The sequence below is a fragment of the Humulus lupulus genome, chromosome 1 (assembly GCF_963169125.1).
Source record: "Humulus lupulus chromosome 1, drHumLupu1.1, whole genome shotgun sequence".
Classification (NCBI taxonomy): domain Eukaryota; kingdom Viridiplantae; phylum Streptophyta; class Magnoliopsida; order Rosales; family Cannabaceae; genus Humulus; species Humulus lupulus.
The window spans coordinates 140,803,947-140,876,035 of NC_084793.1; positions in this window are offsets into that span (position 1 = coordinate 140,803,947).

Sequence of the window (72,089 nt, forward strand, 5' to 3'; positions counted from 1 at the left end):
AACCATATGTTTCTCGTGCATCACAAATAAGCTATATTTTCTAAGCATTTAATATGCATTCAATGTCCACATTTCAACACTCAACATGCCTCAAATATAACCACGCATGTCGCATATATAGGATGCAGTTTTCTTACCTCGAGTTCGAGCAAGAATTAGTAAAAGAACCACCCTTGAGAACGATCAATCCTTTGATCCTTCAGCGGTCACCTAGTCATAACTAAATATGGGATCCCATAATTAAAATAAATCATAAAAAGGTTTATAATCTAAAACCTCTCTCTCGGGACCAATCCTGCATTCTCGGGACTCCCAAACCACCAAACCAGGGTAAAGGAACCCATCCCCGAGCCTTAAAAGTCATCCCGAGCCCTAAAATAGGCTGGTGGAAAATGGACCAGCGCTGGGGCACTGCTAGGTGGCGCTGGGATGGTTCCCCAAAACAGAGAGACCCAGCTCTCTACCCTGCCTAGCGCTGGGGCGCTAGGACTGGCACTAGGGCACCACCAGCAGACCAGAATTTTTTCTCGTTTCGTTCCTTGCGACTTCCCCTGAAAACCAAGGTTCCAAACCAATCCCAAACATCATCCAAACATCAAATTCAACCCCTAAACTTCATTCGTACCTTAACCCCATCAAAACACAAGCAAACTTCTCCAAAAACCTCATTGAATTCTCAACCTATCACTTCACAATTCTCAGCTGAAACTAATAGAAGAACAGAGTATAAACCAAAGATTTTCATGGCTGAATTTCTGACCTCAAGCTTGATTTAGATCCTCTTCAATGGTTGAACCAAGGTCCTAAGCCCTCAAGCCTTGTTCTCCGAGCTTGGATCCTCAAAGGAAGTTTTTTTTAAAAAAAAAAGGAAGAAGAGGAAGGAGAAGAGAAGAATAGGCATGGGAGAGAGAGTATGATAATGATGCTCTGTTTTTTTCTTATACTTTCTACAGCTCTGGGGCGATAAGTACACTGTCAGCTACTCATCCGCCACAGCCTAGGGAAAGTACAGGGACAGAACCTAAAATTTATATTTTGCAATTAGAATGGCCACTGGATTGTATATAACTTTCGAGAATTTTGTAAAATTTTCTCTTAAACCCTATTTTTGGGATCCCATGTACCAAACGTCTATTTTAATGAAAATTGACCGTTTACAATCAAAATCTTTTAACCCTAACCTGTTTCTTGACTTTACGACCACACTTTTATTCAAAGTCCTGCACTATTTTAAATAAACAATGTAAATTTCTTGGTTATTTAGGGCGTTACAACTCGGTATCAAAGCGGTCTAGGTTTAAGGGTTCTTGAAGACTGGCTGGACATGTACAGTCGCTGCTAAAGACAAGCTCGACTCAGGGTTTGGTAATTGTATATATGTGATTATATGCTTAAATGTTTGAATGGGATATAAATGCTTTACTACATGCTTAATAGGGGACACGAGATACTGATAGGGCCTGGCCCTTGATTACTGTGTGGTGATATTGAGGCGTGCTTATTAGCATTGTTGTTGCATGTAAGTGAATATTTGAATGGTTGTTTGTATCTTGATTGTTTGTGGTTGGTTGAGTCTCGACGATGGACTACGGAAAGATTGCTAAACTAGCATCATTGCCTAACCATTGAGTCTTTGATTGCAGATAAACTTGGATAGCTATGTGTCCAAGGCGTTCCATACGACTAGCCGGCACAGGGTCTGAGGCTAGAGAATATGATCAGGGCCAGAACCCTCCACCAGTCCCCAAGAACTGGCAGCAGATACTTGCAAATATGCAAGCCCAGTTACAGAGCCAAGAATCCGCCTCTTGAGATAGCAAGCTTCGTCAGGGAGTACTGCAACTATTGTGCCACCTGTTGTGGCACCAATTGTATAGAGATCTGAGATTGGGAACAGGTGGGAGTCACTATATGAGCGATTCAGGAGACAGCATCCTCCAACCTTTAAGGGAGGACCAGATCCACTGAAAGTTGAGCAGTGGATGAGTATGATCACTTCTATCCTAGATTTCATGAGGGTGGAAAGTAATGAAAGGGTGGCTTGTGCCACTTACATGCTTAGAGAGGGTGCCCGTATTTGGTAGGAGGTGGAATCACAGACCACGGGTGTTTCTACTTTGAGTTGGGATGGGTTCAGAGACTTGTTCAACCAAAGATACTTTAACATTATCGTCGGGGCAGCAAAAGTAAATGAGTTTGTGCGGTTAGTGCAGGGCAACATGACATAGAAATAATTAATTTGATAAAGGATTTGAATAATTATTTAATAAATTAAATGAGTAGAAAGTAATATACGCCTTGATTTTAAGTCCCACGGACTTATAATTAAATGGGAAATTTCACGGGCCTAAAGCCCATGATAATTTTGACCTAGGGCTGATTATTGGCTATTATTTTATTGATTTTTTAATTAAATAAATGACCTAATTAAGTCTATAAAAGGAATGTTAAGTGAGAGATGAAAACTAAAGTTTAATAAGTTGAATCACAAGTTTTTGATAGGTTTTTTATTCTCTTTAAACATAAGTCATTTTCCAAGCCTAATTGTTCTTTTCTCTTCTTCTCTCTGTATCTATCTCATGTGTTGAGAATTTCCCACCCTAGTCTAGGTGATTCTAAGGATACTTTGGAAAACTATGAAGAAAATTGAAGAATGGATCAGTTTCTTGGTGATACTCTGCGACAGAAATGATACAAGGGTTAGAGAATTGAAGGAAGGACTTATTCATACCGCTGGGTATAATGTAAGTATTCTTATCATTATTTCTCTTTGCATTCAATTTTAGAAACATGTTCTAGGTTTTCTCATATTAGCTTGTTTAATATTAGATCTACATGAAAATAAATAAAGATCCCGTATAAGTTTCCCAACACGGGGGCTGCTAGATGCACTTTCAGGTCGCGAAATGCCTGTCCGCATCCTTCGGTCAATTCAAACTTCTTGTTTCCTCTGAGCAAGTTGTAAAATGTGAGACACTTGTCAATGTATTTTGAAACGAAACGGTTTAAGGCCACAACTTTCAAGTTAAGCTTTGTACTTCCTCGCGACCTAGGCGAAGGCATTTCCATCAACAACTTAATTTTCTCTGGATTTGTCTCTATCCCCCTCGTGTTGACTATAAACCCTAGAAACTTTCCCAACAAAACTCTGAAAGTGCACTTCTGGGGATTCAACTTCATGTCATACTACCTTAATATGCCAAAACATTCTTCCAGATCGGATACATGGTTACTGGCAGTCTTTGATTTAATGAGCATATCATCCACATACACTTCCATGTTTCTCCCAATCTGGTTAGCAGTCTTTGGTATTTTGCACAGACATTCTTCAACCTGAATCGCATAACTTTGTAGCAATATACATTATTCACAGTCATGAAGATGGTACGCTCTTGGTCTGCAAGGTTCATCGCGATCTGGTTATATCCAGAATACGAGTACATGAAAGACATGAGTTCATGACCGGCTGTGGCGTCTACCAACTGATGAATTCATGGTAATGGGAAATAGTCCGTAGGATAAGCTTTGTTGAGATCGGAGAAATCAATGCAAGTTCTCCACCTCCCATTTGGCTTCCGGACTAGCACGGGGCTAACAACCCAGATCGGGTATTTTGCTTCCCTGATAAATCTGCATTTAAGTAGGCGAGCTACTTTTTCTTCTAATGCTTCAGATCGTACTATCCCCGAAAGCCTTCGTTTTTGGGACTTTGCATGCACATTCTTGTCCAAGTTCAAGGTATGCATTATTATACTCAAATTGATTCCCACCATATCCTCATGCGACCAGGCGAAGAAGTCCAGGTTCTTCCTCATAAATTTGACCAACTCCTTCTTCCTTTTATATCTATCCTAAGGGTAAAAAGACCATTATACCCTTAGTGCAATAAAGGGTTTCTAAAGGCTCCCAAGGGCAAATTTTTCCATTCCAACCTATCTTGTTAATCATAACTAACCCTCTCCAATTCCTGCTATTCTCGATAATCTCAAACACCAATAATTCACATCCCATCACCCTTTAACTCCCGGTAACGCTCTAATCATTATAATCACCCCGAGACTCATCTCGAGCCCCGAACTTAAACCTGTTATGACTAGACCGCTAATTAATATACCATGGTCGTCTCATGCAGAATAGCTCGAACATACCCACATTATAATGTGGTCTCAACAATATATCACCGACAGGCATACAATTATACAATTACGCCCTCAACGGGCCAAATTACCATCACACCCTTGTAATTATAATGTGGACCCACATGCATGCATATAACATCATATCATAATATAATTCACATAAACATGCATATATTCATTTAATGGCATAATTAAACAAGTATGGCCCTCCTGGCCTACTATTCCCGCCATTAAGACACATCGGAGAATTTGGGGCATTACAGTATTTAACTAAGTATTAATAAACATATCTGGTCCAGTTCTATATATTCTCTAATATATAAAGCACCTCCACTAAAGTGTCCCACCACACTAGTGATCCAGCTCTAGATCACACGTATTTATTATACTAGAGGACCGTACTTGCAGTAATTAATCTAAAGATTCCATAACTTTATTTTACTGCGAACTATTCAAGTTCATTTAACTCAAACACAATCCTCATGTACCAATACGTGTTTGAGATCACATATATGAACTTAGGAACTTTTCTGATATTTACATAATATTATCACAGAATAATATAGTCCATAAAATATATGCATAAAAAATTCAATTCATTTATTTATTTCATAAAACAATGTCTGCTACATATGCTTTCAAGGCACAATTCCCAACAATCTCCCACTTGCCCTAAAAAAAATGATGCATCTCTCCGATTTCCATGTTTCTTACATGCTCCTTAAAAGATTTTACTGATAAAGTCTTTGTGAAAGGATCTGCAAGATTATGCTCTTAAGCTATCTTCATAACTGCAACATCTCCTCGATGAACTATCTCTCTTAGCAAGTGACATTTCCTCTCGATGTGCTTTCCCCTCTTGTGACTCCGTGGCTCCTTTGAATTAGCTACCGCCCACTATTGTCACAATATAGGACTAGTGGCTTATCCACATCTGGTACAACTTCCAGATCAGAATATAACTTTTTGAGCCACACAGCCTCCTTAGCTGCTTCACAAGCCACTATATACTCGACTTCCATGGTGGAGTCTGCAATGCTGGTTTGTTTAATACTTCGCTAGACTACTGCTCCTCTTCCAAGGGTAAACACTAATCCAGAAGTCAATTTCTGACTATCTCTGTCTGATTGAAAATCACAATCAGTGTAACCAGTGGGGTTCAGGTCTCCAACTGAATATACAAGCATATAATCTCTAGTATTTCTAAGATACTTGGGAATATTCTTCACTGCAGTCCAATGACTCAATCCTGGATTGGATTGATAACAACTGACTATCCCTACTTCATAACATATGTCAGGTCTTGTACACAACATGGCATACATTAGACTGCCTACTGCTGAGGCATAGGGATATTGTCTCATGTCTTCCTCTTCCTGAGGTGTTTTGGGACACTGCTCCTTGGAAAGGAATACTCCAGAACGGGTTGACATATTACCCTCTTTGGAGTTTTGCATATTAAAGCGTTCTAGCACCTTATCAATATAAGTTGCTTGAGACAATGCCAAAGTTTTGTTCTGTCTATCTCTAAGAATCTTAATGCCCAGAACATACTTGGCTTATCCCAAATCTTTCATTTGGAATTGTTCAGCTAACCAATTCTTTACTTTTGATAATGATGTTACGTCATTCCAATCAGTAATATATCATCAACGTAAATAACGAGGAATATTACAACACCATCTTTGATTTGTTTATAGACACAAGGTTCGTCAACATTTTGTTCAAAAACAAACGTTTTAATTGTGTCATCAAATCTAAGATTCCAAGATCTAGAAGCTTGTTTGAGTCCATAAATGGACCTAAGAAGCTTGCAAACCTTTTGCTCTTGACCTTTTAATTTGAACCCTTTTGATTGAGACATGTAAATGGTTTTGTCAAGGTAACCATTCAAAAAAGTTGTTTTGACATCCATTTGCCAAATCTCATAATCCATGCACGCAGCTATGGACAAGAGTATACGAATGGATTTTAGCATGGCTACAGGAGAAAAAATTTCTTCATAGTCAACCCATTCTTTCTGTGTGTAACCTTTGGCTACAAGCCTTGCTTTGAAAGTCTCTACTTTCCCATCCGCTCCTCTTTTCTTCTTGAATATCCACTTGCAACCAATGGGTTTGATATTCTCAGTTGGATCTTCAAGAACCCAGACAGAATTGGAATACATCAATTCCATTTCTTGGTTCATGGCTTCTTGCCATTTTTCCTTGTCAGAATCATTCATTGCATCTTTAAATGTCAATGGATGGTCTTTGTTTGTGTCAGACACAAGCATTTGAAATTCGTGTTCATAGCGTGTGGGTTACTTACTAACCCCCCCACTACGATGAGGTTCTCTACTATTCTGACTAGAACTAGCAGTTTTCTCTTGCCGTTTTTCATTGGTTGTTGCTGGTGACTTTGCAACTTCATTCGAGACCATCTCCTCCAGAACAACCTTGCTGCGAGGTTTGTGGTTATTAACATGTGGTCAAGAAAAGTTGCATTTGTCGATACAAATGTTTAATTTTCTTTCGGACTATAGAAAATTCCACCTCTAGTCTCTTTGGAATATCCCACAAACATGCACACTTCAGAGTGTGATTCCAACTTCCCGGTCTTTTCTTTAAGCACGTGTGCAGGACACCCCCAAATTCGAAAAGTGTGTACACTAGGGTTACAACCATTCCATAATTCTATGGGTGTCTTTTGGATAGACTTAGATGGAACAACATTTAATATGTATAAAGCACATTGAATCACATAGCCCCAGAATGCCAACGGTAATGATGAGAAACTCATCATTGATCTAACCATATCTAATAACGTTCTATTTCATCTTTCTGAAACACCATTTTGTTGTGGCGTTCCAGGTGCTGTGAGTTGGGATTGAATGCCATGCTCATGCAGATGGTCCTTGAATTCAAAATCCAAGTACTCTCTTCCTCGATCAGATCGAAGAGCTTTTAGTGATTTATCTAATTACTTTTCAGCTTTTGCTTGAAATTCTTTGAACTTTCCAAAAGTTTCAGATTTTCTTTGCAATAAGTATAGGTAACCATATCTTAAATAATCGTCAATAAAAGTGACGAAGTATTCATAACCTCCTCTGGCTTATACATTAAGTGGACCGCAAACATCCGTATGTACTAGCTGAAGTGGTTCTGTGGCTCTTGAACCTTTAGCAGAGAAATGTCTCTTGGTCATTTTATCTTCCAGACAGGATTCACAAACAGGGAGAGATCCAATAGATAGTTCTCTTAAAGGACCATCCTTTACAAGTCAATTTATTCTGTCTAGACCAATACGACCCAATCTTAAATGCCGCAGATATGTTTCACTATTGGAATCAGTCTTTTGTCGTTTAATAAATCTAGGATTAGCTGTTTTAAATAATTTGGAATTATTAACAGATTTCTCTTTAGTTTGTAGTTTATAAAGCCCATCGATAGATTTTGCAGAACATATCTTAAAACCATATCTTGGAATAACAATTGAATTATCATTAAAAGATATTTTAAAATTTTGTTCATGCAACATAGAAACAGAAATTAAGTTTCTAGAAAATCCAGGAATATAATAAACGTTCTCTAAAATAAGAAATTTATTCTTCTCAAATTCCAAACAGGTTGTTCCAACTGCTGCTGTAGAGACAATCTGACCCTGCCTACCCTCATAGTCACCTCTCCATCAGCAAGCTTCCTTGTTGAACTAAGAATCCGAAGAGAAAAGCAAACATGGTTAGTGGCTCCTGAATCTACTATACAGGATGAGGAATTGTCTTCCACTAAACAAGCTTCTAGCACCAGTAAATTAAATTTACCTTTCTTTTTCTCTTTGAGGTCAGTGAGATACTTTGGACAGTTTCTCTTCTAGTGACCATCTTCCCCACATTGAAAGCAAGTCCCTTTTGGGGTCTTCCTTTTGGAGGTTTTAGTGCTCTTGTTCTCTTCGCTTTTGGATGACTTTTTAGGCTTCTCACATATTAATACAATGTTCAAGTTTGATTTCCATTTCATGTAGTTTTCACCAGTCAACTTTTCATTAGCAAGTAAAGAAGATACAGGATTTGAACTAGACATAATTGCTGAAAATAAATAAATAAATAAAATGAATTTAAGCATATAATAAATATCAGTTATTTTTGGAATAGTAAACGTGATGCATGAATGCAACAATTAAAGAACACATAAAAAATAATTACTAATTCGATGATTAATTAATTTGAACATTAATGGATCAGCCTTAGCGTAGGTCAGACTAATTCCAAATTATTTTTGAGACACGTTCTCAAATTTATAAGTGAAAACTTAAATCAATATTTTTCTTTTGACTTATAAACAACCGCTTGTTGGTCAAGAATACATTAGTCCGCTTGAAAGCCTAATGTACCTTGTGAGTGTAACCCATTATTTTAGATCAATGACTTAACTGAAGAGTGTGCCTTAGGGTCAGTCAAACTTGAAATACATCATTAAATCCTATTCTTGAAAAAGAAGTTTGCCTTGAGAATAACACATTCGGAAGCATTCCTTAGGGGGACACAAGCAATGGTGTCGCGAGGCCCTCTCCATGCTACCTCAGTGCTAACTAATAATGGAGACCATGTGACTTATTGTCATAACTCCTTCTCCCACTCACTATTTTAGAATATGTGTTTTCTCAAAACATCGTATGCTTTTTAATTGGTTGTAAAAATAAAGAGATCTATTTTTACCAAATGATATTCTAATAATTACTAATCAAATTAAGCAAAAATAAAATTATAGAACTATGCCCTAATTAATTCAATTTTATTTTGCTATAATTACTAAGAATATTATTTATAATTTAATAAAACAATTTTATTAAATAGTAGAAATTAAACAACTTTTAAAATCTATTTCCGCTCTTGAACTAGTTAAAAACTAGATTTATTATTATATGGTCCAGCATATAATCACATAGGACAATCCTAAGGCATGTTTCTACTCATAAGAGATGCATGCACAATTTTAAATAATGTGTGGTTATATGTATGGCATGTCAAAAAATGCATGATAAAGTATAAAACAATTTAATCACATCCAAACATTTAAATAAATAAATAATAACTAAATAAATAAATAAATGCGGGCCAGGTGTCTTGGGTATTTCTAAAAAAATTACAACACTTGCAAAAATATACGCAAAAATGTAAGAAGCTAAATAAGACTTAAAGAGATCTCTATCTTTAACTTTGAGCCTTCACAAGTATTATTGATCCATTTAAGCCACTTATCAATTTAATTTTGAATTAAAATAACTTTTAATTATCTTAAACAAATTTTAAGAATAATTAACTTGGGCTTTAATGCCCGATAAGTTATTAGGCCCAAATTTGAATTTTTTGGGATCATACAATTAATTCAAAATAAAACAATTTTTTATTATGGACTAAATTAATTAAGCCCATAATTTAAATGGATAATTTTAGATGCAAGAATTAGGGTTTAAAAAACTTTAGGGGTGGCTGCATATGGTGGCTCGGCATGGGGCATGCGGCTAGTAGCTGGGAGGTGCGGCTGGGGCGCACAAGCTACTGCTGGGTGCGGCACATAGGGGCGCGCAGCTGGGTGCGGCACGCAGGGGCGCACAGCTGGGAGCAACAGCAGCTGGTGCAGGGGCGCGCAGGCGTGCAATTGGTGAGGCGTAGGGGCGCGCGGTGGGCAGGCTACTGGGCGAGGCGCAGGGGCACGCTAGGCAGCCAACATGCAGGGGCTGGGTGCGCATGCGATTGGGTGAGGCTCGGGCTTTGGGACACGGAACCCGAGGCTCGGGCCTTACATAATGTTTCAAATAATTTTAACACAGAAAATTAAAATTACAAAAATTCCTATGCCCCAAAATGGCTTACATTTTTCATCTAGAATTTTAAGAACATTTCCTAAACCCAAAACACCATATAATTAACGACCCTTAAGAATAAACTATAATCATACATACATCCATCCATTCACATATATTACAAAAACATAAGAATTCATATTATGCCCACACAGTAATTAATGTATGCAGAGATTAATGATCGCTCTAGTACCAATTGTTAGGAACGAGTTTCTTAATACGCATCGGAATGGTGGTGGGGTTGGCCCAGTGTACAACAAAAATATACGGATATGCGGATCCATTAATATACATACATTAATCATAAGCAAGTTAAGAATAGAATTCATACCTCTTGAAGCCTATGAAGTGTCCTTGCTATCTTTTCAAATTTAGAATGATCTTCCTATCCAAGTCGCTCCCAGGTACTCACACCAAGATCTTCCAAAGCATTCTCTACACCTCAAGAAGTGTGTGGGCACTTAGACAACGAGTGATAGTTTATTCGTGATTCTACTTGATGTACTCAACACATGAGATCAAGAGAATAGGCCTGAGAATTGGTTCTTTATTTTCCAGGGAGAGAAAACTATCGTTCTTTTTTTCACTGAGTGAATCTTTTTCTTAGTTTTCTGAGATTGGTTATTTGTATATTTTCTTATTAGTCATACTTAAAATAAAATATTCAAATTTAAAAAATAAATCAGTAACCAACTTACAATTTACCTTTTAATTAATTAAGTATTTTATTAATGAAAACATCCAAAAACTAAAATTTTGAATGATCTATTAATTAAATAAAATTGAAAATCTTATCCCTGAAAATAGCAGTACACGCCACTGTGTGTGCACTTGTGGCATCCCTACTTTTAGGGATGTTGGTTTTTTTCATTTTTTATTTAATTATTTATTCAAACTACTTTGTCAAACAAGATCTAACAACCTAATAACTAATTCAAATTTAAATTAAATATCTATTTAACTATTTATCAAATATAATTAATTACTTGAATAAATATTAAACTTTTAAATTCAAATCCAATATGAACTTATTAGATTATTATCTCCTACTCAAATAGAGATATTTAATTAATTCTACCAATTAATAAAATCCAATATTTTCAATATTAAATATTTAGTTTAATATAATTTTGAAAATTATAATTAATTAATTAAATTTCGAAATTAATTTAATTATTTAAAATAATTTTGAAAATTATACAATAATTAAATATTAATTAATTTTGTTAACTACAACTTAATTTGTAATTAATTAATTAATCACTATTATCATATAATTGCATATTTGGCCTGAAGAACAAATTTCTTCTTAAATATGTCTTTAAACTATTTATCAATATCATGATTATTCTACTATAAATATGAGATTGCACTGTTGTAATTATAGACATTTCATTTACTGTGTACTTTATAATTATAAAGCGTCCATTGATATAATCATTGCATACAAATTGATCCTCTAATAATGGTTCATAATTAATCGGGAATAAAATTACCATTTTACCCTTTTAATTATCTCTTGTTTCCTTAAGTACCATTGACTTTACTAGTGAAGGTTAATTCATAACTAAATTATGAATTTGAGCTCAATAACCTTTTAGTCCCAAAAGCCAATCCTTAAGAGAACCATCATTCATTCTCTTGCGAGAAGGCATACATTCCATATCTGTATCCTATGTCCCTAGCCATCTACATTAATGAGTTCCCAAAACAAAAGTTTTTAGCCTGATCATTCTGACAGACCCTAATGAATGAATCAAAGAACTCATATAACATAAAGAGGAGTTCATAGTAAGTTCGGGATTAAGATCTATTTGTATATGATCATCAGTTGATATATTTAATTAGTACTTCGAAACAGTATTTAACTACGTATTAATAAACATATCTCGTCCAGTTCTATATATTCTCCAATATATAAAACACCTCCACTAAAGTGTCCTACCACACTAGTGATCCGGATCTAGATCACATGTATTCATAATACTAGTTGATCGTACTTGCAGTAATTAATCTAAAGATTCCATAACTTTATTTTACTGCGAACTATTCAAGTTCATTTATCTCAAACACAATCCTCCTGTACTAATATGTGTTTGAGATCACATATATGAACTTAGGAATTTTTCTGATATTTACATAATTTTATCATAGAATAATATATTCCATAAAATATATGCATAACAAATTAAATTCATTTATTTATTTCATAAAATAATGTCTACTACATATGCTTTTAGGGCACAATTCCAAACATGTACACCTCGCCCCCAGAGTTCTCCAACTCATGTTTGGTCTAGTTTTACTTTTCCTTTACCTGCACCACATAGCACCTGTGAGCCAAGGCCCAGGAAGAAAACCATAAACAACAAGCGCATATAAAAACAGTAATATTCAATCAGTCTTAACTCAATTAGTTCAGTCATTTAATAGAATTGAAATATATAACTAAACAATAGTGAACACATAATCTCAAACACATATCGTAACCAATTATACATATGCTCAGGGTTGGCACACTTAGGTCGGGCCCTCTATTTATTTAGTTGACCCCGGCTCGCTTACGCCGAGCTGCGTTCAGTAAGATTATCATTAGCCCCAACACTCTTAGGTCATTCATTCCCGTATACATAACGATCATATAATCACTCAATACACATATTCGGTTATTGGGAACCTCAGTTCCATTCACAACCACAAGGGTGCAGTCTTCTTACCTTGAATCCTGAGCGAAGAATACAGAACGATCCCAAGCATGATCCTTAGTCCTAAGCCTTGGCAATAAACCTAGTCACAGTGTCAATGGGTAACCATCAATTTCTAAACCAAATAAATACTTATGAAACAATAGCTAGCCTCTAGGACCTTCATTTCTACTAAACCGGGTAGTAGAAATCATCCCGAGCGTTTAGGTTTGAATTCCTGAGCCTCCCCAAGCCTTAAATCTTATTTCCCTATCGCGGGCCGAGACTTGCACTTGAGGGCTGCAGCCCGACCCTTAGACAGAGGCTCAATCCCCTTCTAATTGGGGACACGGGTTGCGACTTATTCTCCTCCCAAGACCCTTCTATGTATAACCTAACCCAACAAAAGACCATTTTGCCCTTTAAGCTTATCCAGCCCTTAAATTGCATTTAAGGGTAGATTGGTCATTTTCCCCCGCTCCTGCTAATTCCTCAAGTCTTCCTACTATTAACCAATTAACCTCGTCAAGTCTAATTAATTACCAAATACTTATTCATTACTTAATAAATCCCAAAATATTCTCTAAATTCCAAATAATATCCCCAAGCTCCCCCGAGTCGGGCATTTAAACCCCGCTGTGACTATTTCACTAATCTGCTCACTAGGACTGTCTCGAGCCATATACTTCAAATATATCCACATAATAATGTGCTCTCAACCATATATCACATAAAATCACATTCTAGCCCTGAATAGGAAAAAATTACAAATATGCCCTTATTAGCTATAAAGGGCCCACATGCATATCTAATACTCAGAAACATACATATAACATACTCACATAGCCATATTAATCATGCATGCCACATAGTCTCGAATTTAACTAATTATGCCCTCTCGGCACGGTAATCAAGGCACTAAGCCCTATTAGCAATTTTGGGTCGTTATAACTATCCCCTCCTCCTACTGAGAATTTCTTCCTCGAAATTTACCTGAATAACTCGGGATACTGATCCCACACAACTTACTCAAGTTCCCATGTCATTTCCTTGACCTCAATATTCCTCCATAACACTTTGATTAAAGGAATCATCTTGTTCCGTAGAACCTTGTTTTTCTTGTCTAGGACCTGAACCAGTCGCTCCTCATATGACAAATCTATCTGGAACTCGAAATCCTCATACCTCAACACATGAGTTGTATCTGAGACGTACTTCCGAAGCATAGAAATGTGGAATACGTCGTGAACCCCTGATAACGATGGTTGAGAGCCAATCTATAGACCATATGCCCAATCCTTTCCAAGATCTCAAAAGGTCCTATGAATCTAGGGCTTAACTTTCCCTTTTTCCCAAACCTCCTCACCCCTCGCAGTGGTGACACTCACAGAATCATTTGGTCCCCTACCTGGAACTCCACGTCACTATGCTTAGGATCAGCATAGCTTTTCTGTCTGTTATGTGAAGCGAGTATTCATGCACGGATCTTCTCAATAGCTTCATTAGTCTTCAGAACCATCTCCGGTCCCAAATACTTTCTCTCACCCATCTCATCCCAATGAATGGGCGATCTACATCTCCTTCCATACAACATCTCATATGGAGCTACTCCAATCATTGATTGATAACTGTTGTTGTATATAAATTCAATCAACTGAAGGTACTTGCTCCAAGACCCCTTAAAGTCCAACACACACGCTCTAAGCATGTGTTCCAATACGTGAATCGTTCTCTCAGACTATCCATCTGCCTGGGGATGAAAGGTTATACTGAACTTCAACTGAGCCCCATAGCCCTCTGGAAACCACCCCAAAACATGGAGGTGAAAATGGGATCCAGATCTAATACTATAGATTTAGGAAGCCCATGGAGACGTACAATATCCCTCACATTCAACTTCGCATATTGATCCATAGTATAGGTCATCCTCACTGGTAGAAAGTGAGCTAACTTGGTGTATCTGTCTACTAACACCCACACAGAGTCATGTAACCCCACTGTCCTAGGTAAGCCTCCAACAAATTCCATAGTAATCTCCTTACACTTCCATTCGTGAATACCCAAAGGCTATAGCAACCCCGCTGGTCGCTGATGCTCAGCCTTCACCTACTAACAGGTCAAACACCTGGCCACGTACTCCACTACATCCTTCTTCTTCTTAGACCACCAATATAACGTTCGCAGATCCTAATACATCTTTGTGGTGCCTGTATGGAGTGAGTATGGTGTAGTATGAGATTCATTAAGTATCTCTCGTCCAATACCCATATCTGTTGGGACACAAATCCGATCCTTATACCGTAGTAAACCTGTATCTGAAATAGAATAATCCTGAGCCACTTCAGCTAGGACGTTCCCTCTAACCTCCTGCAATAGTGCATCATCCAACTGACCCTCTCTTATCCTCTCTAGAAGGGTTGATTGTAAGTGATATTGGCCAACCAGCCCACAACCAACTCTATTCTCACTCTAGTCATCTCCTCTGCCAACTTCTTTGATATCTGTGTAGAGCTAAATAACTATCTCGGGCCCCTTTGGCTCAATGCATCTGCCACTACATTGGCTTTCCCTAGGTGATAAAGTATATCACAATCATATTCCTTTACCAACTCCAGCCAACATCTCTGCCTCATATTCAAGTACTTCTCGGTGAAGAAATACTTCAAGCTCTTACAATCGGTGTATATCTCGCACTTCTCCCCATACAAGTAATGTCGCCAAACTTTTAGTGTAAATACGACCTCCGCCAACTCTAGATCATGGGTCGGGTACCGCTCTTCATACTCCTTCAGCTATCGTGACGCATAAGCATTAACCTTTTCATTTTGCATGAACACGGATCCCAATCCCAATCTCGATCTCGATGTGTCACAATATACTACAAACTTCCCTACCTCTAAAGGGAGACTCAACACAGGAGCGTCAATAAGTTGTCACTTCAATTCCTGGAAGCTATTCTCACACTTGTCTGACAAACGAACTTCAGATTCTTCCGTGTCAATTCTGTCATCGATGCTGCAATCTTTGAAAACCCTTCTACGAATCGTTTGTAATACCCTGCTAATCAAAGGAAGCTCCTAACCTCTAAGGTGTTCCTTGGCCTCGGCCAATCTCTTACTACCTCTACCTTAGCTGGATCCACCTTAATCCCATCTCCACTAACAATGTATCAAAGGAATGTGACTTCTGGTAACCAGAACACACACTTTTTGAACATAGCATATAACTGAAACTCTCTCAATCTCTACAATACCTGCCGGAGATGCCTCTCATGCTCTGCCTCTGAACTAGATTAAACCAAGATGTCGTTGATGAAGACAATCACGAACTGGTCTAAGGAGTCCTTTAACACCCTGTTAATCAGATCCATGAATGCTGCTAAGGCATTGGTCAGACCAAACGACATGACTAGGAACTCATAATGCCCATACCCCATTCGGAAGGTCGTCTTCGGAATATCCTCGACCTTGATCCTCAGCTGGTGATAAGCAGATCGAAGATCAATCTTCGAGAATACCATCTTTCCCTACAGCTAATCGAACAGGTCATCAATCCTTGGTAAGGGGTATTTTTTCTTAATGATCAACTCCCTGTAGTCTATACACATCTCAGAGTCCCATCCTTCTTCTTCACAAACAAAACTGGAGCACCCCATGCCGAGAAGCTAGGTCTAATAGACCTCGAATCAAGAAGCACTTTTAGCTGTATCTTCAACTTTTTCAATTCCGTCGGAGCCATCTAATAAGGTCACTTGACACCTACTTTGTACCCAGTGCTAACCCGATGGCGAACTAAATCTCCCTGTGCGGCAGTAGTCCCGGTAAATCCTCAGGAAATACATCCAAGAACTCATGTACCAACCTAGTCTCTCCCGGCCCCACTGGCATAACTCTTGTGGTATCCACCACACTAGATAGAAAACCTATGAAACCTCCCTGCAATAGGCACCTGTCCCTCAATGCTGATATCATGGGGATGCGGGTTCCATGCATTGCACCCACAAAAACAAAGGGATCCTCTCCCTCAGGCTCAAATGTCACCATCTTCATCTTTCAGTCTATAGTAGCCCATATCTGACCAGCCAATCCATCCCCAAGATCATATCAAAATCCTCCATACTCAACTCGATCAAGTCTACTGAGAGTTCCTTACTATCTACCATCACTGGCAGTGCTCTAATCCATCTCCTAGAAACTACTAGTTCCCCTGTATGCAGTATAGTCCCAAACCCCCCAGTATAATACTCACTAGGTCTACACAATCTATCAATTACCTTACTAGAAATAAACGAATGTGTAGCACCAGAGTTAATCAATACAGTATAAGAAGAGCCAAAGCTAGAAAGCTAACCTGTCACTACCGAGGGACTAGCCTTGGCCTTTTCTTGTGTCAAGGTGAACATTCGAGCTAGAGGGAAGCTGTCCACCTTCCCTGGCTCCTCTTTCTTCACTAATGGGCAATCCTTCTTTGGTGTCCCACTATCCTGCACAGATAACAAGCATTTGCCCAACATTCACCTGGATGGCGCATCCTGCATCTCGTGCATTCAGGGTAATTTCTCCATGTCTCAGTGCCTCTCTAGTGACCACCCTCAGCCCTCCGACCCTTCCTATCAGGACCAACAGTGGTCAAAGTGTCAGGGGTCTTCCTCTTTAGATCACTAGGGCCTCCGCCCCTACCGGACCCTATATATGGAGGCATTGCTTTGCGAACATCCCCTCTTGCTGCGCACTCCCTCCAGATCTTATTCTCTACCTCTTATACTGTAAGAGCCTTCTTAACAGCTTGGGCATAAGTCGTCTGCCCAGGTATCGATGTAATCCTCACATCCTGGGCTATCATAGCATTGAGCCCTCGAACGAACCTGGCTGTATCTGTAGGCACTATGCCTGATGTAAACTTTGTCAGCCTATTAAACTTCAAGGCATACTCTGTAACTGTCATGATGCCATGTACTAGTCCCGTGAATTCATTCACCTTTGCTGCCCTAATGGCAACGTTGTAATACTTCTGGTTGAACAGATCTCTGAACCCATCCTAACTCAAGGTAGAAATATCCCTGGTCTGTGATGCTACCTCCCACCAAATATGGGCATCCACCCTAATCATATAGGTGGCACATCCCACCCTGTCTGTAATGCCCTACTTCCTTAGAGCCATTACTAAGTGAGTTTAAATCGTGCCATTAGCTCGCTAATCAAGGTTTTAGGGTAAAAGTGTAGCTAAACTGGAGTAAAAGATGTTTTAAGACATGAAATAGGAAAATCGCAGTGATTCATTGAAATCATAAAAAGTTACACATTTGGGATCCCAAAATACTGTTTAGAAAATACTTTACACCTCAAAATATACAACCAAAGTAGACCTAGGCGACAAAATAACTATTACAGAACATTCCTAAAAATCCCTAACTGTGGCAGCCGATAGGCTGAACATGTACCTGTCACTCCATGCTCTCCATACTCATGGTTGGTTGACTTTACCCTTGCCCTATCCTGCACCATAGAGCACCCGGGAGTCGAAGCCCAGCAAGAAAACTCAGCACAAAACAAATAACATATGCATATCTATCAACAACATAAAACAAGTCAGCCAACAGGCTTAACACATAGTATCCATGCATTCCCAGGCGCTTTACCAGGCCCTGGGTTCGCGGTGTTCACCAAGAGGATGTCTCCAGGATCCTAGGAGGGTCTCGCCCTATCGGCTTGCACTTCGCATGTGTAACACTGATCCTGGCCCCTTGCCGTACACGACTTCTTGTCGTTCTCGGCCTTCGCCGTTCCCAGCCTTTGTCATTCCCGGCCTTCGCAGTTCACTCATAAATATACATATACTAAATTTAAACACTTGGGATACGCACTGCAATTCAATCAATAGGGCTACGCCTCGCAATGCCAAGAATAGGGCTATGCCCTGCAATATAGACAAGTAGGCCATGCCCTGCAATCAAACAATAAAGCCACGCCCTACTCTATGGGTACAACAAGTTTCTTACCTGTGTCCCGAGCTATTTGAGCACCGCAATCACGAGCATATTCCTCTTTTTCGAGCCTTGATGAAATCCTAGTCACAACATAATCATAATAGACATCCATAAAGTTCTCAACCAATGAATAACTTTGAGATACAATTCTAATCTCCAGAACCTCAATTTCTACTAAACTGGGTAGTAGAAATTATCCCGAGCCCCTAGGTTTGAGGCCCCAATACTTACCAAACCTAGAAACCTACCAAAGGCTAAAATCCCTAGGCGGGTCGCGATCTGGCTTAGTGGGTTGCGACTTGTCCCCAAGTCAGAGAGCAAGACCCCAAGCGAAATGGGAGGCGGGCCGCGACTTGGCTCAGTGGGTCGCGACGCGCCCCCTTCTCAAAGATAATCCCTTGGGCCAAAAGGCCACACGCGCTGCGGCGCCCCACAAATGGGTCACACCACGCCCCTATGAGCCCATAAATTCTAGGTTTCTCCTCCTCTTTCCAGCTAAAACCACAAAGCTTAAATTATTTAGTAGTAGTAGTAGTAGTAGTAGTAGTAGTAGTAGTAGTAGTAGTAGTAGCAGTAGTAGTAGTAGTAGTAGTAGTAGTAGTAGTAGTAGTATGTTTATTACTGTGGATTTTGGTTCAAGTTGGGACTTAGTTGAACACTCGTAGCAACACTTATAGATTTTATAAGTTTAACCTATAGTTTAAGAATATTACTTATAACATAAGGTTTGATTAATATAGCTGATTATAAAGATGTTATTTATTATACAATAAGGTTTAGATAGAACTAATAAGATCATGACACTTGTCATGTGCATGTTTGTTGGGGAATTAAGTATTTTGATGAATAGTTTTATAAAAGAAATATTTGAAAACCCCAAAACCTGCCAGTAGCTTTAAAATCGTATTATGACTCAGTCAAAGCTGTTTACCCAAGTCAAATTAAGCTAAAAAAGTCAAATTACGTGTATAATATTTCAGCGTATGTCAATATATCGCAGCTCTAGGGGAGATATATCGCCACATGAGGAATATGAAAAACACGTAACATCGCACAAACGCATCAACGAACCCTCGGGATATAAGCCCAAGCGATATGTCACCTACAATGGGCGATATATCGACTCTAGGGTTGCATTTTCAAATGATTTTGAAACCGAGCTCATTTTATTCCTTAACCTCTTAGCAAGCCTCTGAGCGTTTTGACTGAGTCTTAAGCCTCTGCTGAACGAATATTCAAATGTTTTTCAAGTAATATTCATTATTTTTATTCAAGCTAAAAGAAAGATCTTTTCACTCCTTGAACTCTATAAATAGAACCTAGTACCCAGCCGTTTCTCTCATTCTTCAAGCTGTGTTCAGAGCCTTCAAGCTGCTAGGGTTACTATAGAGTGATAAACACTTGGGTTGGGTTATAAGCTTTATCATTTTAAGCTTTAAAAACACTTGGGAAGTAAGATAAATAGTGTGTTTTTCTATATCGAGGTGTAGTTCGGTTCTAGTACATCCAAAGGTATTCCTAATCTTATGTTCATTTCTGTATGACTCTTTAATTTCCATTTGTTTTCTCTACTCAAATCCTGACTCGCTATTTTCCACTCTTGGTTAGGTATTTAAGTTCTTTGAACATAAAGTTTCTTTTCGGTAAGTTTCATCTTGGTGGTTTAGTTCATTTCTTGATCATATCTTTCTTTAGAAACACTCACATTTTTTATTGTTGGTTTTAGGAGTGTTCCAAATCCCGTCCTTGTTCTCACATCCCGATTTTGGTAAGGAAAATGGGATACAATTTCATATGTTTATATTTTATGTTATGTTATGTTATGTTGTGTTATGCAATGTTATATTATTTATGTTGATAGACCTTGGGCATATGACTTGTATAGCTAACAAGCCCCACCAATTTAAGGACATATGACTTGCTTACCTAGCAAGCCCCACAAATCTATTGGGTGTATGACTTGTTTAGTTAACGAGCCCCAACTAGTATAATGGCCATTGTAGTAGTATATGACATATGTCTATAGTATATGTTTATGATATGTTTATGTATATGTTTTATGTTATTAATAGATTTTCCTTGCTAGGCATTAGGCTCATTCCTTTATTTTTATCTATGCAGGAAAATAGTTAGGGTGGCGGAAGGATTCTTGGCAGCTCGGGGTTGTGTATTGAGGAAGAATGGATTCGGTGGACTGCGTGAATGATTTGAGGACGACGTTATTTTCAGTCATTTTAATTATGTTTCTATGTATTTTACGCACTTGGTTTTGTAAACAATTTTAATTAAGTTAAAGTTATGTTTTATTTTTCAAACAATGGGATCCCATACAATTTGTTTATGTATTTCAACATTTACTTTAGAGTTTTTAATAAAGTTGTGAATGTTTTCTTATGTATGTTTTCTCAAAAAGTAGTGTCTATGTATAGTAGTTTTAATGGTCCAAAGTCTTAGAATTAGTTGGGTCATTACAAGTCTAAACATCACAACAAAACTTCTAAACAATTCATACTCTCACAAGACCCCCAAATTCAAATCAAATACAGCTAACAGGACCAAACCTCATGCATGCTTAAGTTCTAATATAACCAACAAAATTCAATCTTAATGATCAGGTTTAAGAGCTTACCTTTGATCTTAACTAAGCCTCTGAACTAATTTCTTGAGTTCCAAGCTTCTAGCCTCCAAAATTCCATCCTTGAACCCTTAAATTTCTGGCCTAAAATCCTTCAAAAATCCTTCAAACACCAAGCACCATAGAGAGAGAAGGTGAGCCGAATGAGAGAGAGAGAGAGCTATGAGTTCTTTTGATTCTTTCTTTCTTTTTCCTTGTGTTTCACCCAAGTCTTTCTAGAGTCTCAGCTTCCTAAACTGTGTATATCCTCTTGCCAAAATAATGTCTAAGTTTCCCCTTAAGTTAATCTAAGTCCTCAAGTACCACCAAGGGCAATTTAGTCATTTCCTAAATTTTGCTAATTCCTCATGTTCCAATAAATCCCCTTTTAATCCCTACTTGTCTAAATAATTATTAAATTTCTACCTGTTACCCAATAATTCCCGAACACATATAACATTGTCAAAATACACCTAGGCTCCTCCCGAGCCGGGTATTTGACCCCGTTGTGACCTTCTAGATAAACTGCTCCCTAGGACCGTCTCAGATCGTACAGCACAAATATATCATATTTATGCCCTCAACGGGCTAAAATTACAAATATGCCCCCTAATAGCCAAATGGGACCCACATGCATATTTAACTCACCTAAACATGCATTTCTAATCACATAATCATCAAATTCATATATTAACATAATTAAACAAGTTATTTTCCTCCTGGGCACGCTATCCCCTCCTTACAGGAATTTTGTCCTCGAAATTATCTGAATAACTCGGGATACCGTTCCCGTATATCTGTCTCATGTTCCTAAGCCGCCTCCTCTACTTTGATGTTCCTCCACAATACTTTCACTAAGGCAATGGTCTTGCTCCGCAAGACTTTATCCTTTCGGTCGAGAATCTGAACCGGTTTCTCCTTATATGAGAAATCCTGATCCAGCTCCAAGTTCTCATAACTCAGCACATGTGTGGAATCTGATACATACTTACAGAGCATGGATACATGAAATACATTGTGAACCCCTGATAGAGCTAAAGGCATTGCCAATCTGTAAACTACCTCTCCAACCCGTTGAAAAATCTCAAAGTGACCAATAAACTTAGGGCTCAGCTTGCCCTGAACACCAAACCGTTTCACCCCTCTGAAGGGAGAAACTCTGAGAAACACATGGTCACCCACTTGAAACTCTAAGCTCCTACATCTCTAGTCTGAGTAACTCTTCTGGCGACCCTGGGAGGCGAGCATTCAAGCTCTAATTCTTTCAATTACCTCATTGGTCCTCTGAACAACCTCAGGACCTAGATATCTGTAATGACCCAACTACTCTAGAATTTGGACAATTAACGATAACTATACATAGACACTAACCTTTAAAAAAACTTACAAGGGAAATAAATATTACCTCATTAAAAACTTGTAAAAACAAATGTTAACTACATAAAATTTAAAGTAGGATATGGGATCCCATTGTTTTAAAAGAAAAACATAACATAATTGATTACATAGTAAAATGTGGAAAAATACATATAAACCATAAGTAAAGAAACTTCATCCTCGAATCGAACTCTCAGCCCTTCGATTCCATTCCGCCTCAATACACATGCCCAAACTACCAAGAACCTTTCCCGCCACCAAATTTATTTTCCTGCACATATAAACATAAAAGGAGTGAGCCTAATGCCCAGCAAGGAAAATCTAACAAATAAACCATATACATAAAATTCATAATGTAATGTAAAACATATCATAAACATATGTCACATACATACTGTAATGGCCATTATTACTTGAGGTCCCATAAACAAACAAGTCATATGCCCATTAGATTTGTGGGGCTTGCTAGCTAAGCAAGTCATATGCCCATAAATTTATTGGGGCTTGTTAGTTATACAGGTCATATGCCCAAGTCTACAAACATACATAACATCATAAATCATAGGTTAACATAGCACATAAATCATAAGATAACACATACATAACATATAGAATCCTATCCTATTTTCCTTACCAAAAGTACCGGGATATGAGAACAGATTTGGGACTTTGGAACACTCCTAAAAACCATAAATGGAAGGGTGAGTATACTAAAGAGAATGAGATGAAAAAGAATGGACGAACTATACCATTAAGAAATATACTTACCAAAAACCTTATGTCAAGATCTTAGATTTCCTATCCCAGAATAAAGAATAAAGTTAGGGTGCTGAATAGAAAGCTATAAGAACTTAAGGAAAAATAATACCAAATGAACTAGAGTGTGGAATACTGGAATGCTTCTATAGCCAATCTAAACCTTGAACCGAAATGTGCTATAAACCTTACTTCCCAAGTGTTTGGTAAGCTTATAATGATTAAGCTTATAATTCCTAACCCAAGTGTTTACACTCTCACAATAACCTAGCAACTTCCAGCCTCTGAACTTAGCTTGATGAATGAATAAATGGATGGGTACTAGGTCCTATTTATAGAGTTTAGGAATGAAAAGATCTTCATTTAACATGAATAAAAATAATGGCTTTTCAAGTGAAAAATATTTGAATTATCGTTCAGCAGAGGCTGAAGACTCGTTCAGAAAGATGCTGGACTTATCAAGAGGTTAAAGATTTGAATTGAGAACATTTTCAAAAACATTCAAAATACACTGAAGGAGGCGATATATCGCCTCCTGTAGCCGATATATCTCCTGGGCTAGCATGCCTGAGGCGATCATGCGAAGTTTCGTGTTTTTCGTATCCCCGTACTGCGATATATCGGCATACGCTGAATATTTAAACACGAAATTACACAATTTTAGCTTAATTTGAATTGAGTAAACAACCTTGACTAAGCCCTCTAACGTTTTCAAAGCTGCTGACAGACCCTAGGATATTCAAATTTTAATCTTAATAAACTTATTCTTCAAAAATACTTAATTATCATTAAACATACACATGGCAAGTGTTACTTTCTTATTGGGTCTATCTAAACCTTATAATATAATGAATATTACCATCAATATCAGTCATATTAATCAAACCTTAGGTTAAAATTAATATTCTTAAACTATATGTTAAACTTAGAAATTCTACAAGTGTTACTTATGAGTGTCCAAATAAATCCCGGTCTGAACCAAAGTCCACAGTCATAAAAATACTACTACTATTACTATTATACTATTATACTATTATCTAACTAGCTAAGTAAAGTTCTTGGACACTACAATATCTCCTCTCACTCGTCTCATCCCAGTGAATGAGTGATCTACACTTTCTTCAATATAACATCTCATACAGAGTCACTCCAATGGTCGCCTGATAACTGTTATTGTATGAAAATTCAATCAAAAGGAGATACTTACTCCAAGATCTCCTAAAATCCAGCACATAGGTTCATAACATATCTTCCAGTATCTGAATTGTCCTCTCAAACTGTCTGGCAGTCTGACGATGATAAGAGGTACTAAATCCCAACCACATGCCCATAGCCTTCTGCAGGCTCTCCCAAAACTTGGAGGTAAAGGTGGGGTCTCTGTCGGATACTATCGACCTCGGAGCCCCATGTAGTTGCACAAGCTCCATAGTATAAGTTATCCTAGCAGGAAAAAAGTGGGCGGATTTGGTGTACCTATCCACAATAACCCATACGAAATCATGTTGTCCCACGGTCTTCAGTAATCTAACCACGAAGTCCATGGTAATATCCTCCCATTTCTAATCAGGAATCCCTAGAGGCTGCAACAACCCTGCTGGTCTCTGATGTTCAGCCTTTACCTGCTGACAAATAAATTACTTGGCCACATAATCTACCACATCCTTCTTCATCCCTGGCCACCGATATAGAGTTCTCAAATCTTGGTATTGTTAGGAACGATTTTCCTAATACGCATCAAAATGGTGGTGGGTTTGCCCAGTGTACAACAAAACTACCTTTAAATATGTGAATACAATAATATACATACATTAATCATTAGCAAGAAAAGAATAGAAAACATACCTCTTTATGCCTATCAACTTTCCTTGCTATCTTTTCGTAATTTGAATGAACTTCCTATCCAAGCTACTCCCAGGTACTCACACCAAGATCTTCCACAATGTTCTCTACACCTCAAGAAGTGTGTGGGCACTTAGAGAATAAAGGATAGTTAATTCCTGATTCTACTTGATGTACTCAACACATGAGATCAAGAGAATAGGTCTGAGATTGGTTCTTTATTTTTTTCAAGGAGAGAAAGAAAAGTATCATTTTTTTCTTTAAAGCGAATAACAATGTCTCATCTTATTTTCTGATAAGTCTAAAATATTTAAATTTTAAAAAAAATTGTTACCAATTTACAATTTACCTTTACAATTTACAAGGTGATAGCCTACACCTCACGACTACTGAAGCAGTACGAGCAACGCGAGCCAACTCACGATATGGAGTTGGCAGCGGTGGTCTTTGAGTTGAAAATCTGGCGCCATTATCTTTACAGAGAACGGTGCGAGATTTATACAGACCACAAAAGTTTAAAGTACTTCTTTACTCAGAAGGAGCTCAGCATGAGGCAACGCAGGTGGTTAGAGCTAGTGAAGGATTATGACTGCGAAATCTTATACCACCCAGGAAAGCCAAACGTAGTTGTCGATGCCCTAAGTAGGAAGATTTATGGAAGTTTAGCAGCACTAGCGGGAATGGGAAAGCCGCTACAACAGGAGCTGATCATTGCAGGAATTTAAATAGTTGTCGTTAAGCTGGCTAATTTGTCTATCCAGTCAAATTTACTAGAAGATATATGGATTGGGCAAGGGCATGATGACACACTAGCGACACATATGGATGCAGCCAGAGAAGGCAAAGCCAAATATTTCTCAATATCAAGTCAAGGATTATTGAGTTAGAAGGATCGGGTATGCGTGCCAGATAATCAAGGGATTAAGATGACGATTCCAGAAGAAGCGCACAGTACCCCGTACTCAGTTCACCTAGGGTCGACCAAGGTGACTCATGACATCAAGGCAATCTATTGGTGGCCAGGGATGAAGAAGGACATTGCAGAATTTGTATCTAAGGGTCTAGTATGCCAACAAGTGAAAGCAGAACATCAGCGACCTGCAAGCTTATTGCAACCGCTTAGTGTACCAGAATGGAAGTGGGACGATATAGCTATGGATTTCGTGACAGGTTTGCCATGAACAAGTAAGCAGCATGATTCAACTTAGGTAGTAATAGATAGACTAACCAAGTCCGCTCATTTCTTGCCTGTTAAGACTTCATACATAGCGGATCAGTACGCAGACATATATGTCCAAGAGATAGTATGGTTGCATGGAATCCCCAAAACAATAGTGTCTGATAGAGGATCGGTGTTAACATCGAGATTTTGGGGAAGTTTACAGCAAGCCATGGGTACTAAGTTAAGTCTTAGTACAACTTTTCATCCATAGACAGACGGTCAGTCCAAGCGTACGATTCAAATTTTAGAAGATATGTTGCACGCATGTGTACTTGATTTCGAAGGATCATGGAATAAGTACTTGCCGCTGATAGAGTTCTCTTACAATAATAGCTACCAGTCAATGATCGACATGACACCTTATGAGTTGCTTTATGGAAGAAGGTGTCGATCACCTTATGAGTTCCCTTCAAGTTCACGAGCGGTATATGTTGGAATACTCCCAGATAGAAGTGAAAAGCGAACGACTATTATGCTGAAGACGTTATCACCAAGGAAGCAGGGTCACAGGTAAAGTTCTACGAAGTGTCAGTTTGGGTTTCGCCAGGGGTACTCAGAGTAGAGCTACGAGAAGAAGGGACAGGTATGAGAAGATTTGATTTGAAGCCACAAAGAAGCTAATGAAGAACATCCAAAGAATAAGAAGCATAACAAGACTGGTAAGTGCGTCATCTATCACATAAGTATCTCCGCGGACAACTACACCAGAAATGGGAGGAACAGTAAAACTTGAAGTTAGACTGAATGGATAGTGTTAAATCAGAGTTCAGAAGACAAGGTAAGAATTGATTAGTACTTGGTAATGGAGAAATATGTGTATTATGGTTAAGTATAGAGGGATAGCGTAAAGGGCCTATCCTATGATAAGGATATGAAACTGTGAGGGTGCATCACAGGTTGGGTACGCCCAGGCTCAGACTGACGCGAGGATGGATCAAGGCTCGCGGGAGGTAAAAGAATGGGAACATGGTTGATATATATGAAACATTAAGTTGATAGTTTACGCTTAGCGTAAGGTACTTGAGTGTTTGGTTATTAGTAAGAAAGATAATCTTGAGACTAAAATTTAATGGAATGCAATAGATGAATAGTTGATGTTAGAAGTCCTCCATTGTACGAGGAGGAGATTTAATTAGAGGTGGATCTCTTACCTGAAAGGTATGTGTCAGTTAAAATGGAACGCCACAGATTGCAACGGAATGGATAAGGTAATGATTGAGATTGATATATTATTAGTGTGTGGTGATGAACACATATGCTCTCTTTGGATAATGGATTCCAGAGTGTTTGTTGTGCCGAGAGGTTTTAGCTGATGGAAGAATCTGGGATACTCGAAGAATCTGGGATACTCGAATGGAAACAGGGAAACAAGGACTAGATGAATGGTCCAAGGAGAATTTGGTGTGGAGATGGGAATTATAAGTGGGTATCGTTTCATCTCCTAGGGTTTGTTGTGCCGAGAGGTTTTAGCTGATGGAACAATCTGGGATACTCGAATATTGAAAGGTAAAATGATATGATGGTGGGTCATAGGAATGGACCACATTAGACTATAAATAAGGTGATTGAACAGGGAAGAAGTTGTAAGTCAACCGAATGAGATGGCATAATTTGGTTTGTATAATTAGTATTGAAGTAGAGCATTGGTAATATTGAGTTGAGACCCTATAGTTTCTAAACTATGGAAAGGGACCAAAGAGCGAAGAAAACAGAGTGGGAATCTGGAATTACCGATTGATTGCAGATAGGACAGCAATCTACGGGCTTAACAATTATGTTAAGGGATTAGGCATTGAATGGGCAACATTTGGGATATCAAGGGAAGTGTATTCTTTGATATGACAGTCATGGTATTGGATGCTGGAGTACAGCTAAGGTGACACGGCATAGGACATGATAAGATAGAAAGCAAGCAGTACCATATAAAGTAGAGAAATGAAAAACAATGGGTACTACGGTTTAGTATGGGTTCAGGGAAAGACCAAAAAGGTTGTTGGAATCCTTAAGGAAAGAGTGTCTGCTTATCTTACAGGACATAAGAACTTGAAAGTTATTAACTTTAAAATACAATGTTCCAGGAGGAGAGATTTACGTCTCTCCAAGTACGTGCAGACAAGGGAAGTTTTGACTTTCAAATCAACAAGAATTTTAAGGTTGTATCAAGGTTTAGGCCTGGGGCCTATAAAATGAGCTCACCTTGGTAGGGGTGATGACTCATTAGTATCTTTGGCAGTGAGAACAAATCAATGAACTGATCGTTGTGAACTAACAGACTCTGGGGATTCAACAGATCTGATGTGTAAGTAAAAGTTAAAGAAAGTATAATTTTCAGACAAGATCATGTGAAACAATATGGTTACTCACATTTGAGTATCATCAAAGATTAAGAGTAAAGGCATTGGACCTTGGGAATTGTCGTCAGAGGTATGAGGTTTACTGTCTGATGTGTTCAAGTAAATTTCGATGACGAAATTATTATAAGGAGGGGATAGTTGTAACGACCCAAAATTACTAATAAGGCTTAAGGACCTTGATTAGTGTGCCGGGAGGGCATAATTGGAGGTTAAGAGAATTAATGGTAAGAAAGCATGAATATGGGTATTGGATAAGCAATGCGGGCCCTGTTTGGCTGGTAAGGGTATAATTGTAATTTTGGCCCGTTTGGGCATAAACATGATTGTGTGTGATAAAATTTTTGAGACCATATTATTATGTGGAAAGGTGGATATATATTTATGCATATATGTGTGTATTTGTAACTTTCGGCACGAGGTGATCCTAGGGAACAAGTAGAAGGAAAAGTCATAATGGGACCTGATACTTGACTTTGGATAAGTCAGGGGTATTTTAGGTATCGGGTAGTTATTTAGACTACCAGTTTATGGAAATAAATATATGGAGATATATTTGAGGTTAGGAAGTCTAGGTGGGAATACTGGTGGATTTTACCATTTTTGCCCTAGGGGATATTTTTGGTACCCTGAGCCTTGAGGTAACCTTAAAGCTTAAGTTAATAAAACAAAACAAAGGTATTATTTGGAAACTTAGAGAAACCAACTTAGCCTCAACCTTCCCTCTTGTCTTCTTCCTTTTCTCTTTCTCTCGAGAAGAACTACAGAAAACTAAGGGGAATTTGATTGAAATTCAAAGAATTTGAAGCTATGATTTAGGAGCATAACTCAGGGATTAACTGAGGATTCCCGCAAGAGTAAAGGTAAGCTATAAGTTTGTTTATGATGGTTAAATTCTTTGATTATGCTAGGTTTTGAAGAGATTGTGGATTTTTACATTTAAGAGTTGAATTGAGGCTTGGAGCTTGGGAGTTAGCTCAGTTTCACTTGGGGGGATTGATTCTGCAGCAAAGGTGAGTTTGAAATTAAGGTTTTAATGTTTGAATTTCTGAGATTTTCTGACTGGTTTTGAAGTTCTTGAGTGTGAGAGTTTCATAAATTAAAATGATGTGTTGAGGGGTTTTTAGCCTAGATTTCTGCTGGGTTTTACTGTTGGAAGCATGCTAGAGTGTTGGGATAATTGAGTTGTGTTATTTGAATTGTTTAAAATGGTTTTGGATGTTAGAAATGGGGGAAATTCTGGGTTTGAAGGGAAGGGCTGCGGCTCTGTTCTAGAGCGCTGCGGCCCTAGCTTGAACATGAGCCAGGGAGGCTCGGCCAGGGGCAAGTGCCGCGGCGCCCAAGCAAGGGCCGCGTCGCGTGTCTTCTTTCAGGGAGGCCCTTAGTTCTATTTTGAGGGCAGAGCCGCGGCTAAGCTTTAAGGGCCGCTGCCCTTAGATGCTTACTTGAATGTTCAAGGTTTTAAAGTACGGGGATCGAGCCTAGGGTGCTCGGGATCAATTTCACCACCGTGCTTGGTGGGAATCGATTTTCCAGAAGCTAGTTTTGTACCCGAAAACCTATATTTGAATATTAATGGAATCCATTATCTTGGTTGTGACTAGGTGATAAGCTAGGGCTCGGGAAACGGATCGTGCTCGGGGGTCATCCTTTCTAATTAAAGCACTTGGAATTAATGTAAGAAAACTGCACCTGTGTAGGTGGATAGGATGGGACTAAATGTTCCCTATATTTTTATATATCGTTATGTGATTGTGATAAACCATGTGAATATGTTGGGACTAAGAGTTCCCTATAATTGTATGAATGTCATGAGGTGGTATTATGCCACAGGGACATGTGATAAATGGCCTAAGGGTGCCGAAATCCACACTTGCGCATATGGCGCGGCTCGGACACTAGTATCCGAGGACAACTTATTAATCACTGAGCTCGGTTAAGCTGGTCGGAGTCAGTGGGTATGTGACTGAGCTTGGCCTAAGCGAGCCAAAGTTATTGAATTAAATAAAGGGTGCGGCCTACGGGCATTAACCCTAGTTATTGCTTAATATATGTCTAATGTGGATTATTGTCTATGACTTGATGAGTATCTGGAGCTGAATTATTGGTTATTGACCAATGTGCTGCCTTGAATGTATTTTATGGCTTGATGGAACTGATTAATGCCTTGTGATTATTGGTTTATGCTCCGTGAATTGTTTAGCTGTTAATACTGTTATGTTATGATATTATGTTTTCTTGTTGGGCTTCGGCTCACTGGTGCTACATGGTGCACGTAAGGCAAGTTGGCCATGGGTTGGAGAGCTCTGGGGGCGAGGTGTACATTGTCAGCTGTTTGGCCACCACAGTCGAGGATTTGTACAGGAACGAAAACCTAAAATGTATATTTTTCCATTAGAGTGGCTTGGTTATTTATTTGTAATTAAGAATTTTCTATTTACGTTATTTAAACCCTGATTTGGGATCCCATGTAGCAAACATCCGTTTTAATAAAATTTAATCGTTTATAATCAAAATTCTTTTAACCTAAACTTTTTGTGTCATTGGATACACATTTTGAATTAAATGACTTGATTAGCAAGTCTTGCACTATCTCAAACACATAGTGTAACAGTCTTGGTTATCCAGGGCGTTACATGTACGTTCTCGTAAGATTAGTATAGTAGTTATTAATGGTCCAAAATCTAGAATAGTTGGGTCGTTAAATAATCACAATCAAGAAAAGAATACAAAACATACCTCTTGATGCCTATCAACTGTCCTTGCTATCTTTTTGTAATTTTAACGAACTTCCTATCCAAGCTGCTCCCACATACTCACACCAAGATCTTTCAAAACGTTCTCTACACCTCAACAAGTGTATGGGCACTTAGAGAATAAATGATAGTTAATTTCTAATTCTACCATATGTACTCAACACAAGAGATCAAGAGAATAGGGCTGAGATTGATTCTTTATCTTTTTCAGGGAGAGATAGAAAAGTATCGTTCTTTTCTTTAGAGCGAATAATAATGTCTCGTCTTATTTTCTGATAAGTCTAACTTAAATAGAAAATATTTAATTTGAAAATAAATAAATTTGTAACCAATTTTCAATTCATCTTTGAATTAATTAATTATGTCATTAATGAAAGTATCAAAAAACTAACTTTCGAATTTTCCAATAATAAATTAATTAATTAAGTAAAATTGAAAAATCAATCCCTGAAAAATGTGTAGTACACACCACACACAGTCCATGGACTGTGTGTGTCGTGTACCACCCTATATTTTAGGGATATTTGATTTTTGCATAATTATTTATTCAAACTACCTTATGAGATAACAATCCAACATCCTGATAATTAATTCAAATTTGAATTAATTATCAAATATAATTAATTATTTGAATAAATATCAATCTTTTAAATTAAAATCTAATTTGAACTTATCAGATTATTATCTCCCGCTCAAAGAAAAATATTTAATTAATTCTACCAATTAATTAAAACCAATTTAAATTAAATATTTAATTTATTATAATTTTGAAAATTATAATTAATTAATTATTTAATATAATTTCGAAAATAAATTTAATTATTTAGTGTAATTTCAAAAATTACATAATAATTAAATATTAATTAATTTTGTTAATTACAACTAGTTTGTAATTAATTAATCACTATTATCACATAATTGCATATTTGGCCCGAAGAACAAATTTCTTCTTAAATATGTCTTTCAACTATTTTTCCCTTTATATCAACTCTTGCCTTGAATAATGTTGATAGAGCCGTTGTGGTGACCTATGGACCTATAATTCCAAGCTCCAATAAATTTTAGATTACTAATTAAACTCTTTAATTAATTAAACTTAATTTATTAATCTCATGATTACTCCACTATAAATATGAGGCTGCACCCTTGTAATTATAGACATTTCATTAACTGAATACTTTATAAAATAAAGCGTCCAATGATATAATCATTACATACAATTTAACCATCTAATAATGGTTCATAATTAACCGGGAATAAAATTACCGTTTTGCCCTTTTAGTTATATCTTGTTTCCTTAAGTTCCATTTACTATACTAGTGAAGGTTAATTCATAGCTAAGTTATGAATTTGAGCTTAATAACCTTTCAGTCCCAAAAGTCAACCCTTAAGAGAATCATTATTCAATATCTTATGAGAAGGTATAGATTTCATATCTGTATACTAGTCCCCAACCATTTACATTAATGAGTTCCCAAAACAAAATTTTCTAGCCTGATCATTCTGACAGACCCTAACGAGTGAATCAAAGAACTCATATAACATAAACAAGAGTTCATAGTAACTTCAGGATTAAAATCTATTTGTATATGATCATTAGTTGATATATTTAAATAATACTTCGAAACAGTATTTAACTAAGTATTAATAAACATATCTGGTGCAGTTTTATATATTCTCTATTATATAAAGTACCTCCACTAAAGTGTACTACTACACTAGTAATTCGGATCTAGATCGGATGTATTCATAATACTAGTGGACTGTACTTGCAGTAATTAATCTAAAGATTCCATAACTTTATTTTACTGCGAACTATTCAAGTTTATTTATCTCAAACACAATCCTCCCGTACCAATACGTGGTTGAGATCACATATATGAACTTAGGATTTTTTATGATATTTACTTAATATTATTACAGAATAATATAGTCCATAAAATATATGCATAAAATATTTAATTAATTAATTTATTTCTCAATACAATGCGTACTACATATGCTTTCAGGGCATAATTTCCAATAGGTACATCTTGGTCGTACCTGGATGTAAAGAGTAGGGAGTGGTATGAGACTCATCCAAGACCTCTCGTCGAATACCAGAATCCATCGGAATGCAAATCTGGCCTTTGTATTTCAGTAGTCCCATCTCTGAAATAGAGAAGTCTTTAGCCACTCTGGCTAAGTCGCTCTCTTTATGCCCTCTCAACTAGGGGCCCTACCCGTGCGCCTCCCTGATCTTCTCAAGGAATATAGACTGTAGAGTGATGTTGGCTAACTAAGACACCACCAACTCTATACCCGCTCTAGTCATCTCTTCGGCTAACTTATCTGATATCTCCCTTGAACTGAACAGTTGTCCTAGGCCTTTCCGACTTAGCGTGTCGGCCACCACATTGGCCTTCCCAGGGTGATATAGAATATCACAATCGTAATCCTTTAATAATTCTTGCCAACGTCTCTGGCGCATATTTAGATCCTTCTGAGTAAAGAATTACTTCAAACTCTTATGGTCGGTGTATATTACACTCTTCTCACCATATAAATAATGTCTCCGAACCTTAAGTGAAAATACGACTATCGCCAATTCCAAATCATGGGTGGGATATCTCTGCTCGTACTCCTTCAGCTGTCTCGACGCATAAGCTATCACCTTTTCAGCTTGCATCATAACACATCCCAAACCCTGCCTGGAAGCATCACAGTAAACTACAAACTTCTCATTGTCTGACGACAAACTCAATACTGGAGCGGTGATCAGTCGTCGCTTCAATTCCTTAAAACTATTCTCGCACCTGTGTGTCCACACATACTTAGTCTTCTTACGTGTCAACTCGTTCAATGGTGTGGCTATTCTGGAGAATAACTCGACAAACCACCAATGGTACCCTACTAATCCCAAGAAGCTCCTAACTTCTGGTACACTGCTCGGACTAGGCCAATCTCTCACTGCTTCAATCTTGCTTGGGTCAATCAGAATCCCCTCCTTGCTGACACTATGACCCTGAAATGTTACTTGCGTAGCCAAAACTCACACTAGCTGAACTTAGCACATAACCTATGCTCTCTCAACCGCTGTAATAGCAGACGTAGATGTTGCTCGTGTTGTGTCTCTGACTGAGAGTACACCAGTATGTCATCAATGAATACGATTACAAACTTGTCCAAATAATCGTTGAAGACCTTATTCATCAAATCCATAAAGGTTGCTGGGGCATTGGTTAATCCAAAGGACATAACGGGGAATTCATAGTGTCCATACCTCGTGCAGAAAGCAGTCTTTGGTATGTTCCCTCTTTAATCCTTAACTAATGGTAGCCTGACCAGAGATCGATCTTAGAGAACACTGTCTTTCCCTGAATCTGATGAAACAAGGATTCGATCCCAGGTAGTGGGTATTTGTTCTTAATGGTCAACTTGTTCAGCTCCCTGTAGTCAATACACATCCTTAAGGATCCATCCTTCTTCTTAACGAATAACAATGGAGCACCCCATGGCGAAAAACTCGGTCTGATGAGTCCCAAATCTAGTAGCTCTTGTAACTGAATCTTCAATTCCTTCAACTCTGCCGAAGCCATTCTATAAGGTGTCCTAGATATTGGCTCCACTCTTGGCACCAACTCTATAACAAACTCAATCTCCCAATGTGGCAGAAACACTGGCAAGTCTGCGGGGAACAAATTTGGAAACTCACATACCAGTCTGTTCTCGCTCAGTCCAACCAACACTACTCTGGAGGTATCCACAATGTTTGCTAGGAATCCTGTACAACCCTCTTACTGAAATCATAGGTACTCGACGTCCAATTACCATCCCCACAAATACAAATGGTACCTCCTCTTCCGGTTCAAAAGTCACCATCCTACGCTTGCAGTCCATCGTCGCCTCATACTTCGATAACCAATCCATCCCAGGATTATATCGAAGCCATCCATCGCTAACTCAATCAGATCAACAGACAACTCCCTACTGTCTATCTCTTCTGGCAATGCTCTAACCCATCTCCTAAAGACTACCAGTTCCCCAGTCAGTAACAAAGTCTGAAACCCCCTAGCATACAAATCACTAGGTCTACACAGTTGATCTATCACTCTAGCAGAAACAAATGAATGGGTAGCCCCTGAATTAATCAATGCTGTAAAAGAAGAACCAGCACTAGAAATCTGACCTATCACGACCGAGGGGCTAGCCTTGGCCTCTGTCTATGTCAACATAAATACTCTGGCAGGAGCAAGACTGTCACTTTGTTTCAGTTCTTCCTTTCTGGCTTGTGGACAATCTTTCCCCAGATGACTGATGCTCCCATTAGGAAAGTAGGCCCTGACCCTACATTCTCCCTGATGTCGTCATCTGCATCGAGGACACATTAGGAAGTTCCTCCAGTTGTCTCCCACGCCCTGACAGCCACTGAAAGCACCTCGTGCCCTCCTATCTAAACTAGGAGAAACAAAACAATTTAGGGCCTTTATTTTCTGCTCACTACCCCGGCTAGATCCAGTAAAAGGAGGCACAGTCCTTCGAGCTTCGTGCCTAGTAGTGCCTTCTCTCCATATCTGATCCTCACCCCCTCAACTGTAAGGGCCTTGTCCACCACCTGTGCATAGGTGGTAGTCCCTAGATCTAAAGTTATTTTGACATCATGGGTGATCATGACATTCAGTCCCCGCACAAACTGATCTCTCCATGCCATGTCAGTCGGCACCAGATCCGGTGCAAACTTTACTAACCAGTCAAACTTCAAAGCATACTCAGTAATCGTCATTCGATTATGAGTCAGGTTGGTAAACTCATCAACCTTCGCAGCTTGGACTATGACATTGTAATACTTTTCATTAAAAATGTTTATGAACTCTTTCCAGGTCATAACCGAAACATTCCTTCTATGCGACACAATATCCCACCAGATGCGGGCGTCTTCTCACAACATGAAGCTGGCACAAGCTACCCTCTCATTCCCTTCCACCCTCATGAAATCTAGGATGGAAGAAATCATGTTCATCCACTGATCTACCCGCAGTGGGTCTGGTCCACCCTCGAAGGTGGGAGAATGCTCCTTCCTCAACCTCTCATATAAAGGTTCCCACCTATTTTCCACACTAGGCTAGGCTAGCACTGGTTCCATAGCCTGTGAAACCTGCAACCCAATGCCCTGAGGAGGGGCCTGTTGCCTTAGTTGTCAAATCTCTTCTTCTGTTCGGTGAAGTGTAGCTTCCATCTCGACAATTAATTGTTGCCAATTCGGTGGAACAGGTGGAGGGTCCTGACCCTGGTTATCATCCTCGGCCCTATTGTCGCGGAGTCTGATTGATCGCCGAGGCATCACAACAATATGCCTACAATCAATGACGCCGCTCATCAGGCATGATAACAACATCCAAAACCACCTCCCAAATTCACATCGACCAATCACAACAAACAAATCCATGTTTCACAGATAGCATACAACAGTTAAGGGGGCCATGCCCTAGCATCATGTATATACAAACTCATTCATCATGCTCTATATAAACACTAAAGCAAACATGGCACTTTACACAAGCAACTAAACATATATTTCAATAATTACCAACCAACCTTGAGTCGAGCTTGTCACTGGCACCGAGCGTACATGTTCAGTCGATCTCCAGAAACCATAAACCTTGGCTCGCTCTGATACCAAGTTGTAATGCCCTACTTCCTTAGAGTCGTTACTAAGTTAGTTTAAATCGTGCCATTAGCTCGCTAATCGAGGTTTTTGGGTAAAAGTGTAGCTAAACTGGAGTAAAAGAAATTTTAAGACATTAAATATGAAAATTGTTGTCATTCATTGAACAAGTCAGGTAGGCCGAACACCTCAAAATATACAACCAAAGTCGACATAGGTAACAAAACAACTATTACAGAACACTCCTCCAAATTCACCCTAACCGTGGCAGCCAGGTAGGTCGAACATGTACTCATCACTCCATGCTCTCCATACTCATGGTTGGTCTACTTTACCCTTCCCCTTACCTGCACCATAGAACACCCGTGAGTCAAAGCCCATGAAGAAAAATCAACAAAAAAAAAATAACATATGCATATCTATCAACAACATAAAACAAGTCAGCCAACAGGCTTAACACATAGCGGCCATGACGTCCCAGGTGCTTTACCAGGCCCTGGGTTCGCGGTCTTCACCGAAAGGATGTCTTCAACATCCCAGGAGGGTCTCGCACTATCGGCCTACACTCCGCGTGCTTAACACCGATCCCGACCCCTTGTTGTACACGACTCCTTGTCGTTCTCGGCCTTCGCCGTTCTCGGCCTTTGCCGTTCACTCATAAATATATCTCACATATAATATCAATAGATATCTAAACATATACTAAACTTAAACACTAGGGTTACACCCTGCAATTCAATCAATAGGACTATGCCCCTCAATGGAAACAATAGGGCTACGCCCTACAATACAGACAAATGGGCCATGCCCTGCAACCAAACAATAGGGTAAAATAGTTTCTTACTTGTGTCTCAAACTATTTGAGGAAATCACAAGCCCATTCCTCTATTCCGAGCCTTGATGTAATCCTAGTCACAACATAATCATAATAGTTATCCATCAAGTTCGAAACCAATAAATAACTTTGAGATACAATTCTAATCTCTGAAACCTTAATATATACTAAACTGGGTAGTAGAAATTGTGTCGAGCGCCAAGGTTTGAGCCTCCGATGTAACGCCCTGGCTACCCCAGAACAGTTACAGTGAACGGTGAACCAGAAATTTGACTCGCTACCTGAGTCCTTTGGTTAAAAATGTGCTTCTAAGTGTTATTAATAGGCTAAGGTGGAAAACCAATAAAAAGGAAAAGATATATTTTATTAAGTTTATAAATTGTTCATGAGCTCATCAAAATATTTACAAGTCATTTATAATACAAAATGGCACTACTGTTTCAAATTTACAACCCTGTCGACCTAAGCGGCAAAAATAAGGTAAACCCCCTAGTTCCTCTGAGAACTCCTTGGCCGTTGTGGTCAAGCGACCGCATACGTACACATCACCACCTAAGCGGCCGATCTTTGCTGACTCTACCTTAATCCCCTCCTTACTGACAATGTGCCCAAGAAAGGATACCTGAGATAACTAGAACTCATATTTCTTGAACTTTGCAAACAACTTGTGTTTCGCCAGTCTCTATAGAACCAACCTCAGATGCTGCTCATGCTCTGACTCAGACTGAGAATATACCAGCATATCATCGATGAAGACGATCACAAACTCGTCTAGATAATCCTTGAACACTCGGTCCATCAGATCCATAAATGCAGCAGGGGCATTAGTTAATCCAAAAGACATGACTAGGAACTCATAATGCCCATACCTAGTACGAAAAGTAGTCTTCGGTATATCTCCCTCCTTGACCCTCAACTGATGATAACCAGAACGAAGGTCGATCTTTGAGAATACCTTCTTACCTTACAACTGATCAAACAGATCATCTATCCTTGGCAAAGGATACTTATTCTTAATTGTCAGCTTATTCAGCTCTCTGTAATTAATACACATTCTCAGAGAACCATCCTTCTTTCTCACAAACAGAACTGGCGCACCCCAAGGTGAGAAACTAGGTCTGATAAAACCCAAATCCAACAGTTCTTGCAACTGTACCTTTAATTCTTTCAACTCAGCTGGGGCCATTCTGTAAGTTGTGCCAGTTCTATCACGAACTCAATTTCTCTGTACAGTGGCAACCCTGGCAAATCTTCTAGAAACACATCCAGAAATTCACAAACAAGTCTAGAATCTTCGAGTATCACTCTCATGACCTGAGTGGTATCACCCACAATGGCCAAGAATCCAATGCAACCTCCCTGCATTAAATCCCTAGACCTCAATACAGAAATCATAGGAATATGAGGTCCATGCACAGTACCAACAAACACAAAGGGATCCTCACCTTCAGGCTCAAAGGTGACCATCTTCCTTCTGCAATCAATGGTGGCCCCATACTTTGCTAACCATTCCATACCCAATATCATATCGAAGTCAGTCATAACAAACTCTATCAAGTCCACTGACAACTCTCTGCCCTCCACTGTCACTGGCAAAGATCTGACCCATCTCCTGGATACCACTAACTCTCCAGTGGGTAACAAAGTTCCAAACCCCACAGCATAAAAATCACAGGGTCTACACAACCTATCAATAACACTACTAGCAACAAAAGAATGTGTAGCACCAGAATCAATCAATACATTATAAGGGGTTCCAACACTAAGAAGCTGACCTGTAACAACTGAGGGAGAAGCCTCAGATTCTGCTTGAGTCAATGCAAACACTCGAGCTGGGGCCGAGCTGTCCGCTTTTCTGGGTTCTTCTTTCCTTGCCTTAGGGAAATCCTTTTTAAGATGACCCATTGCTCCATATGAGAAGTAGGCCCTTGCCCTACACTCTCCCAAGTGATGCCTCTTGCATCTGGGGCATTCAGGATAAGACTTCCAGGCTTCATTACCACCTGGACGACCCATAGAAATACCACTGGGCCGCTTATCAGGACCTGGAACTGGGTAGGTGTCAGGAACCGTCCTCTTCTACTCACTCGGGCCTATACCCCTACCAGAACCCACAAATGGAGGACCTATCCTCCTGAAATCCTTCATGGCTGCACTTTCATGCCAGATCTTGTTCTCTGCACTCTCAGCTGTGAGTGCCTTCTCCACCACCTATGCATAGGTAGTAACCCCAGCCACAGTGGTGATACGTACATCACGGGCTAACCTGGGCTGTAGCCCCTGCAAAAACCTTGCTCTCCTGGTCCCATCAGTGGGCACCTGCTCCATGGAAAACTTTGCCAAACGATCAAATTTCAAGGCATACTCAGTGACTAACAAATTTCCCTGAAGTAGCCTAATGAACTCCTCAGCTTTAGCTGCCCTAATGGCATCATTATAATATTTCTTGTTAAACAGAGTCTGAAACTCTTCCCAACTCAAGGCATTAACATTCTTGGTCTGGGTAATCACTTCCCACCAAATCCGGGCATCCTCCCAAAACATATAAGTGGCATAGGCCACCCTCTCATTACCAGTTACCATCATGAAATCAAGGATAGTGGTAATCATACTCATCCACTGCTCTACCTTAGCAGGATCTGCACTGCCCTCAAATACAGGAGGTTGCTACTTCCTAAACCTTTCAAAGAGAGGTTCCTATTTATTTCCAACCTCAGGCAGCTACTCTGTTGCTGGCACCGACACAGGAGGTGCCTCTGATACACTGGCCACTGCAGGCGCTTGCTGCTGTTTCAGGAGATGAAGCTCATCCCCCTGTCTTAACACTGTTGCCTACAGATCACTGATTATCTGCTGCCAGTTTACAAGAGCTGGCTGTGGAATCTGTGACTGGTCATTCTCCTGACCCTGACTATTATTATTATTATTCTGGCCCTGATCACTATGGCCAGCTGAAGTATCTGTCTACCCTGGATTCATTCTTATCTGACACCTTGCTAAAATATTGATCAATATGGCCAATCAGGTAGTAAAAACTAAACCTCTTGCCTCCTTACGGTCCAAGAACAAGCAGACAACTATCACATTCCACAGTCATACAATTATACAGGCAGATACATGTTTATAGCATTTAGCACTTAGCATGTATCACATAATAGTTCACAATCAACCATTCTTATAAGTATGTTCAAGCAATCTCAGTACTAATTAGCACGCATTTGCTGAGGATATAAGATTTCAGGGCACCGGTTTACCATGGTGTCTCATGCATACAGGTAAAGCATATATACTATATTTAAGCAGTTATACATATAACTACATAAATAGTTACCAAACCATGAGTTGAGCTTGACTTCAGTGATGTGTGTACATGCCCAGCCAGTCTATAGGAACCCTAACCTTGGCATGCTCTGATACCAAGTTGTAACGCCCTGGCTACCCCAGAACAGTTACGGTGAACCAGAAATTTGACTCGCTGCCCGAGTCCTTTGGTTAAAAACGTGCTTCTAAGTGTTATTAATAGGCTAAGGTGGAAAACCAATAAAAAGGAAAAGATATATTTTATTAAGTTTATAAATTGTTCATGAGCTCATCAAAATATTTACAAGTCTTTTATAATACAAAATGGCCACTACTGTTTCAAATTTACAACCCCGCCGACCTAAGCGGCAAAAATTGGGTAAACCCCCTAGTTCCTCTGAGAACTCCTTGGCCGTGGTGGTCAAGCGGCCGCATACGTACACATCACCATCTAAGCTCTCCACTCAAGGCTAGGTGAGATTTTCTTTCCCTTTACCTGCACCACATATGTAACGACCCCAAATTCGCTATTAAGGCTTAAGGGCCTTGAGTAGTGTGCCTGGAGGGCATGATGGGATTTTGTGTGTGAATTTATTGAGTTTAATGCATGATTATGATTTAATGCATGTTATATGACTATTTGATTATTTGAGATGCATGACTATGTGAATTAGTATGCATGGAGACCTGATGGTCTTAGAAAGAGCATAATTGTAATCTGGCCTTTTTAGGGCATAACTGTGATAATTGTATTATGTGATTTGTGCCATGTGAGTGTGGTGTTTTTATCAGGATGCACGCATCGAGACGGTCCTAGTGAGCCAATTAGTCTAAAAGTCACAACGGGATTTTATACCCGGCTCGGGAGGAGCCTAGGGGTACTTTAGGAATTTCGTAAGTTGAAGTGAGAACTAGTGGTTATAGTTTTGGCGATTGAGTAACCTGGGTAACCATTTGTAACTGCTGTGAGTAACAAGTTTTAGATAGAAAATGGTAGAAATGAAATAGAAGTGAAAGGACTTAAGTGCCCTTGAAGGTTTAGTTAGGAAGGGTTATTAGGAAGGGGTAAATTGGTCATTTGGCAAGGCAATTAGACAATTTTCAGCTGGGTTTATGGGGTACACGGTTTGGGCATTGGGTCATTTGGTGTTTTGATAAAATTGGAAGAGAAGAGAAAGAAGAAGAAAGAAAGGCTAGGGCAAGAAGAAGAAAGGAGAAGAGGTGTAGAAGGGGCTGAAGTGGGAGTTTAGGAGGAGATCAAGGAAGAATTTAGGGTGGATTCTCCACTTGAGGTAAGGATCTTATGCATATTTAAGTTTGATTTCTGTTTTGACTTGTGAATCTAAAGCTTGAGTTAGTTTTTTTGAGTTTTGGTTTGAGTTGCTGAAATTAGAAATCAAGGGGTGGATTTTTGGGTGTGATGGTGTTTTGCTCTTGATTCTAGTATCTATAGGTTGTTAGATGGTTCATATGAGGTTTTGATTTGATTTTGGGGTTTAGGTATTTGTTTAGGATGATTTGGGGAGGTTGAAGCTCGGGAAAAATGCATGGGAAAACCCAGAAAATCTGGGTTCGCGATGGAGCGCCGCGGCGCGAGGATGTTCCAGTCAGGAGAGGCTCTCTGACTTGCTGGGCGCCGCGACCCTCTTAGGTAGCGCTGCAGCGCTAGGCCGTTTTCTGGGCATGAAAGTTTGCAATTTTGGGCTTTTGCCCGGGGACGCGGGGGGTTGGTTCCAATATGTTGTTTTAAGGAATTTGAGGTCCCGAGAGTACGGAATTGGTCCCGGGAGGTGGTTTTGGGTTTGGTTAGTATTAAAAGTGTTTCATGTGTGTTGTGACTAGGATTTCGGAAAGGCTCGTGCTAGAGGACCGTGCTTGTGACCTTGGTGCATCGGAAAGCTCGGGATTCAGGTAAGAAAACCGTAACACCCGAGAATAGGGCATGGGCCCACAGTGTGATTGCAGGGCATGGCCCTAGATTGTATTATGTGCAAATGTGTAATCTTAAATGAACTATTATATTTTTGAATGGTTATTTCAAAATGTATTATACGGGCTATTATAATGAAATGAACGGCTAAGGCCGAGAGCGGCGAAGGCCGGGTACGGCCTTGGGGCCGGAAGTAACACTCAGCACATGGGATGCTTATAGCCAGGGTGGGACCCAAGGGATACATGAGTTGTCCTTATGGTGAGGACCGAGACCCCAGGCTTCGGTAAGGCCTCTAGGGCGGCATGGCCGTGCTTGTTTAGTCTGATGGTTTTCCTGTTTATCAGTGGATTATGTCAGCTATATTATTTGCATATGTTATCTACTATTTGGGTTTTCTTGCTGGGCTTCGGCTCACGGGTGCTCCGTGTTGCAGGTAAAAGCAAAGAGTCAGTGAACCGGCCATGAGTATGGAGAGCGTGGGGGCGGCGCGTACATGTTCGGCCTGCCCGACTGCTTTAGTTGGGGGCATTTTTTGTATATGGCTGTATTAACCATTCTTTTGATAGTTAATCAAGTGTAAATCTATTTTTGAATTGTAAATATTTTGTAAACCTTATTCTGGGATCCCAGATGTTTGATACTTAATGTTTTCAATGAAACTAAACATTTTCAAAGAGTACAGCCTTAAACTTTGGTCTAGTCACACTTTTGGTTTTAGAAACCTAGAAAGAGTCAGTTAGTTGCACAAATTTCCGCTTTAAACTCACTTAGTAACGGCTCTAAGGTAGTAGGGCGTTACAACATAGCACCCATGAGCCAAGGCCCAGCAAGAAAACACAATATAGCATGATATAATATCAACAATGATCATAATAATCTTTCAGGACTATCAGTCCAAAACAGATAGGTGACAGTCACAAAAGTCACTAAGTTGGGTATAGCTCCCTTTAGCCTTGTGACGATAGGGTCACCGGGGCTTAACAGATAAGTGAACCTTTCACTAGCTTAAACAGGATAGGTGCATGATGACTGGCCACCAACATAACCTTCCTCATGACCATAGAGTCATAACCCTGGAACATCTATCCTTAGCCATGTGAGAAACGGTCACCTAGGCCTTAGGCCCTGGCTCTGAGTAACTAGTCTTAGATTAGCCAAGTGCTTATAAGTTTCATCGACCTTAGGGTCAGTCTAGCATTAATTCCTTAGAGGCATTCAACGCTGATATCGATTAGATCTAATCTTCATTCGGCCCTGCGTTCAGGACACTTATGCCATTTCTGACTCTTAGGTCAGTGTCCCTGACTAGTCAGTGCCATATACAAGTAAACAATATTCACTAGCATTTAATATGCAATCCATGTCCACATTAATCAACCAACATGCCTCAACAACTATCATACATGTCATATACACGGGGTGAAGTTTTCTTACCTCTTGTTCGAGCGAGAAATATAATAGGAACGACTCCTGAGAACGATCAACCTTTTGGTTCCTTAGCAGTTTCCTAATCACAACCAATTATAACCTCCATTAATGAGAATCCACAATAACAGGGTCTTAACCTAAGTACCACTCTCGGGACCTCGAAACATGCCCACACGGTGAGTAGATTCGATCCCGAGCCTTAAGGATTGAAACCCCAAGTAAAAAACCCTTAAAAATACTCAAAACGGGACTTTGAAGGAACAGAGTAGCGCTACAGTGCTGATCCCTAGCACCCCAGCGCTATTCTCAGAACCCCCAACACTCCCAAATGCCCCCTGTGTAGCGCTGTAGCGCCCTAGGGTGGGCGCTAGAGCGCTACCTCCAGACCAGGTACTCCCTGAAACCTCCTTTTTCAACTCCTTCGATTCTAACTCGATTCCAATGCTTCCAAATCCCATTTTTGGTGCCAAATGAATCCAAAAACCATCCTAACATACCCCAAACATCACAACCATAAGAACCCTAGCCAAAATTCCCAACAAAACCAAGTATCCAACCTAGAAATCTAAGCTGTAAAACAAAACTAAAACAGGGCAAGCCAGGGAATTCAATGGTTAGAAATTTACCCAAAGCTCAGCTTATGGTCCTCTTCAATGGAACTCCCAAGGCTTACTTCCCAAGCTTGAATCCTCAACAATAGCTCAAAAATCCCAAAGGAAACTGAAGAAAAATAAGGTACGGGAAAGCTCTCCAAGTTGCTCTGTTTTTCTACCTCTTTCTCTGCTAAAAAATGGTTTATATCAATCCTAGGGGTGAAATAACCATTATACCCCTAGGTCAAATAAGGTTTTCTAAAGGCTTCCAAGGGAAAAATTGGTATTTTCCACCTATCTCGTTAATCATAATCAACGCTCTCCAATTCCCGCTATTCTTGATAATCTCAAACACCAATAATTCACATCCCGTTACCCTTTAATTCCCGGTAATGCTCTAATCATTAAAGTCACCCCGAGACTCATCCCGAGCCCCGACCTTAAACCTAATATGACTAGACTGCTAATCAATATTCCAATATCATCTCATGCCGAATAGCTCAAAAAAACCCACATTATAATGTGGTCTCAACATATATCACCGACATGCATACAAATGTACAATTATACCCTCAACGGGCCAAATTACCATCACACCCCTGTAATTAAAATGTGGACCCACATGCATGCATTTAACATCATATTGTAATATAATTCACATATACATGCATATTATCAATTATTAGAATAATTAAACAAGTATGGCCCTCCCGACCTACTAATCCCGCCATTAAACCACCTCGGAGAATTCGGGGCATTACATCCGAGCCTTACCAAACCTAGAAATCTACCTAAGGCTAAAATCCTCACGCGGGTCGCGACCTGGCTTAGTCCCCCAAGTCAGAGAGCACGGCCCCAAGCCAAAGGGGAGGCAGGCTGCGACTTGGCTTAGTTTGCTGCGGGGCGCCCCCTTCTCAGAGAGCATCCCCTGGGCTAGAAGGCCACACGCGCTGCGACGCCCCAGGGCTGGGTCGCGACGCGCCCCTACGAGCCCAGTAATTATGGGTTTCTCCTCCTTTTTCCAGCCAAAACCACAAATCTTGAAACTATTTTCCAGCCAAAATTCAAAACTAAGCCCAGTGTTCTTGTTCCCACAGTCTAAACATCACAACAAAACTTCTAAATAATTCATACTCTCACAAGTCCCCCAAATTCAAATCAAATACAGCTATCAGGACCAAACCTCATGCAAGCTTGAGTTCTAATAAAACCATCAGAATTCAATCTTAATGATCAGGTTTAAGAGCTTACCTTTGAACTTAACTAAGCCTCTGAACTAATTTCATGAGTTCCAAACTTCTAGCCTCCCAAATTCCAGCCTTGAACCCTTGAATTTCTTGCCTAAAATCCTTCAAAAATCCTTCAAACACCAAGCACCTTAGAGAGAGAAGGTGAGCCGAGTGAGAGAGAGAGAGTTGTGAGTTCTTTTCATTCTTTCTTTCCTTTTCCTTCTATTTCACCGAAGTCTTTCTAGAGTTTCAGCTCCCTAAACCTTGTATATCCTCTTTCCAAAAAAGTCTAAATTTCCCTTTAAGTTAATCTAAGTCCTAAAGTACCACCAAGGGCAATTCAATCATTTGCCAAATCTTGTTAATTCCTCGAGTGTTCAAATAAATCCTAGTTTAATCCCGACATGTCTAAATAATTATTAAATTGCTACCTATTACCCAATAATTCCTGAACACATATAACATTGTCAAAATACCCCTAGGCTCCTCCCGAGCCGAGTATTTGACCCCGTTGTGACTTACTAGATTAATTGCTCCCTAGGACCGTCTCAGATCATGCAACAAAAATATATCCTATTTATGCTCTCGACGAGCTAAAATTACAAATATGCCCCCTAATAGCCGAATGGGGCCCACATGCATATTTAACTCACCTAAACATGCATTTCTAATCACATAATCATAAAATTCATATATTAACATAATTAAACAAACTATTCCCCTCCTGGCACGCTAATCAAGGCCCTAGGCCTTATTAGTAAATTTGGAACGTTACACTGTCATTACCTTCCACCCTCATGAAATCCAGGATGGTAGTGATCATACTCATCCACTGTTCAGTCCAAAGTGGATCTGGTTTTCCCTCAAATGTTAGAGGATGCTGTCTCCTGAACCGCTCATAAAGTGGCTCTCACCTGTTCCCAACCTCAGGTGGTTGTACAACTAGTGCCACAGTAGGTGGCATAATAGGTGCAGCACTCCCTGGCGGAGCCTGCTCTTCTTAACTTTGTAATCAGGCTTGCATATCAGCAAGTATGTTCTACCAGTTCTCAAGGACTCGGAGAGGGTTCTGGCCCTGGTCATCATCTCTAGCCTCGACCCCTGTGCTAGTTAGTCATATTGATCGCCATGGACACATAGTTATCCAAGTTTATCTCCAATCATCGACTCGACAGTCAGGCAATAATGACAGGTTAACAGTATTTCCATAGTCCATCATTGAAACTCATTCAACCATATGCAATCAAGATGCAGACAAGCATTTTAACATTCATTCACATACAACAGCAATGCTAATAAGGATGCCTCATTATAATCACAAAGCATTCAAGGGCTAGACCCTATCAGTATCTCATGCTCCCTATTAATCATACAGATTAAAATATTTACATTTCATTTAAGCATGCAATCACATGTATACAATTACCGAACCCTTAGTCGAGCTTGTTTTTAGCGGCAAGGGTACATGCCTAGCCAGTCTTCAAGAACCCTTAAACCTAGACAGCTCTGATACCAAGTTCTACTACCCTGGATAACCAACACCCTTACATTGTGTATATTAAAATAGTGCAAGACTTGCTAATCAAGTCGTTTGAACAATAATGTGTTCCTAAAGTCAACTATCAGTTTGGGGTTAAAGGATTTTGATCATAAACGATTAATTTTCAATAAAATAGATGTTTGGTACATGGGATCCCAAAAACAGGGCATAAGTGATAATTTATAACCCTCAAAAGTTTAATACAATCGAATGCCACTCTAATGGAAAAATACAAGTTTTAGGGCTCTCTCCCTGTACTTTCATTCGGTCGTAGTGGACATGCAGCTGACTATGTACACCTCGCCCCATAGCTCTCCAACTTATGGTTGGTCCTGTTTTCCTTTACCTTTACATGCACCACGTAGCACCCGTCAACCAAGGCCAAGCAAGAAAACCATAAACAGCAAGCGCATATAACAATAGTAATATTCAATTAGGCTTACTCAATCACTTCAGTCATTTAACATAATTCAATAATATAACTAAAAAATAGTAAACACATCATCTCAAACACATATCGTAACCAATAACACAAATGCTTAGGGTTGGCACACTTAGGCCGAGCTGCGTTCATTACACTTATTATCAGCCCCAACACTCTTAGGTCATTCATTCTCGTATACATAACGATCGTATATTCACTCAGTACACATATCCAGTTATTAGGAACCTTACTCCCATTCACAACCACAAGGGTGCAGTCTTCTTACCTTAAATCCCGAGTGAAGATTACAGAATGGTCCCGAGCACGGTCCTTACTCCTGAGCCTTGGTGATAAACCTAATTACAATGTCAATGGGTAACCATCAATTTCTAATCCAAATAAATACTTAGGAAATAATAGCTAGCCTCCAGGACCTCGATTTCTACTAAACTCAGTAGTAGAAATCTTCTCGAGCGTTTAGGTTTAAATTCCCGAGCCTCCCCGAGCCTTAAACCTTATTTGCCCTTAATTCCTCATTGTGGGCCACAACTTGCCCTTGAGGGTCGCGGCCTGCCCCTTAGACAGAGGATCAATCCCCCTCTTATGGGGGACATAAGTCGCGACTTGGTCTCCTCCAAGTCGCGGCGCACCTGGCGAACAGAGGACCCAGCTTCCGAAATTCATGAAGGACGCGGCCCCTGAAGAACAGGGCCACGACCCGAGCCTCTAAACCCAGAAAAACCACCTTTTCTCAGCGTTTCTACACGAGTCTAACCTCAAATTCACACCCCAAACCAATAGTCAAACCTACATTTAAGCCTAGAATTCCCATCCTTTTGAACCAAACATATCTAGCTCATAATCAATTCTTACTCTTATTAGATGCTCAAATTCAACTAAAGCCAACTAACAACTAAGAATCATGAAAACTCAAATCTTAACATGGTTTCAACTTAATTTTAGAGAAACAAACTTGAATTCATACCTCAGTTTGCAGCCTAATTCTTCAGCAAGGACTTTGGATGATCCTAGCTTGATCCCCTAGATTCCCACAGCTGAATTCCCAACTTGCTCCCTTAAGTTTCTCCTTGAAATTATAAGATTTCCCTTTAGTTCCAGAGTGAGGAAAGAAAAACATTTTTTGAAAGTTTGAGGGATTTTTAGTGTTTTCTGATACACTCCCAAGACCCTTCTGTGTATACCCTAACCCAACAAAAGACCATTTTGCCCTTTAAGCTTATCCAGCCCTTAAATTACCTCTAATGGTAGATTGGTCATTTTCCCCCAGTTCCTGGTAATTCCTTAAGTGTTCCTACTATTAACCCCGTCACGTCTAATTAATTACCCAATACTTATTCATTACTCAATGAATCCCAAAATATTCTCTAAATTCCCAAAAATACCCCCAGGCTCCCCCGAGCCGGGCATTTAAACCTCGTTGTGACTATTTCGCTAATCCGCTCACTAGGACTGTCTCGAGGCATCTACTGCAAATATATCCACATAATAATGTGGTCTCAACCTTATATCACATAAAATCACATTCTTGCCCTTAACGGGACAAAATTACAAATATGCACTTATAAGCTATAAAGGGCCCACATGCATATCTAATACTCATAAACATGCATATAACATACTCACATAGTCATATTAATCATTCATGCCACATAGTCATGCATTTAACCAATTAAACACACACATATATCCAATTATGCCCTCCTGCCACACTAATCAAGGCACTAAGCCTTATTAGCAATTTTGGGTCGTTATAGAAACATATCTATGGCATTTGAGATTGAGGGATATTGGTTTGGATAGAATTAACAGACTAGAAAAGGAGGGACCTTTAAGAGAATTAACTGTTGGTTCTCTTCCAGCCTGTGAATCCTATCTGGAAGGCAAGATGACTAAAAGACGTTTCTCTATAAAGGGTTCAAGAGCCGCAGAACAACTCCAACTCGTACATAGTGATGTGTGTTGAACGCTTAATGTGCAAGCTAGAGGAGGGTTTGAATATTTCATCCCCTTCATTGATAATTATTCTAGATATGGTTTCATATATTTGATGCAAAAGAAATCTGAAACTTTTCGAAAGTTTAAAGAATTCCAGGATGAAGTTGAAAAGAAATTAGGTAAATCACTGAAAGTTCTTCGATCTGGATTATGAATTTGAGGACCATCTACGTGGGCATGGAATTAAATCCCAACTCACTACACCAGGAATGCCATAGCGGAATGATGTTTCTGGAAGAAGGAACAGGACATTATTAGACATGGTTAGATCAATAATGAGTTACTCATCATTGCCACTGTCATTCTGGGACTATGCCATTCAATATGCAAAGTACATATTGAATGTCGGTTCTTCAAAGTCTATCAAAAAGACACCATTGGAATTATGGAATTCTACTAAACCTAGTTTACACCATTTTCGTATATGGGGGTGTCCAGCACATGTGCCGAATGAAAAGATTGGAAAAGTCGAATCTCACACTGAACTGTGGATGTTTATGGGATATTCCAAAGAGACTAGAGGTGGTATATTTTATTGTCCTAAAGGAAATAAAACATTTGTATTGAAAAATGATACTTTTCGTGAATATGACTATATTAACAACAACAAGAAACCTTGTAGTATGGTTGTACTGAAGGAGATAGTCTCAAATCACGTAGTAAGATCACCAAATGTTTCCAATGAACAACGATAAGAGGAAACCAAAATTTGTAGTTAGAACAATAGAGAGCTTCATCATAGTGGGAGGGTTGTTAGGCAGCCAACTTGCTATGAACAAGAAGTTTAGATGCTTGTGTCAGAAGAAAAAAAAGATGATTCATTTACATACAGAGATGCAATGAAATATTCTGACAAATAAAAATGGCAAGATGCCATGAACTTCGAAATGGAATCGATGTATTCCAATTCCGTCTGGACTCTTGAAGATCTTGCTGAAAATGTTAAACCTATTGGTTGCAAATGGATATTCAAGAGAAAAAGAGGAGCAGATGGGAAAGGGGAAAATTTCAAAGCTAGGCTTGGAGCCAATGGTTACACTCAGAGAGAGGGAGTAGATTATGAAGAAATTTTTTCTCCCGTGGCCATGCTTAAATCCATCTACATACTCTTGTCCATAAATACTTGCATGGATTATGAGATATGTCAAATGGATGTTAAGATAGCTTTTCTGAATGGCTAATTTGGCGAAACCATTTATATGTCTCAAGCAGATGGGTTCATAGTAAAAGGTCAAGAGAAATTTTGTTGCAAGCTTCTTAGGTCCATTAATGGACTCAAACAAGCTTCGAGATCTTGGAATTTGAGATTTGATGACACAATCAAAATGTATGGTTTTGAACAAAACTTTGATGAGCCTTGTGTCTACAAAAAAATCAAAGATGGCATCGTGGTATTCTTGGTTCTCTACGTTGATGACATCATACTTATTGGGAATGACGTGGGAACATTGACAAAAGTAAAGAAATGGCTAGCTGAGCAATTCCAAATGAAAGATTTGGGAGATGCAAACTATATTCTAGGCATAAAGATCCTTTTGGATCGTTAGAACAAAGTTTTGGCTCTCTCTGAAACTACTTATATAGATAAGCTAATGGAGAGATTCGGTATGCAAAATTCAAAGAAGGGTGATATGCCAACCTGTCATGGAATTATCCTTTCTGAAGAGCAGTGTCCAAAAATACCTCAAGAAGAAGAGGATATGAGACAATATCCCTACGCCTCTTCGGTGGGCAGTCTAATGAACGTCATGTTGTGTAAAAGACCTGACATTTGTTATGCAATAGGGATAGTAAGTTGTTATCAATCCAATCCTCGATTGTAGTAAAGAATATTCTCAAGTAACTTCAGAAAACTAGAGACTATATGCTTGTATATTCAGGTGGTGACCTGAACCCCACTAAATACATTGATTCTAATTTTCAATCAGACAAATATTGTAATGCCCTTGTTAGCCAAGACCGTTACACTGTGTGTTTATAAAGGTGCAAGACTTGCTAATCAAGTCATTTAATTAGAAACGTGTTACTGAAACTGTAGTAGAACTAGGGTTAAAAGATTTTTGTCTCAAAAGTTACATTTCTTATAGTCAAACATTTTCTTTTACATGGGACCCCAGAAGTAGTAAAGTTATAAAACAATTTACAAAATTTGGGGATTAAAATACAGTTACTAGCCACTCTAAGGCAAAACAGACAATTATGCTTTTCTTGTCCTGCTCAACCCCTCGGCCGTGGCGGCAGATCAGCTGATTATGTACATTCAACCATGAAACTCTCCATCTCGGGACTGGTCCAACTTGCCCTTGCCTTTACCTGCACCACATAGCACCCGTGAGCCAAGGCCCAGCATGAAAACACAATAACAGAGCATAATCATCAAGCAAACAACCAGATAACTCATACAATATAAACATGTACTCAATAGTCCAAACATTCATGTTATTCAAGTATTCAACATACCAAGTACAACATTCCATATCAATATTCAATTCACATATGATAACCAGGGTTAACGCCATTAGGCCGCCCCCTCTACTTATCCCACTGACTCCGGCCCGCTTAAACCGAGCTCAGTGAATATTAAGCTGTCCTCAGCTACCAGTGGCTGAGTTGCGCCTTATGCGCAAGTATTATTTATGGCACCCTTAGGCCGTTTATCACATATCCCATGGCATAATACCATCTATGACATCATACGGATATAGAGAACTCTTAGTCCCATTACAAAAACATAACCGGGTGCGGTTTTCTTACCTTTAGATTTCGATAGCTTTGTTCAATTCGATCCTCAAGCATGACCCCGCCTGAGCCCTAGCGTACACCTAGTCACGGTCACAAGTTAGAACCAACTCCAAACCTTAATTCCAACACCTAGCCTAGGGACCAATCTCGAGCCCTCAGGAAGCCCTAATTCCACCAAACGGGGTGGTGGAATCAAACCCCGAGCCCCCGAGAAAAAACCCTAAGATATAACTCAAAACCCCTTTCTGGGAATAGGGTAGTGCTACAGCGCCCTAAGGAGAGCGCTCTAGCGCTACAAACATAGCCAAAAATCTCTAGAGCTTCAAGGCCTAGCGCTACAGCATTAGTCACAGTACAGCCCAGCACAGATTTTTCTCCTTCAAATTTTCCCGAGCCAAACCTTTCCAAACCTCAACCAAACTTCAAAACATGCCTCTCAATATCTCTAACTCATCCCAAGTGACCCAACCATAAGAAATTCTATCACATGCACCCCAAAACACAAAATTTACCATGGCTGAACTTAGAACTCAAAAACTCAGCAAAAATCAACTGAAATCAAAGAACTTAAAACTAGAGTTTATTACCTTTGATGGATGAGCTCAACCTAGGTTGCCTTCCACTCCTCCTTAGCCTTCACTCCTCAAAACTTCAACCTAAATTCCCTAGAATTCCCACCAAAATTCCGCTTAAAAATCCATATCAAAACCAAGAACCAGAATCTGAGTTATAACCTCAAAACCTTACCTTAATTGGATGCCTAACCTCTGCTGACTTCCCAAACATGATCAAGATCCCAAGTGCAAAGTCATGGCCTAAAGCTCCTCTAAATTCTAGCTCCAAGAGACCTCAAGAAATGGATGAAGAAAAACCCAAACTGTTCATGAGAATTGCCCTTCTTTTCCCTTCTTTCCTTCTCCTTCTTTTCTTTTCAGCTTCGTTTGGTTTCTAAACTTTCCACTAAGTGTATAAAGGAAGAGTAATGCTTATCCCTGGTTTTTAAATAAAATGACCCATTTGCCCTCCCATAATTCCTAAGCCTTTAAATCAACCTAGGGGTATTTTGGTCTTTTTCTCCCAATTCGCGTTAATTCCTCGAATGTCTCTAATATTTTCCGCTTACTTCCCGACGCCTAACTAATCACCAATCATACTCCTCAATATAACGATAGACTCCAATATATTCTCTAAATCCCCAGAATTACCCCCAAGCTCGCCCCGAGCCGGGTACAAATCCCCGCCGTGACTTTTTCGCTGAACCGCTCACTAGGATTGCCTCGAGTCACAGATTACAAATATATCCACATAATAATGTGGTCTCTACAATTTATCACAATTATTTACATTTATGCCCTCAACGGGCTAAAATTATGAATATGCCCTTCTAACCTAATCAGGGCCTACATGCATCCTAATACACATAGTCATCCATCACAGACATTCAAATAATCATATAACATGCTTTTAATCCTCAAATCATATATAATCATGTTATGCCCTCCCGGCACCCTAATCAAGGCCCTTAAGCCTTATTAGTGAATTTGGGTCATTACAACTATCCCCTCCTAATGAGAATTTCATCCTCGAAATTCACCTGAATAACTCGGGATACTGATCTCGCATCGCTGTCTCAAGCTCCCAGGTCGCCTCCTCGACCCTACTATTCCTCAACACACTTTAACAAGAGGAATCGTCTTATTCCGTAGTACTTTGTCCTTCTGATCCAAGATCTAGATCGCTTCCTCCTCATAAGCTAAATCTGTCTGCAACTCTAAGTCCTCATACCTCAACACATGTGTCGCATCTAAGACGTACTTTCAGAGCATAGAAACATGGAATACGTCATGGACTCCTGACAATGATAGTGGCAAGGCTAACCTATAAGCCACGTCACCGATCCTTTCTAGGATCTCAAAAGGTCCGATGAACATAGGGCTTAGCTTGCCCTTCTTTCCAAATCTCCTCGCCCCTCGCAATGGTGAAACTCAAAGAAATACGTGGTCCCCAACCTAGAACTCCACGTCCCGACTCTTGGGATCAGCGTAGATTTTCTGTCTGCTCTGAGAGGTGAGCATCCTAGCTCAGATCTTCTCTATAGCTTCACTTGTCCCCTGAACCATATCTGGCCCCAAATACTTCCTCTCACCCATCTCATCCCAATGAATGGGTGATCTACACTTCATTCCATATAACATCTCATAGGGAGCCACTCCAATCGTTGACTGGTAACTATTATTATACGAAAATTATATCAACGGGAGATACTTACTCCATGATCCCTCAAAGTCGATTAGACACGCTTTGAGCATATCCTCCAACACCTGAATCTTCCTCTCAGATTGTCCATCAGTCTAAGGATGAAAGGCTGTGCTGAACTTCAACTGAGTTCCCATAGCCTTTTACAAACCACCCCAAAACTTGGAGGTAAAGATAGGATCCCAGTCTGACACGATAGACTTAGGAACCCCATGGAGACGTACGATCTCCCTCACATACAACTCTGCATATTGATCCATAGTACATCTGTCCACTATCACCCACACCGAGTCATGAAGCCCTACTGCTCTGGGTAAACCTCCCACAAAATCCATCGTAATATCCTCCCATTTCCACTCGGGAATACCCAAAGGCTGAAGCAACCCTGCTGGTCGCTGATGCTCAGTTTTCACCTGCTGACAGGTTAAACATCTGCCTACGTACTCCACCATATCCCTCTTCATCCCAGGCCACCAATATAACGTCCATGATCCTGGTACATCTTTGTGGTACCCGGATGAAGTGAGTATGGTGTCGTATGAGACTCATCCAATATCTATCATCTAATCCCCTCATCATTTGGAACATAGATCCGTCCCTGATACCGAAGCAAACCAACCTCAGAAATAGAATAGTCCTTAGCTACTCCCGCTAAGACATTCTCTCTAACCTCCTGTAACTGAGTGTCTACCAATTGTCCTTTAATCCGCTCTAGCAGGGTCGACTGCAGAGTAATATTGGCCAACCGGTCCACCACCAATTCTATCCCTTCTCTGACCATCTCATCAGATAACTCTCTCGAGACCTGGGTGGAACTGTATAACTGACCTGGCCTTCTCTGGCTCAATGCATCAGCCACTACGTTGGCTTTCCCCGGATGGTAAAGTATATCACAATCGTAGTCTTTCACCAACTTTAGCCAATGTCTTTGTCTCATGTTCAAGTCCTTCTATGTAAAGAAATACTTCAAATTGTTGTCGTTAGTGCATACCTCGCACTTCTCCCCATACAGATAATGTTGCCAAATCTTCAGTGCGAATACCACCATTGCTAGATCTAAATCATGGGTAGGATACCATTGCTCATACTCCTTCAGCTGCTGTGATGCATATGCTATGACCTTCTCATTCTGCATCAACACACAGCCTAAACCCAACCTCGATGCATCGCAGTAAACAGCAAACTTCCCTTCCCCCGTAGGAAGACTTAACACAGGCGCAGTAATAAGTCATCGCTTCAATTCTAGGAAACTGTCCTCACACTTGTCTAACCAGATAAACTTCAAATTCTTCCATGTCAATTCAGTCATTGGTGCCGCTATCTTCGAGAAGCCTTCCACAAACTGTCTGTAATAACCCGCTCGACCAAGAAAACTCCACTCCTCTGAGGCGTTCCTTGGCCTCGGCCAATTCCTAACTGCCTCTACCTTAGGTAGATCCACCTTAATCCCATCTGCACCAACAATATGTCCAAGGAATGTCACTTTTGGTAGCCAAAATTCACATTTCTTAAACTTGGCGTATAGCTGATGCTCCCTCAATCTTTGTAGAACCTGTGGAAGATGAATCTCATGCTTAGCCTCTGAACTGGAGTACACTAAGATGTTGTCGATGAAGACAATAACGAACTAATCTAGAAAGTCCTTGAACACCCTGTTCATTAAGTCCATAAAGGCTGCTGAGGCATTGGCCAATCCAAACAACTTGACCAGATACTCATAGTGTCCGTACCTCAATCGGAAGGCCGTCTTCGATATGTCCTCGTCATTGATCCTCAGCTGGTGATAACCAGATCGAAGATAAATTTTCGAGAACACCGTCTTACCCTGCAGTTGATCGAACAAGTCGTCAATCCTTGGTATGGGATACTTATTCTTGATAGTCAACTTGTTCAACTCCCTGTAGTCTATACACATTCTCAAAGTACCGTCCTTCTTTTTCACAAAAAAAACTGGAGCACCCCATGGCGAATAACTAGGCCTGATGAACCCCAAATCCAAAAGCTCCTGCAACTGTATCTTTAATTCTTTCAGTTTTGCCGGTGCCATCCTATACGGTGCCCTCGACACTGGCTCTGTCCCTGGTGCCAAATCAATGACAAACTAAATCTCCCGATGCGTCGGCAACCCAGGTAAGTCCTTAGGAAACACATCCAAGAACTCGCAAACCAATCTGGTCTATTCTGGTCCTGTTGGCGAAACCCTAATGGTATCCACCATACTAGCTAGGAAACCTATACATCCTCCCTGTAATAGGTCCTTACCTCTCAACGCTAAAATTATGGGTATGCGGGGTCCATGCATCGCTCCCACAAAGACAAAGGGATCCTCGCCCTCCAGCTCAAAGGTCGCCATCTTCTTCCTGCAGTCAATAGTAGCTCCATATCTAACCAGCCAATCCATACCTAAAATTATTATCAAAATCCTCCATACTCAACTCAATCAAGTCTACAAAAAATTCCCTACCATCAACCATCACAGGCAGTGCTCTAATCTACCTCCTAGAAACTACCAGTTCCCCTGTAGGAAAAATAGTCCCAAAACCCTGAAGTACAATGCTCACTAGTTCTACATAGTATATCAATCACCTTACTAGAAACAAATGAATGTGTAGCACCATAGTCTATCAATACAGTAAAAGGAGAGCCAGCGCTAGAAAGCTGACTTGTCATTACCAAGGGACTAGCCTCGGCCTCCGCCTGCGTCATGGTGAACACTCGAGCTGGAGTCAAGTTGTCCACCTTCCCCGCATCTCCCTTCTTCACTGTCACGTAGTCTTTCTTGAGGTGTCCCACCACCCCACACACGTAACAGGCCTTAGCCCGGCACTCGCCCGAATGGCATATTCTGCACCTCGTGCACTCAGGATAGGTCCTCCATGAACCACCGCCTCCCTGATGGCCATCCTAAGTACCCCGACCTCTCCTATCAGAACCAGGAGCGGTCAAAGCATCCAGGGTCTTCCTCTTTAAATCATTGGGGCCTCTGCCCCCACCAGAACCAGAATATGGAGGCACCGCCCTGCGGCCCTCCCTTCTTGCTGCACTCTCCCTCCATATCTTATTCTTCGCTTCCTCGGCGATAAGAGCCTTTTCTACAGCCCGGGCATAAGTTCTCCCTCCAGGAACTATTGTAATCCTCACATCTCGGGCTATCATAGCATTAAGCCCTCTAATAAATCTCTCCTACGTAGCTACATCAGTAGGCACAAGGTCGGGTGCGAACTTCCCAAGTCTGTCAAACTTTAGGGCATATTCTGTAACTTTCATGCTGCCATGAACCAGCCCCATGAACTCACTTACCTTCGCTGCCCTGATGGCAACATTGTAGTACTTCTGACTGAATAGGTCCTTCCTTCCCAAGTCAAAGCAGTAACATCTCTGGTCTGTGATGCCCCTTCCCACTAGATTCAGGCATCCTCTCTTAGCATATATGTGGCACAAGCCACTCTGTCATGTCCCTCTACCCTCATAAAATCCAGGATAGTAGTAATCATGGTCATCCACTGTTCAGCCTTTAGTGGATCAGGTCCTCCCTCAAAGATCGGGGGCTGCTGTTTCCTGAACTGCTCGTACAATGGCTCCCATCTGTTCCCAACCTCCACTGGCTGTACAACTAGTACCACTGCAGATGGCACAATAGTAGTAGCACTCCCTGACGGAGCATGCTATCGCAGAATTCAAATCTATTAATCTTGACTCTGTAGCCGTGCTTGCATGTCTGCCATAAGCTTCTGCCAGTTCTTAGGGACTGGCAGAGGGGTCTGGCCCTGGTGCTGGCTAGTCGTGTAGATTTTCTTGGATGCATAATTATCCAAGTCAATCTGCAATCAATGACTCGGTAGTCAGACTATGATGATAGGGTAATAATCCTTCCATGATCCACCATTAGAACCCCAAACATTCACAAACAATCAAAATATAATAGTTCATCCAATTATCCAAATATTTTCATTCACATGCATAGCAATGCTGATAAGCATGCCTCAATATCATCATGCAATAGTCAAGGGACAGGCCCTATCAGTATCTCATGCTTCCTATTAATCAAGCAGATATCAACAGTCATATTCCATTCTATTCATTTAAACATTTAATCATGTATACATAATTACCAAACCCTGAGTCGAGCTTGTCTTTCGCGACGAATGTACATGTCCATCCAGTCTTCAGGAACCCTTAAACCTAGGATGCTCTGATACCAAGTTGTAATGCCCTGGTTAGCCAAGATCGTTACACTGTGTGTTTATAATGGTGCAAGACTTGCTAATCAAGCCATATAATTAGAAAAGTGTTACTCAAACTACAGTTGAACTAGGTTTAAAAGATTTTGGTCTCAAAAGTTAAATTTCTTATAGTCAAACATTTTCTTTTACATGGGATCCCAGAAGTAGTAAAGTTATAAAATAGTTTACAAAATTTGGGGATTAAAACACAGTAACTATCCACTCTAAGGCAAAACAGAAAATTAGGATTTTCTTGTCCTACTTCACCCCTCGGCCATGGCGAATGGTCAGCTGATAATTTACATTCAACCCTGAAGCTCTCCATCTCAGGACTAGTCCAACTTTCCCTTGCCTTTACCTACACCACGTAGCACTCGTGAGCCAAGGCCCATCAAGAAAACACAATAACAGAGCATAATCATCAAGAAAACAACCAGATGACTCATACAGTACAAACATGTACTCAACAGTGCAAACATTCATGTTATTCAAGTATTCAACATACCAAGTACATCACTTCATATCAATATTAAATTCACATATGATAACTAGGGTTAACGCCGTTAGGCCGCACCCTCTATTTATCCCACTGACTCCGGCTCACTTAAACCGAGCTCAGTGAATATTAATCTGTCCTCAGCTACCAATGGCCGAGCCGCGCCCTGTGCACAAGCATTATTTACGGCACCCTTAGGCCGTTTATCACATGTCCCATGGCATAATACCATCTATGACATCATACAGATATGGGGAGCTCTTAGTCCCATTACAAAAACATAACCAGGTGCGGTTTTCTTACCTTTAGATTTTGATAGCTTTGTTCAATTCGATCCTCAAGCACGAATCGGCCTGATCCCTAGCATACACCTAGTCATGGTCACAAGTTAGAACCTACTTCAAACCTTAATTCCAACATCTAGCCTCGGGACCAATCCCGAGCCCTCGGGAAGCCCTGATTCCACCAAACGGGTGGTGGAATCAAACCCCGGGCCCCCGGGTAAAAACCCTAAGAAATAACTCAAAAACCCTTTTCTGGGAAAAGGGTAACGCTACAGAGCCCTAAGGAGAGCGCTCTAGCGCTACAAACAGAGCCAAAATGCTCTGGAGCTTCAAGGCCTAGTGTTGTAGCGCCCAGTGACTAGCGCTACAGCGCTAGTCACAGCATAGCCTAGCACAAATTTTTCTCCTTCAAATTTTCCCGAGCCAAACCTTTCCAAAACTCAACCAAACCTCAACCAAAATTCAAAACAAGCCTCTCAACATCTCTAACAAAACTCAAGTGACCCAACCATAAGAAATACAATCACATGCACCCCAAAACACAAAATTTACCATGGTTGAACTTAGAGCTCAAAAACTCAGCAGAAGTCAACTGAAATCAAAGAACTTAAAACTAGAGTTTCTTACCTTCGATAGATGATCTCAACCTAGGTTGCCTTCCACTCCTCCTTAGCCTTCACTCCTCAAATTTTCATCCTCAATTCCCTAGAATTCCCACCAAAATTCAGCTTAAAATCCATTTCAACACCAAGAACCAGAATCTGAGTTATAACCTCAAAACCTTACCTTAATTGGATGCCTAACCCCTACTGATTTCCCAAACCTGATCAAGATCCCAAGTGCAAAGTCTTGGCCTAAAGCTCCTTTGAATTCTAGATCCAAGAGACCTCAAGAAATGGATGAAGAGAAACCCAAACCGTTCATGAGAATTGCCCTGCTTTTCCCTTCTTTTCTTTTCAGCTTCCTTTGGTTTCTAAACTTTCCACTAAGTGTATAAAGGCAGAGTAATGCTTATCCCTAGCTTTTAAACAGAATGACCCATTTTCCCTCCCATAATTCCTAAGCCTTTAAATCAACCCAGGGGCATTTTGGTCTTTTGCTCCCAATTCCCGATAATTCCTCGAATGTCTCTAATATTTTCCGCTTACTTCCCGACACCTAACTAACCACCAATCATACTCTTCAATATCAAGATAGACTCCAATATATTCTCTAAATCCCTAGAATTACCCCAGGCTCACCCCGAGCCGGGTATAAATCCCCGCCGTGACTTTTTCGCTAAATCGCTCACTAGGATTGCCTCGAGTCACAGATTACAAATATATCCACATAATAATGTGGTCTGGACAATTTATCACAATTATTTACATTTATGCCCTCAACGGGCTAAAATTACGAATATGCCCTTCTAACCTAATCAGGGCCTACATGCATACTAATACACATAGTCATCCATCACAGACATTCAAATAATCATATAACATGCTTTTAATACTCAAATCACATATAATCATGTTATGCCCTCCTGGCACACTAATCAAGTGCTCCATACTTGGAATGTCGGGTATGGGGCACCATGTCCTCGATAATAGCTTAAGTGTGGTGCTAAGTTAATGTTCTTAGCATTTCCATTAGTTCTCCCTCTCGGGGCTTGTGAGGTCGACCAGCCTTAGGTCCCCTTACCCTTAATATTGCCAACTAGGTCCTTTAGGTTGTTTTCCTTGGCCACACACAACCTTGCCCCTCAAGTAACCACTACTGTGGGCTTGCCTCACGAACCTAGGGAAGCAGTACTCGTCCTCGGTCTCTTGTCCCTGGCAAATATTAGTGTTTTTCAATCTTATGAGTTTTATTGTCTATAAGTTTTTTATTCAAGACCTCTGACACTAAGCTTGCTTTGCTTTCGATAAGCTTAGCTTCCTAGGTCATGTTCCTGACTTCCAATGCTCAATGATGTTGCTCTACCATGCCCCCTAAGTGATTGAAGACTTAGTCTGCGTTCACTTGTCCAAGCTATCGAGCACATACTCTTCGAGCATTGATATAAAAATAATAAATAAATAATTAAATGTGAGCAAATATTTTTATGACATTCCTCTACCGTGTTTTGAATACTCAGTGTTTATTAGTTGTGCTTGAAGGCAATATAATGATTACACACTAATCGACTACTACATTGCTTATATTATTGGTAGTACCGACTAAGATGCTTGACATTCCATGTATGGAGCACTTACTCCCCACTTAGTCTAGCTAACTTGTATGTTCCAGGACATACGACGCTCTCGACTTGATATGGCCTTCCCAATTTGGGCCCAATACCCCCGCACCAGGATCTCGGGTTGATAAGAAGACCTTTCGCAACACCAAGTCTCTAGCACCAAACTTCCTATCTTTTACTTTGGAATTGAAGTATCTAGGCACCTTTTCCTGGTAGGACACTACACGAAGCTGCAAAACTTCTTGGAGCTCCTCCACAAGGTCTAAAGACTCTCGTAGTAGTTCATGATTAATGGATGGGTAGTATGTATCTTGTCAAAATGTGGAGATAGATGCTTTTAATAGTAGCATTGCCTCATATCCATAGGCCATGGATAAGGGAGGATGTTCGGTAGAAGTCCAGGTAGTGGTGTGATAACTCAACAATGCCTTAAGCAGTTCTTCAGGTTAGGCACCCTTCGCTTGTTCTAACCTATTCTATAAAGTATCCTTAAGCTTCTTGTTGATCACTTCAACTTTTCTATTTTCCTGTGGATGGGCCACAGAGGAGAAACTCTTCATTACCACATGCCTTTGATAGAAATCGGTAAATGGTTTGCTATCAAGCTGAAGGCCGTTCTTGGACACTACCTTTCTCGGTAGTCCGTAACAACAATTTATGTATTTTAAGACAAAGTCCAGTGCCTTCGTGGAAGTTATGGTAGCAAGAGGCTCGACCTTGACCCACTTCATAATGTAATTGAATGCGACGATAGCATACTTCACTCCTCCCTTTCTGGCGGGCAAGGACCAAATAAGGTCAATCCTCCAGACAGCAAAAGACTAAGGACTTGTCATCTGGGTAAGCTCATTTGGAGGAGCTCAAGGTATGTTTGCATAACATTTGCACTTATCGCGCCTGTTAACGTAGTCCATAGAATCCTTATTAATGGTAGGCCAAAAGTAGCCTTGTCTAATAAACTTCTTGGCGAGGCTCTGCCCTTCAGCCTGGCCCTGCAGAAGCCCTCGTGCGCCTCTCAAAGAATAAGGTTTGCTTCATGATGGGACATACAACATAGTAGGGGTAAATAAAATCCTTGCCTCTACAACTTGTTGTCCATGATTATGTATCCTGGAGCCTCGTACAACAACTTTTGAGCTGCTCTCTTTTCTGCTAGAAGATCTCCATAAACAAGATATTTGATTATTGGTTCCCTTCAGCCGATGTTCTTGGGGCCAACAAGTAATACATCTGGACCACGTTGATCAGTCCAAGATCTTTAGTGGTAGCAAGCTTGGCCAGAGTGTCTGCGTTGGAATTTCGCTCTCTAGGGACTTGTCCGATGATAAACTTAATGTTGTGCAGCATTTCTTGAGCTCTCTCCAGGTATGCGGCCATTTTCGTTCCTCGGTTCTGATACTCCCCAAGCACCTGGTTTACCATGGGTTGGGAGTCGCTAAAGATCTCGAGGCCTTTTTCCTCGAGTTCCAAGGCTACTCGAAGTCCAACAATAAGTGATTCATATTTCGCTTCATTATTTTAGGCATCGAAGCAAAACATTATGGCATTATGGACTCGATGGCCCTCTAAGGATACCAAAATAAGTCTGATTCCTGCGCCATTCTCGTTGGAGGAGCCATCAACATAAATTTTCCATGTGGGCCCGACAGCATAGTTTTCTCCAACTCTGTCTTGTGCTCCCATGCACTCGGTGATAAAGTCTGCTAGTGCTGGGCCTTTTACGGCTGTTCTCGCGTGATAAGTTATAACAAATTGGCTCAGCTCAACCGCCCACTTGAGGATTCTTCCAAAATACTCTCACTTCTGGTGGCCCTGCCTCAATGGATGATTGGAAAGAACCTTGATCGGCTGTGCCTGGAAATATGGTCTCAACTTTCAAGAATCCACCAGCAGGCAAAATGTCAACTTTTCCATCAATGGCTATTTGGACTCCACACCTAGGAGTCTTTTACTTATACAATAAATGGGATGATGGACATGTCCCTGTTCCCATACTAAAGTTGCACTAATGTCCCCTTCCGACACTACCATATAAAGGAACAAAGGTTCCTCATCAATAGGTTTGGATAAAATACGAGGATTGGCAATGTGCGTCTTCAGCAGTTGGAAGGCATTTTTGCATTCCTTCGTCCATTCGAACCATTGACCTACTCGAAGGGTATTAAAGAATGGAATGCACTTATCGGTTGCCTTGGACACGAATCAACTAAGTGAGGCTATCCGACAAGTTAAGCTTTGTAAATCCTTGTGTTTCCTGGGAGAAGGAATTTCCACCAAAGCCTTTATCTTCTTGGGATTTGTCTCAATTCCTCAGGCGGTAAAGATAAATCCCATGAACTTACCCAAGGCCACACAAAATGTACACTTCTGGGATTCAAGTTCATCACATATCGGTGAAGGACCGAAAAAACCTCTACTAAATCTTTCAGATGGTAGAAAGTTGTTCTTGACTTTACTAACATGTCATCTACGTAGACCTCCATGTTTCACTTAAGCTAATTTTTAAACATTTGGTTCACCCATCGGTGGTAGGTGGCACCAGCATTTTTTAACCCAAAGGGCATAACCTTGTAACAATACACCCCATTATCGGTGCGAAAACTGGAATGTTCCTAGTCTGCAACATGCATGAAGATCTGATTGTACTCCGAATAAGTATCCGTAAAGGACAAGAGCTCATACCCGGACTTAGAATCAACCATTTGGTCAATCTTTTGTAAAGTAAAATAGTCATTCAGACACGCTTTGTTCATGTCTGAGAAGTCTATGCAGATTCTCCATGTGTCATTGGGTTTGGGCACTCAGATTGGATTAGACAACCACTTCGGGTATTGGGCTTTCCGAATGAACCCATTGGAAAGAAGTTTGTCTACTTCTACTTTTAGTACCTCTGCTCGTGTCATTCCTAGCATTCTCCACTTTTGTTGAACCAGGGTGACACTCGGATCTAGATTTAAGGCATGGAACATGATGTTCAGATCAATTCCTGCATGTCAGAATGTGTCCAAGAAAAGACGTCCAAATTTTCTCTAAGAAAAATTACCAAGGCTTCTCGAACTCCTGTCCCCAAATTCTTCCCACCTCTGTCTTTCTGTAGGGTTTTAAGGGATCATGAATAACCTCCTCAACTTCATCAATAGGGTATAGGACACTATTCTCCTAAGCCAACTCCTCAGAGTGTGACTGCTCTTGGACTATCTGGACTTCCACTTTAATGCCCCAAATTTGCTAATAAGGCTTAGTGCCTTGATTAGCATGCCGAGAGGGCAATAACTAGCTTAAACGTATTATTACATGGTTAATTGTGATTTATGTGTAGTAATATGTGATTACTTGAATTAAATGATTATGTGATTAGAAATGCATGTTTAGGAGAATTAAATACGCATGTGGGCCCGTTCTTGTTAATAGGGGCATACTTTTAATTTTGACCCGTTGAGGACATAAATTTAAATTATGCGTGTGTTATGAATGAAACCACAGTATTGTTGAGATATATTGGTGATGTGTGATCCGAGAGGGTTTTAGTAAGCGGAATAGTCACAACGGGGTCGAATACCTACCTCGAGGTAAGCCTAAAGGTATTTTGGGAATGTAGCACATGTTCGAGGTTACTGGGTAACAAGTAGTGATTTAGCGATTATTTGGGAATGTAGAGATTAAATGGGGAGTCATAGGACTATTCGAGGAATTAGCGAAAATGTGGTGAAAGATGATTTTGCCCTTAGTGGTGTTAGAAATGTTAACGAATGGTTAGGGGCATTTTTGTCTTTTGTACTATGGAATAAACTCAGCCTTAGCCTTAGGAACTCTATGGAATGAACCAAAACTCATAAGCATAACACAACTCTCTCTCTCTCTCTCTCTCTCTCAAAGACTTCTCCCTCTCGATGCTCTCTCTCTCTCTCACTGAGCTTAGGAGTTTTGCATAATTTTGAGGAGATTTTGTTGTGGGATTAAGGAAGCTTAAAGCATGCGGTGTTTTGATTTAGCTCAGGATTGAAATTGTAGTTGAAGTTTTATGCCAAGGATCGGGTTTAGGGGATCGTGCTCGGGATCACATTAATGAGTCAGCTCGAGACACAGGTAAGAAAATCGTTTGTCCTCGTAGAGTAGGGGATGGCCCTATTATTTGTGTTTAATGTGTGTGTGAATATTTATAGTTGATATTCTATGTTTTTCATGATTATGAAATAATGGCGAAGGCCGAGATGTCGACGGCTTAGAAACGCAAAGGCCCGGAATGGCGAAGGCCTGAAATGGTTAAGGCTGAGGACGGAAAAGGCCGGGATCGACATTAGGCATGCTGAATGAAGGCCGCTAGGGAGAGACCCTCTAAGGGTGATATACTCACATGCTCGGTGAAGATCATGAACTCAGCGCCTGGTAAAGCACCTGGGTCGGAATAGGCCACTATCTATTTAATCTGCTATCTATTTAAGCTGTTTATTACTGGATTGAGTTTTCATATGCTATGTGTTGAGTTTTCTTACTGGGCCTCGACTCACGGATGATTTATGGTGCAGGTAAGGGAAAATGAAAGGTCGACCAACCATGAGTTGGAGAGCACGGATGGTCGTGTACATGATTGGCCTACCTGGCTACCACGGTGAGGGTTGTTTTGACGAATATGTTGTAAATAGTTGGTTTTCTCGCTTAGGTCGACTGTATCTTAATTTTGGAATTGTAATACATTTTTTAAAAAGTATTTTCAGATTCAAATGTATCACTTTTGTGAGTTTTGAATGTCCAAATCTTTTACAATTAACTTTCGTTAAATGAGTCCTTATCCTGTTTTAATCACACCTTTCGATCTAAAACCCCGACTAGCGAGCTATTAACACATTGTAAAATCACATGGTAACGACTCTAAGGAAGTATGGAATTACAACTTGGTATCATAGCGTGGCAAGGTTTATGGTTCCTGGAGATCGACCGAATGTGTATACTCGCTGCCGGACACAAGCTCGACTCAGGGTTAGTCGGTAATAAGTTAATTATGTGTCTAACTGCTTGTCTGAGTAGCCCTGCTTGCCTAATTAGTTAGATAGAGCATGATATATATGTTTTGATATATATATTTGATGTCAGGGCACGACCCCTTTCATTGCTATGTACTTATGTTAGGTGTATATTGTGTTGATTTGATGTTACTGGTTGATAGATGGAACTGGGAGGTGGTTTTTGGATGTTATTATCATGCTTGATGTGCGGTGTCATTGACTGAAGGCATATTAAAGCTATGCCTCAGAGATCGATTAGACACCATGACAATATGGCCGAAGATGACAACCAGGGTTAGGACCCTCCACCTGCCCCACAGAACTGGCAATAGATGTTTGCCAAAATGCAATCGATACTTCAGCGAACGGAAGATGAGATCCGAGAACAGAGGTAGCAGGCCCCTCCTCAGGGTGTTGGGTTACAGAGTCCATAGTATGTGGCACCAGTACTAGTCCAACATGTGATGGAGAACCGGTGGGAGCCTTTATACGAGAGGTTCAGGAAGCAGCACCCTCCCACCTTTGAGGGTGGTCCAGACCCACTACGGGCAGAGTAGTGGATGAATATAATTTCTTCCATCCTGGATTTTATGAGGGTGGAGGGGAACGAGAGGGTGGCTTGTGCCAGTTATATGTTGAGAGAAGACACCCACATCTGGTGTGTCTCAGGATTCAGAGATGTGATCTTTATGACCTAGGATGAATTCAGATATGTTTTCAATGAGAAATACTATAGTGTTGCAGTCTGATCTGCAAAGGTTGATGAGTTTATTAATCTGACTTGGAACAGAATGACCGTTACAGAATATGCGCTGAAGTTTGGTGAAGTTCACACCGGATTTGGTGCCTACTGACATGGCACGGAGAGATTGTTTTGTAGGGGGGTTGAATGTGATGATAGCCCGAGATGTCAAGATTACACTAGACCCAGGGATTACAACTTATGCCCAGGTAGTGGAGAAGGCCTTTACACCTGAGGGGGCTGAAGATCAGATATGGAGAATGAGCACCGCAAGGCGCAATGCCCGGAGGACAGTGCCTCCTCTCACTGGTTCTAGCCGGGGTAGTGGCCCCAATGAGTAAAAGAGAAAGGCCCCATATTCTTTTGTTCCTCCTGGTTCAGATAGGAGAGCATAGGATACTTTCAGTGGCCATCGAGTCGAGAGAGAGAATTAGAGGAGCTGCCCAGAGTGTCCACGGTACAGGCGGTGACATCTGGGGGAGTGCAGGGTCAGAGCATGTTTCCTCTTTGAGAGCGTTAGTCATCTGAGGAAGGACTACCCACAAGCCAGAAAGGAAGAATGGAAGAAGAGTCACAGCCTCACTCTAAGCAGAGAGTTTACCTAGACCCAGATCGAGGGTGAGGTTAGTCCCTCGGTCGTGAGAGGTCAGATTTCTAGTGTCGGTTCTTCATTTATTGCATTGATTGATTCAGGAGGTACTCATTTATTTTTATCTGCTAGAGTGATATATCGTCTATGTAGACCCTGTGATTTGTATGCTAGGGGATTTATGACTTTTTTTCCAACTGGGAAACTGGTAGTCTTTAGGAGATGGGTTATAGCATTACCAGTAGAGATAGACAATAAGGAGTTTTCTGTGGATTTGATTGAGCTGGTGATGGATGAATTTTATATGATTCTGGGGATGGACTAGTTATCATAGTATGGGGCGACGATAGATTGTAAGCGAAGAATGGTGACCTTTGAACCGGAGGGGGAGGAACCCTTTATGTTTGTGGGGACAGTGAGTGGGCCACGAGTACCTATGATCTCTGCACTGAAGGCTATAGACCTAATCAAGAAGGTTGCATGGGATTCCTAGCAAGCATAGTGGATACGTCTAGGATTGTTTCAGTTGGACTAGATGAGACCAGACTAGTGTGTGAGTTTACTGATGTGTTTTCAGCAGACCTGCCAGGGTTGCTACCACACCGTGAGATCGAGTTCTTCATGGAGTTGGCGCTAGGGGTGGAGCCAGTATTTAGGAGACCTTATAGAATGGCTCCAGCAAAGTTGAAGGAACTGAAGATCCAGTGGTAGGAGTTATTGGATCTGGGATTCATTAGACCTAGTTTTTCTCCATGGGTTGGTCCAGTGTTGTTCGTCAATAAGAAGGATGGGACCTTAAGGATGTGCTTCGACTATAGAGACCTAAATAAGTTAACTATTAATAATAAGTATCTACTATCTAGGATCGAAGATTTGTTTGATCAGCTACAAGGGAAGACGGTGTTCTCTAAGATCGACCTTCGGTCTAGCTACTGTCAGTTGAGGATTAAGGAGGAGGACGTACCTAAGACTGCGTTTTGTACAAGGTATGGACATTATGAGTTCCTGGTCATGTCCTTTGGATTAACCAAAGCCTTGTAGCCTTTATGGACTTGATGAATAGGGTTTTCAAGGATTATTTGGATAAGTTTGTGATTGTATTCATCGATGGTATACTTTTATACTCCCAGTCAGAGAGAGAGCACGAGAAACATCTTTATTTTGTACTACAAAAGTTGAGGGAGCATAGGCTGTATGCTAAGTTTAGCAACTGTAAGTTTCGGTTGCCCCAAGTAACATTTCTGGGCCACATTGTGAGTAAGGAGGAGATTATGGTGGACCTAACCAAGATTGAGGCAGTGAGAGATTGGCCCAGGCCAAGCAGTGTACCAGAGGTTAGGAGCTTCTTGGGATTAGCAAGGTACTATCAGCGGTTCATTGAGGGATTCTCCAGAATAGCCACATCGTTTATTGAGCTCACGCGTACGAAGACCATGTATGTCTAGACAGATAGATGTGAGAATAGTTTCAAGGAGTTAAAGGGGCGACTGATCACCACTTCGATACTGAGTCTTCCATCATACAATGACAAGTTTGTAGTATACTATGACGCTTCAAGGCAGGGTTTGGGGTGTGTATTGATGCAAACTGGAAAGGTGATAGCCTACGCATCTAGAAAATTGAAGGAGTATCAGCAAGGGTATCCCACTCACGATCTGGAACTGGAAGTGGTGGTATTCGCACTTAAGGTGTGGAGGAATTATCTGCATGGAGAGAAGTGTGAAATATACACCGACCATAAAAGCTTAAAATATTTCCTTACTCAGAAGGATCTGAGTATGTGCCAAAGGCATTGGCTGGAGTTGGTTAAGGACTACAATTTCCAGATCTTGTATCATCCAAGAAAGGCCAATGTGGTGGTCGATGCATTGAGTCGGAGGGGCCTAGGGCAGTTATTCAGTTTGAGGCAGATATCAGAAAAGTTAACTGAAGAGATGACTAGAGCGGGAATTGAATTGGTAGTTGGTCAGCTAGCCAATATCACTCTTCATTCCATGCTCCTTGAGAAGATCCAGGAATCACAGAAGGAGGATCCCCAGCTGAGGAAGAGCCGGAGTGGCTAGAGACTTTTCTATATCAGAGGCGGGTTTACAGGGTATAAAGTTCGGATTGGCATTCTAACGTAGTCCAGTATCAGATGAGAGATTCAAGATAAGTCTTATACGACTCCCTATTCTCTACATCTAGGTACGACGAAGATGTACCAGGAATTGAGGACTCTGTATTGGTGGCCAGGGATGAAAAGGGATGTAGTGGATTATATGACCAACCATTTGACTTGTCAGTAGGTGAAGCCTGAACATCAAAGGCTAGCAGAGTTGTTGCAACCTTTTGGGATTCCAGAGTTTAAGTGGGAGGATATCACCATTGACTTCGTGGTTGGATTGTCGAGGACAGTGGGGTAACAGATTCTGTGTGGGTGATTGGGGATAGGTACACCAATTTATCCCACTTTTTGCATGTCAAGACAACTTACACAGTAGAACAGTACATTGAGTTGTATGTAAAGGTGATTGTGCAATTCCATGGGGCTCCGAGGTCAATAGTATCCGACAGGGACCCCACCTTCACCTCTAAGTTCTGGGAGAGCATGCAGAAGGCTATGGGCACGCAGTTGTGGTTTAGTACCGCCTATCATCCTAAGATGGATGGACAGTCTAAGAGGATGATTCAGATATTGGAGGACATATTACGGGCCTGTGTGCTGTATTTCGGGGGATCTTGGAGTAAGTAACTTCGTTTAATTGAGTTTACGTATAATAACTTTTATCAGGCGACTGTCCGAGTGGCTTCGTATGAAATGTTGTATGGGAGGAAGTGTAGATCGCCCATCTATTGGGAAGAGACTGGTGAAAGGAAGTACTTAGGTGTTGAGGTTGTTCAAAGGACCAATCAGGCGATTGAAAAGACTAGAGCTCAAATGCTTGCCTCCCAGAGTCGACAGAAGAGTTACTAACACTTGAGACGCATGACTTTAGAGTATCAAGTTTGTGATCATGTGTTCCTCAGAGTTGCTCCTTTGA